Raw genomic sequence first — 72089 nt, forward strand, 5'->3', positions numbered from 1 at the left:
ATTTGACTTGAAATTAAGCATATTGACCTAAGATTAAGCCATAGTGACCCGAGATTAAGAAAAAATTGAAAAAAAAATTTGAACATTTTTTTGAAAAAAATATTTCTGAAAAAAAGATAAAAAAAATTTGAATTTTTTTTAAATATTTCTGAAAAAATATTTGAAAAAAATTTGTTACTAATGGCGCACTTCTATGTGGTGCGCCATTAATAAGTCCGATAGTAATGGCGCACCGTGGCATATACTAATGGTGCGCCATTAGTATACCAGATACTAATGGCGCACCAGCGGTGCGCCATTAGTAAAAATTACTAGTGGCGTGATGCTAGTGGCGCACCAGTAGTGCGCCATTAGTAGGCAAAACTGGTGCGCCACTAGTAGGCCTTTTTCTAGTAGTGGTAACTATAAACACCCTTTTCATAAGAAGATAAGATTTCATTATCATTAAGCTCACATAGGTAGGGAATGTGTTTTTTAGGGTTCTTAGAGCAACAAGTAAAATCACAAAGTTCACAAAGATTCCAAGCATAACAAAGCAAACAATTTATTTGATTCCATAAGAGTCTCCGTTTTTCAGATAAACGGTGACACACAAAATGAGCATGCTCATGTAAAGATTTTCCCTCAACTAAACTAGTTGGGGTTTCAGCACGAGCACATATGGATCGAAGATGATCCAAGTAGAAAACTTTAAGTGGATCCATAAAACTTTTTGTTTCTGATTTTCAATAAACACACAATTATACCAAGCGAACAAGCAAACGAACCAAGTAAGACATAAGGGCAAACGAAAAGACGAATGAAAGAAGGGTGAAAAAAAGGCAAATATTTTTGTGTTTTTCTGAAAATGTTTTAGAAGTGGGGGAGAGGAAAACGAGAGGCAAATGGCAAATAATGTAATGCAAGAGATTAGAGTTTATGGTGTGTACTTGGTAGGATTGATGTAGAACCTCCCCGGCAACGGCGCCAGAAATTCTTCCTGCTACTTCTTGAGCTTGCGTTGGTTTTTCCCTTGAAGAGGAAAGGGTGATGCATCAAAGTAGAGATAAGTATTTCCCACAGTTTGAGAACCAAGGTATCAATCCAGTAGGAGGTACCCGCAAGTCTCTAATCTATGCACCTGCACAAACAATCAAACACTTGCACCCAACGCGATAAAGGGGTTGTCAATCCCTTCAGGGTCACGTGCAAAGGTGAGATCTGATAGAGATAGATATAAAATATTACTAAAACATAAAACAAATAAAATGCAGCAAGGTATTTTTGGGTTTTTTGGTTTATAGATCTGAAAATATATGATGTAAAATAGACCGGGGCCATAGGTTTCACTAGAGGCTTCTCTCTTGAAAGAAAATAATACGGTGGGTGAACAAATTACTATCGAACAATTGATAGAAAAGCGCAAAGTTATGACGATATCCAAGGCAATGATTATGAATATAGGCATCACGTCCGTGTCAAGTAGACTGACTCCTGCCTGCATCTACTACTATTACTCCACACATCGACCGCTATCCGGCATACATCTAGAGTATTAAGTTCATAAGAACGGAGAAACGCCTTAAGTAAGATGACATGATGTAGAGGGATAAACTCAAGCAATATGATGAAAACCCCATATTTTTACCCTTGATGGCAACAATTCAAATATGTGCCTCGCTACCCCTACTTTGTCACTGAGTGAGGACACTGCAAGATTGAACCCAAAACTAAGCACCTCTCCCATAGCAAGAAGAACCAATCTAGTTGGCCAAACCAAACCGATAATTCTAAGAGAAATGCAAAGATATCAAATGATGCATATAAAAATTCAGAGAAGAATCAAATCCGCAATCCACAATCTAATAATAAATCCACAATCCATCGGATCTCGACAAACACACCGCAAAAGAAGATTACATCGGATAGATCTCCAAGAACATCGAGGAGAACATTGTATTGAAGATCAAAGAGAGAGAAGAAGCCATCTAGCTACTAGCTATGGACCCATAGGTCTGTGGTAAACTACTCACGCTTCATAGGAAGGGCAATAGAGTTGATATAGATGCCCTCCATGATCGAATCCCCCTCCGGTAGGATGCCGGAAAAGGCCCCAAGATGGGATCTTACGGGAACAGAAGGTTACGGCTGCGGAAAAGTGTTTTGGTGAATGCTTCTGGTCGTTTGGGAATATTTGTGAATTTATAGAGCTGATAGGGAGGTCGGTGGACTCCCAGGGGACCCCACAGGCTAGGGGGCGCCCCACCTAGGGCACGCCTGTGACACCCAAGTTTTTATTTGGATTTTTCAAAAGATTTTATTTGACTTGAGGGGAGTGATTTAAATTTTTCTTCAAGAGAACTCTCACTCTCAAATATTTTTTCTTTATGGAAAAAGTTTTATTTGGATTCACCCAAGATCTGCCTTTGGTCTTGGAGGTTCTTGCTTTTCATTTGGACTCATGACAAAATGTTTTTCATTTGGGAAAATAACTTTTGAAAATCTTTTTGAATTTGCACTATGGCTTTTGGAAAGTCCTTTGCCACTTTCAACAAATTCCTTCTTGCCATGGCATTAGTGCAAATCCTCTCTCCTAACCACTTCCTCACCTTTGGATCAGGATTTGCATCAAATCCAGCAAGTTGAACCTCCCCATGTGATTATTTCCATTTAAATTCTATTCAAATAATTTTTCTGCCTCCTTTCCTAGCACTTGGAGATTTACAAAGGAACTCCACTTTCTGTCTTGATTTTTGCCCTCAAACCTTTTTCCCCTCCTAGTCCTTTGAACCCTCAACCAAGATCCATGAAGATCCACTGGTCTTCAGTTCAAAATTTTCAAACTACACCTGCTGCAAGTTTGGACCAGATTTGACAAATTTGGTGAAATTCATTCAAAACCTTCTCCAAATATTCCAAGTAAAATCAGGCAGCCCCTGGGTGCTTTGAGTGGTCATCTCACCAAGTTACAGCTCCAGAAAAATTTATCTCATAGCCAAAACCTTCTGTCAAACACCTGCAGTGCACTGTCTATGTCAAGTTCAGAAAGTTCAGAGAACATTGCAGTGGCTTGCTGTCGTTTTCTTCAGAGAAGGGCATCGATCTCGCCAGTGCCACTGCGTCGCCTTGCTCCTCGTCCCCGCCCTCTTGTTCCTGCACTGCACGAACGCCTGGCGCCTTGCGGGCGTCGGCGACGAGCAGCAGAAGGTGCGCCGCCCCGTGACCGACGCCGGCGGTGGCTTTGCGGACGCCAGCGGGAGACACGGCGCCGACGACGCCACCCAGCGCCGCCCAAACCACCGGAGCCCGTCGCGTGGCCTTCCACTCCCCCGAATACGCTGCCGCTCTCGTCGTGAACCGCAGGGCGCGGAGCGCGCTCTCTGCCGCCGTTGAGCCCGTGCGGTCACCTCACCGTGGACCGACGCCATTACGCCAAGACCATCTCCCTTTAGCTATGAAACGACTCCAGTAACCTCCACTGATGCTGCCTGGCCGCTCAAACCACCTGCCAATCCACTGCTCCGCCGTAATGGCTCGCCGGAGATTCTCCGTTCACGGCCACCCCGTCGATGTGCCTATAAATAGAGGCCCCGAGCTTCAACTCGAGCACCCACCATCCCTGCACTCCCCCTAGAGCAAGCCTAGCCACTGGTAGAGCCCCGAGGAGGTCTCCTTCCTCGACTCCGGCCGCCGCGACCCGCCACGGGATCCAGCCCGATTCGCCCCCGTGTGCGCTCCTCCGCCTCCATTCTCTTGCCAGTAGCTTCACCTTGCATCACTCGTTCTGACCCGCGCCTCAATTCGTAGTTTGCAGCCCTCCACCGGAGTTCCCCATCCTCACCCGAGCCGCCGTCCGCCGGAGATAGTGTCGCCGTCGACGTGGTGCTCCCCGTTGGACGAGTCCACCACCCACCGACGTGGAAGAAGACGCTGAAGCTCTTGGTACCATCGGTTTCTCCTAACTCGCCGTGGTTCGACGCCGGCGTCCACCGAAGTCTTCGGGCGCCGGCGAGCTTTTCAAACCTGACATGTGGACCCCGCGTGTCAGCCTCTGTTCTTTTATTCGCGAACCATTTTCTGTTGGCACCTTCGGGCAAATACATTTTCTCCTTTGCGCTTGCGCATTCCCAACCGAAGCGTTTTCTGTTTTCTCAGTTAAAACCCTGGAACTTTTCTGTTTCATTACAGATAAGTCCCTGGACAGAAACCTTTATAACTTTTTAATAAAAAGGGATTTTTTAGTGATTCTTTTTCTGACAATCTTCAAATTTTGTCTAGTTTTTTATGGGATTTATTTGAAAATTATTTGGAAAATTTTCTGTGCAAGTGTTGGTTTTCACGTTAGTATCCGTTTCGTGATTGCCGTAGGTTCCGGAAGAGGTGACGGAGCCGCGAACTTCGCCGAGCTAGACTCCGACTTCTCCGAACCAGGCAAGCATGTTTTGAACATTTGATATGACAGGTGTTTTACATGTTCACGTGAGAGTTTGTTCGTGGCATATGAGTGTCGGTAAATACCTCGTTGCTTGTAAGGCAACGACCCGGTTGTTCCAAAGTCGCGATGATCTCTGATGAGAGATGGCCTAATCATGTGGTGACATGAAGGGCAGCAAGGTGGTACTGTTGTAGCATACCAGCCTTGCGTCATCCGACTTTCCCCGACGTTAACATGGTTGGAGCCACGTTATCGTTCTTTTCCCGCCTGTTCCAAAGTTGCGATGATCTCTGATGAGAGATGGCCTAATCATGTGGTGACATGAAGGGCAGCAAGGTGGTACTGTTGTAGCATACCAGCCTTGCGTCATCCGACTTTCTCCGACGTTAACGTGGTTGGAGCCACGTTACCGTTCTTTCCCCTTTCCGTGCTACCACATGTCTCATTGCCAGGATGCGGTTTAGTAAGTTGGTAACCTCTTTCCGTGTACACACCAAACAGAGAGGCCGAGATGATGGTACCTTGGCCCAGGATTAAAGCCAGTCATCCGGTCAGGGGGCATGGGTGTTTCCGGTTGGGACCGAGAGGGGGGCACCCCCTTAGAGCGCGCGTATAGAAATTTGATCCCATGCTACGCGAGGTTGTAGCCTCCCCGTCTCAAGGTTTTTCTTGAACGTCGCCGAGGGTGATCCCTGGCTTCGGATGGTTGAATTGGGTGTGTACTGGTTAGACGTGTTTCTTCCAAAACACCGTAGATGGAACTAGTCCCCGTGACTACTGAAATCCGTTGGCTGTGGTTAAGTACAAACTCTGCAGAGTCAATTCTTTCCAAATCATCGTATCCATGATCAGTAGTGTAAACATTATATCCATATATATCCGTGTGAAAAATTTGTCCCCGGTGAACAAGCTCAAGTGGTAATTTCAGATTTATTGTTATTCCTGTGGATGGACTAACTTTATATTCGTCGCATGCTTGTGATAATTTATGTTTCCGAACGATTGTATTATTGAGCTGTGATATAAGCCCTTTATGTGACGTCGCGCAGACGTCCGACTGTGGCGTGTACGTGTTTCTTACCTTAAATATGAGCCCTTTATGTGATGTCGCTCAGACGTCCGACTGCGGCATGCACTGTCTTTATTTTCTGTTATAAGCCCTTTATGTGGTGTCGCCCCGACGCCCGACTGTGGCATTATTATTCTGGATCTTCCTCTCGAGGAGTCTTTCAGACACTCGTTTGGCACCCGCTTCATGTTGCATTCGTTATATCTTATGTCCGAACTGTCTTGCGAGTACTTTCATAGTACTCACCTGGCTTGTTGATTTGGCCAGATGTTGACGAAGGCGATCTCTTGGATGAAGAGTTTGATAGCGCGTCCGATGCCTAGAGGAGTCCCAGTCAGTCCTGCGCGATCCCGGATATTGGTCACTTGTATTGTATACGCTTCCGCCACCCGCAATAAGTCTTCTCGAGCCTCACTCCGACGCTCGATGAGTTGTAGTCTTCTGGAATCATATCACTCGCTTCGCGATGATATTTCCACCACCGTTATTATCGTGAGTTAGTAGTTTGCCACCCTATCCGCCGTCTTGTTTTAGCGGCGTGCATGTAATAAATTGTTGGGCAGTCTCTGCTCAACCTTGTATTATATTTAGTACTCCTGGTATTTTTCTTCTGTGACCAAGATATTGTCTACCAGTGAGAAGGAATTCTTCCTCGCTGGTCCGTAAAAGGGATTGGTCTCTCAATAATTATTTTATTGAAAAACCGGTCGTGACAAGCTTGGTATCAGAGCTAGGCTGACTGTAGGAAGCCACTAGGTGCGATCGCTAATCGGTTATTAGCAACTTTTGTGCTTTTTCAGCATTTTGCAATTGTAGCTATTTTCTGTGGGTCATCATAAATTTATGACATGACTACTCAGAATTTTTGCCTACTTTTGTAGATGGCTGGCAGTAGCTGTGAGAATCGAGTGTTCACCAACGTGCCCGAGGGGTTTGTCAAGCTCCTCGTCTCCATCACCAAGCTCGCGATCGGGCCAGCAGCTCGCCCGGAGTTCACACTCTATCAACACAAGCTCAGTGACGACGTGTCTATGCACCAAGCTGTGGTGCAGTTCAAGGGAGGACGATCTGCTGCTCGCCACTTCCGTTTTGTGGGAAGGGCCATGCCTACGGAGAGGCATGCCATGCAGATGGCTGCCCGTGAGGCGATAGCTCGCCTTCGGGACATCCTTCCTACGATGAAGACTCGTCGCTACCGCTACCTCCCATGCCATGTGCCATACACCAGCCACTATGCGTTCGCCTGCCATCGGGGAGAACGAGATGAAGCCATCGAGATGGTTGTGGAGTATCTCAAGGCTCTGGAGGAGTCTTTCGACAACCTCGTAGATGATCTTGTGGCTGCCCGCATGGACTTAGTCCGGGGCGGTCCTGCCAGCAGGAAGGAGCTTCTCCACACGGCGCCGCCCCTGACATTCGTCTCGTCTTCAGCCTCGTATGCACCGGCCGTTTTGGCCACTGCTCGCCGTCTGCCTACCACTGAGGAGTTCGACCGAGTCATCGCTCCTACTCCAGTCAGAGCCGCACCGCCTGCCGCACGCGCTCTACCACCAGTCGCCCCCGCACCATCACCGCAGCGCAGCGTCACGCGCCAGGAGCCAGCTAGAGAGGAGGAGGTTGACTCTCCTGGACCACTGAGCCTTGCCATCGGCAAGGGGAAGGAGATCTTCACCATCTCCGACTGAGAGCACCGAGTAGCCGCGTGTTATGCCTGCTTGTATGATGTGTTGTTTTATCTGTACGCTAGTTTGTATTGGTGTGTTTGCTGCCTTCCGGAGTAGTACGCTAGTTTTTAATAACATGTCAGGATTGTGTATGCACATCCTGAGTGCTGTATCTTGTGTTTGCTTTTCGCATGTAAGATTTATGTTAAGCACTTCTTCTCCATGAAAAATCATTTGTGTTTCTTTGAAAACCTTGAAGCCTTTTGATTATTGCCTTTGCGAGATTTTTTGTGCTACACAATTTTTCTCATGGGTTTTGCAAATAATACCCCAGACTGGAAAAATGTCTCGCCCGTGGACTCGCTCCATGCCCAATCAGCTAGAAGAGGTTTACGGGACGCAGACCAGCAACAATTTCACTCAGGGTCAGTCCAGCCAACAAGACAGCGAAGCAGCACTGTCTCAAGTATGCCGTCTCTTAGAGCAAAGCCAGCAATAGCACCAAGAGATGATGAACCATGTCATCAACATGGGAAACCACCGTGAACCCTATCAACCCCATTCCAAGTTATCTGAGTTACAGAAGACTCGCCCCTCAACTTTTGCTCACACCGACAGACCACTGGAAGCCGATGATTGGCTTCATGAGATTGAAAGGAAACTGATTATTGCTCAGTGCTCCGATCATGAGAAGGTGCTTTATGCACCACACTATCTTACTGGAGCAGCCACAGCATGGTGGGAAAACTTCCTACACATGCATCCCAGGGAACACAACATCACCTGGGAAGAGTTCAAGGAAGGCTTCCGTGGGGCACACATCCCCAGGAGCATCCTAAAGATCAAGAAGAGAGAGTTTGATGACCTGAAGCAAAGAGGCATGTCAGTGACAGAGTACAATGGTCAGTTCACTCAGCTGTCTCGTTATGCCTACGACGAGCACATGACAGAAAGCAAAAAGATGGAAAAATTCCTGGACGGCCTGGCACCAGCACTGAGATGCCAACTAATTGTACACACCTTTCCGGATTTTAAGACGCTGGTGGACAAGGCCATCACCTTGGAGAATGAGCGCCATAGTCTGGAAGATATCTGTAAGCGAAAGAGGGACAAGACGACTCTTGCCCGCAGCAACCGAGGCAAGACTGAGGTCCCAAGGACAGACACAAGGAGATCCACGACTACTGAGCCAAGACCCGTCGGACAATTTCATGCCAGGGATAAGGAGTTCACATACCGTCCAGGGGTCACCTGCTATGCTTGTGGTCAACAAGGGCATTATGCTAAACAGTGCCCGAAGCCAAGGGACTCGGCACCCAAGCCGAACAATGGTGGAAACAATACCGCCCCCAAGCGCAACAACTTCAACCCCAACAACAACCACAGGAAGGGTCACCTGAACCATGTGACCAGGGAAGAAGCGCAGAATGCCCCAGACATCGTGCTCGGTACGTTCCCTGTCAACACAGTACCTGCCACAGTTTCGTTTGATTCTGGAGCTTCCCATTCGTTCGTTTCGAAGAGTTTTGTTTCGCAACACGGTTTTCCGATACTTCCCTTGGAAAAATCTATGATCATCAAGTACCCCAGAAATAAGCAAATTGCTCAGGGTTACTGCCAAGGAGTGGTCATTGAGTTCGAAGGACTACAATTCCACGCGAATCTCGTCGTGTTGGAAAGTAAAGGACTGGATGTCATTTTAGGGATGGACCGGTTGACCACCAACAAAGGATTCATCGACTGCTTCAATCGAACAGTGATTCTCACTCACCATCACGGCAAGACTATAAGAGTTTCCACTCAAGAAAGGCCGCTATCGCAGAAACCAAAACTGAACAAAATGGACATTGCAGAACTGAGGAAAGTTCCAGTGGTATGCGAGTTTCCTGATGTGTTCCCTGAAGAACTACCAGGCATGCCACCAGACCGAGAGATCGAATTCAGCATCGAACTAGCACCTGGCACCGCTCCCATCTATAAGAAGCCTTATAGAATTGCACCCTCAGAATTGGTGGAGTTGAAGAAGCAGATAAAAGAATTATTGGACAAAGGGTTTATACGAGCCAGCTCCTCACCATGGGGTTCGCCCGTGTTATTCGCCAAGAAGAAGGATGGGACACTGAGGCTGTGCATAGACTATCGAGCCCTCAATATGGTCACCATCAAAAACAAATATCCGATGCCACGGATCAATGATTTGTTTGACCAGCTCGCACAAGCCAAGGTATTTTCAAAGATTGATTTGAGATCGGGATACCATCAACTAAAGGTACGGACAGAAGATATTCCCAAGACAGCTTTCACTTCCAGATATGGGTTATACGAGTTCACAGTGATGCCTTTTGGACTAACGAACGCCCCCGCATATTTCGTCCACCTCATGAACAAAGTATTCATGAAATTCATGGACAAATTTGTGGTGGTATTCATTGACGACATTCTGGTTTACTCGAGGACACCAGAAGATCATGCTGAACACCTCAGAATTGTTTTGGGAGAATTGAGGAAACATCAGTTGTAAGCCAAATTTAGCAAGTGCGAATTTTGGCTAAGACAAGTTGGTTTCTTGGGCCATATACTGAACCAAGAAGGCGTGGCCGTAGACCCAGAAAAAGTCAAGGCCATACTGGACTGGAAGCCACCCGCCAATGTTACTGATGTGCGGAGTTTTCTGGGAATGGCCGGATATTACAGAAGATTTATTGAAGGGTTCTCCACTGTGGCGAAACCTATGACACATTTACTCAAGAAGGACAAGAAATTTGTATGGACGGAAGCATGCGAGCAGAGCTTCCAAGAACTCAAGAAGAAGCTGACAACCGCACCAGTCTTAACTGTGCCAGACATACACAAGAGCTTTGAAGTGTATTGTGACGCGTCCCGAAAAGGTCTTGGATGCGTGCTAATGCAGGATGGCAAGGTTGTCGCATATGCCTCCAGGAAGCTGCGAAAACATGAGGAAAATTACCCAACACATGACCTGGAGCTAGCAGCAATCATACATGCACTCAAGGAGTGGAGGCACTTTCTGTTGGGAAATCGCTGTGAAATATATACAGACCATAAGAGCCTCAAATATATTTTCACACAGCCAGAGCTGAATTTACGCCAACGACGCTGGTTGGAACTGGTCAAGGACTATGACGTCGGTATTCACTACCATCCAGGGAGAGCTAATGTAGTGGCCGATGCCCTTAGTCCAAACCCCAGCCCGGACAATGACGGTCCGCAAAATTTGAGGCCTGAGTTTCAGCGAGAGTTCGCTAGGCTCAACATGATGTTAGTCTCTGAAGGCACCACATCGAACCTGGAGATACAACCCACCCTGGTGGAACAAATCAAGAAGGCTCAGCAGGGACATCCCAGCATCGAAGGCATAAAGAAGAAAATGAAGCTTAGTAAGACTTCAGAGTTCGTCACCGACAGTGAAGGAACATTATGGTACCGAGACAGACTTTGTGTACCTAACATTGAGAAACTCAAGCAACAGATCTTGACGGAGAGCCACACCGCTCCATACTCGATTCATCCTGGAGGAACCAAAATGTACAAGGACATTCAGGAAAGATTTTGGTGGCACGGTATGAAAAGAGATATAGCCACATTCATTGCTTGTTGCGATTCGTGTCAGCGCATCAAGGCCGAGCATCAAAAGCCAGCAGGGCTACTCCAACCAAACAGGATACCAGAGTGGAAATGGGATGAAATAGGAATGGATTTCATCGTCGGATTACCCCGATCACAACGTGGGAATGACGGCATATGGGTCATCACAGACCGACTAACCAAGGTTGCTCATTTCATTCCCGTGAAGACTACCTACTCCACCCAAAAACTGGCAAAACTTTATCTATCTCGTATAGTTTGTTTGCACGGAGTCCCAAGGACTATAATATCAGACCGAGGCACGCAATTCGTCTCCAAATTTTGGGATCACCTACAACAAGCTCTGGGCACGCAGCTAGCTTTCAGTACAGCATACCACCCTCAGACTGATGGACAGACGGAACGTGTGAACCAAATCCTAGAGGATATGCTAAGAGCCTGTGCACTCACCTATGGATCCAGTTGGGAAGAGAGTTTGCCGTATGCCGAATTTGCTTACAACAACAGTTACCAAGCCAGCTTGCAAATGGCACCCTTTGAAGCATTGTACGGACGAAGGTGTCGCACCCCATTGAATTGGTCAGAGACAGCTGACAGCCATATCTTCGGCCCAGATATGCTTAAAGAGGCCGAGGAGAAAGTTAAACAAATCCGGGACAGACTCAAGACAGCACAGAGCCGCCAAAAGAGCTACTATGATCAGAAGCATCGTGAGGTCAGCTCTGAACCCGGTGATTCCGTATACCTCCGAGTATCTCCTATGAGGGGTCTGCAACGGTTCAAAATAAAGGGTAAGCTAGCCCCAAGATTCATTGGACCATTTTGTGTGAAGACACGAAGAGGCACGGTAGCCTACCAACTAGACCTCCCCAAGGAACTGTCAGACGTCCATGACGTGTTCCACGTCTCACAGTTGAGAAAGTGTGTGAGTAACCCGGAGAAGCATGTACCTCATGAGGACATTGATATGCAACCAGATCTCACCTACAGAGAAAGACCAGTAAAGATTTTAGAAGAGTCTGAACGGAGGACCCGTCAGAAAACGACAAAGTTTTTCAGGGTTCAGTGGAGCAACCACACTGAGGATGAAGCTACATGGGAAAGGGAAGATTTCCTTCAAGCAGAATATCCATATCTATTTGAGGATCAGCAGAAATCTCGAGGACGAGATTTTTCCTAAGGGGGTAGGTGTTGTGACACCCAAGTTTTTATTTGGATTTTTCAAAAGATTTTATTTGACTTGAGGGGAGTGATTTAAATTTTTCTTCAAGAGAACTCTCACTCTCAAATATTTTTTCTTTATGGCAAAAGTTTTATTTGGATTCACCCAAGATCTGCCTTTGCTCTTGGAGGTTCTTGCTTTTCATTTGGACTCATGACAAAATGTTTTTCATTTGGGAAAATAAATTTTGAAAATCTTTTTGAATTTGCACTATGGCTTTTGGAAAGTCCTTTGCCACTTTCAACAAATTCCTTCTTGCCATGGCATTAGTGCAAATCCTCTCTCCTAACCACTTCCTCACCTTTGGATCAGGATTTGCATCAAATCCAGCAAGTTGAACCTCCCCATGTGATTATTTCCATTTAAATTCTATTCAAATAATTTTCTGCCTCCTTTCCTAGCACTTGGAGATTTACAAAGGAACTCCACTTTCTGTCTTGATTTTTGCCCCCAAACCTTTTTCCCCTCCTAGTCCTTTGAACCCTCAACCAAGATCCATGAAGATCCACTGGTCTTCAGTTCAAAATTTTCAAACTACACCTGCTGCAAGTTTGGACCAGATTTGACAAATTTGGTGAAATTCATTCAAAACCTTCTCCAAATATTCCAAGTAAAATCAGGCAGCCCCTGGGTGCTTTGAGTGGTCATCTCACCAAGTTACAGCTCCAGAAAAATTTATCTCATAGCCAAAACCTTCTGTCAAACACCTGCAGTGCACTGTCTATGTCAAGTTCAGAAAGTTCAGAGAACATTGCAGTGGCTTGCTGTCGTTTTCTTCAGAGAAGGGCATCGATCTCGCCAGTGCCACTGCGTCGCCTTGCTCCTCGTCCCCGCCCTCTTGTTCCTGCACTGCACGAACGCCTGGCGCCTTGCGGGCGTCGGCGACGAGCAGCAGAAGGTGCGCCGCCCCGTGACCGACGCCGGCGGCGGCTTTGCGGACGCCAGCGGGAGACACGGCGCCCACGACGCCACCCAGCGCCGCCCAAACCACCGGAGCCCGTCGCGTGGCCTTCCACTCCCCCGAATACGCTGCCGCTCTCGTCGTGAACCGCAGGGCGCGGAGCGCGCTCTCTGCCGCCGTTGAGCCCGTGCGGTCACCTCACCGTGGACCGACGCCATTACGCCAAGACCATCTCCCTTTAGCTATGAAACGACTCCAGTAACCTCCACTGATGCTGCCTGGCCGCTCAAACCACCTGCCAATCCACTGCTCCGCCGTAATGGCTCGCCGGAGATTCTCCGTTCACGGCCACCCCGTCGATGTGCCTATAAATAGAGGCCCCGAGCTTCAACTCGAGCACCCACCATCCCTGCACTCCCCTTAGAGCAAGCCTAGCCACTGGTAGAGCCCCGAGGAGGTCTCCTTCCTCGACTCCGGCCGCCGCGACCCGCCACGGGATCCAGCCCGATTCGCCCCCGTGTGCGCTCCTCCGCCTCCATTCTCTTGCCAGTAGCTTCACCTTGCATCACTCGTTCTGACCCGCGCCTCAATTCGTAGTTTGCAGCCCTCCACCGGAGTTCCCCATCCTCACCCGAGCCGCCGTCCGCCGGAGATAGTGTCGCCGTCGACGTGGTGCTCCCCGTTGGACGAGTCCACCACCCACCGACGCGGAAGAAGACGCTGAAGCTCTTGGTACCATCGTTTCTCCTAACTCGCCGTGGTTCGACGCCGGCGTCCACCGAAGTCTTCGGGCGCCGGCGAGCTTTTCAAACCTGACATGTGGACCCCGCGTGTCAGCCTCTGTTCTTTTATTCGCGAACCATTTTCTGTTGGCACCTTCGGGCAAATACATTTTCTCCTTTGCGCTTGCGCATTCCCAACCGAAGCGTTTTCTGTTTTCTCAGTTAAAACCCTGGAACTTTTCTGTTTCATTACAGATAAGTCCCTGGACAGAAACCTTTATAACTTTTTAATAAAAAGGGATTTTTAGTGATTCTTTTTCTGACAATCTTCAAATTTTGTCTAGTTTTTTATGGGATTTATTTGAAAATTATTTGGAAAATTTTCTGTGCAAGTGTTGGTTTTCACGTTAGTATCCGTTTCGTGATTCCGTAGGTTCCGGAAGAGGTGACGGAGCCGCGAACTTCGCCGAGCTAGACTCCGACTTCTCCGAACCAGGCAAGCATGTTTTGAACATTTGATATGACAGGTGTTTTACATGTTCACGTGAGAGTTTGTTCGTGGCATATGAGTGTCGGTAAATACCTCGTTGCTTGTAAGGCAACGACCCGGTTGTTCCAAAGTCGCGATGATCTCTGATGAGAGATGGCCTAATCATGTGGTGACATGAAGGGCAGCAAGGTGGTACTGTTGTAGCATACCAGCCTTGCGTCATCCGACTTTCCCCGACGTTAACATGGTTGGAGCCACGTTATCGTTCTTTTCCCGCCTGTTCCAAAGTTGCGATGATCTCTGATGAGAGATGGCCTAATCATGTGGTGACATGAAGGGCAGCAAGGTGGTACTGTTGTAGCATACCAGCCTTGCGTCATCCGACTTTCTCCGACGTTAACGTGGTTGGAGCCACGTTACCGTTCTTTCCCCTTTCCGTGCTACCACATGTCTCATTGCCAGGATGCGGTTTAGTAAGTTGGTAACCTCTTTCCGTGTACACACCAAACAGAGAGGCCGAGATGATGGTACCTTGGCCCAGGATTAAAGCCAGTCATCCGGTCAGGGGGCATGGGTGTTTTCGGTTGGGACCGAGAGGGGGGCACCCCCTTAGAGCGCGCGTATAGAAATTTGATCCCATGCTACGCGAGGTTGTAGCCTCCCCGTCTCAAGGTTTTTCTTGAACGTCGCCGAGGGTGATCCCTGGCTTCAGATGGTTGAATTGGGTGTGTACTGGTTAGACGTGTTTCTTCCAAAACACCGTAGACGGAACTAGTCCCCGTGACTACTGAAATCCGTTGGCTGTGGTTAAGTACAAACTCTACAGAGTCAATTCTTTCCAAATCATCGTATCCATGATCAGTAGTGTAAACATTATATCCATATCTATCCGTGTGAAAAATTTGTCCCCGGTGAACAAGCTCAAGTGGTAATTTCAGATTTATTGTTATTCCTGTGGATGGACTAACTTTATATTCGTCGCATGCTTGTGATAATTTATGTTTCCGAACGATTGTATTATTGAGCTCTGATATAAGCCCTTTATGTGACGTCGCGCAGACGTCCGAATGTGGCGTGTACGTGTTTCTTACCTTAAATATGAGCCCTTTATGTGGTGTTGCTCAGACGTCCGACTGCGGCATGCACTGTCTTTATTTTCTGTTATAAGCCCTTTATGTGGTGTCGCCCCGACGCCCGACTGTGGCATTATTATTCTGCATCTTCCTCTCGAGGAGTCTTTCAGACACTCGTTTGGCACCCGCATTATTATTCTGCATTTTCCTCTCGAGGAGTCTTTCAGACACTCGTTTGGCACCTGTATTATTATTCCGCATTTTCCGCTCGAGGAGTCTTTCAGACACTCGTTTGGCACCAGTATTACTATTCTGCACTTTCCGCTCGAGGCGTCATTCAGACCCTCGCTTGGTACCCATTATTTATTATCTCTATGTCTGATCGCACTGGTTAACTTGTTCATATGCTTCATGTTGCATTCGTTAATATCTTATGTCCGAACTGTCTTGCGAGTACTTTCATAGTACTCACCTGGCTTGTTGATTTGGCCAGATGTTGACGAAGGCGATCTCTTGGATGAAGAGTTTGATAGCGCGTCCGATGCCTAGAGGAGTCCCAGTCAGTCCTGCGCGATCCCGGATATTGGTCACTTGTATTGTATACGCTTCCGCCACCCGCAATAAGTCTTCTCGAGCCTCACTCCGACGCTCGATGAGTTGTAGTCTTCTGGAATCATATCACTCGCTTCGCGATGATATTTCCACCACCGTTATTATCGTGAGTTAGTAGTTTGCCACCCTATCCGCCGTCTTGTTTTAGCGGCGTGCATGTAATAAATTGTTGGGCAGTCTCTGCTCAACCTTGTATTATATTTAGTACTCCTGGTATTTTTCTTCTATGACCAAGATATTGTCTACCAGTGAGAAGGAATTCTTCCTCGCTGGTCCGTAAAAGGGATTGGTCTCTCAATAATTATTTTATTGAAAAACCGGTCGTGACAACGCCCTGAGGGCTTGTGGAGCCCTCGGGACTCTTTTGACTTCTTCTCCAAGTTCCTTGGATGTCTTCTGGTCCAAGAAAATCATCGCGAAGTTTTTATTCCATTTGGACTCCGTTTGATATTCCTTTTCTGTAAAACTCAAAAATAAGAAAAAAAAACATAAACTAGCACTGGGCTCTAGGTTAATAAGTTAGTCCCAAAATAATATAAAATAGCATAATAATGCATATAAAACATCCAAAACAGATAATATAATAGCATGGAACAATCAAAAATTATAGATATGTTGGAGACGTATCAAGCCGCTGGCACGGTGCGGCCTGGCATGGAGGCCTGGGGGTCTTGCATGAGGTGGCTTAGCGCAGCAAAGCAGGATCGGTGCGGCGAAGCGGAGCCGGTACAAGTGGTGCAGGAGCCGGGCAGCAGACCCGTGAGGTGAACTGTAACAGAGAGCCGGATGAACTTTGGGGGCGAGGTCGCGCGGGGGCAGAGGCGTTCGCGGCGACGACGGCTCATGGCGGCGAGGTCTGGCACGGGCAGGTTGGACAGAGGCGAATCCGGCGGAGCAACTCAACCGTGGGGTCATGACCGCAACGGCGAAGACGGGCGACCTTGCCTCCTGCAGAAGCGGTGATTCGGCGGGGTGGCTTGGCGCGGAGGAGGCCACACAGCGGCGGAGGAGAGGCTGGCTGAGCCCCGGCAGGGAGCAGTGCGAGGTGGCGCCAAGACGGCCGCAAAGGCAAACACCAGCGAGGTGGAAATGGAGCCGGCCTCGGAGGCGGCGCCTCGAGGCCGAGGCGGATTCGGGGCAGCTCATGGCAGCAAAACGACGCCCGGGGCGGCTCACAGGGCTTGTCGGCAAGCGGCTCAACGCAGCGGAGCAATAGCAAAAGGCGACGCGAAGGCGGAGGTGGGAGCGAGGGCGAGGCCGTGCCGCAGCAGCAGTCGATTGGCTTGAGGCGAGCCACGTTGCAGCGGTGATGGAAGCAGGCAGGGCCGCTCAAGGCAGGACCATAGCCTCAAGTGAGGCCGCAACGACGGAGGGCCGTGATACGTCTCCAACGTATTTATAATTTTTGATTGTTCCATGCTATTATATTATCTGTTTGAGATGTTTTATATGCATTTATATGTTATTTTATATTACTTTTGGGACTAACCTATTAGCCCAGAGCCCAGTGCCAGTTTCTGTTTTTTCCTTGTTTTTGAGTTTCGCGGAAGAGGAATATCAAACGGAGTCCAAACGGAATAAAACTTTACGATGGTTTTTCTTGGACCAGAAGACACACGTAGGACTTGGAGACCAAGGGAAATGAGTCCCGAGGCGAGGGCAAGGGTGCAGGGTGCGCCCCAGGGGGGCTCCCCCTGCCTTGTGGGTCCCTCGGAGCTCCTCTAACCCTATTCTTCGGCCTATAAATTCCCAAATATTCCCAAACCACCAGAAGCGTCCACAAAAATACTTTTCCACCGCCGCAAGCCTCTGTTCCCGTGAGATCCCATCTTGGGGCCTTTTTCGATGATCTGCTGGAGGGGGATTCGATCACGGAGGGCATCTACATCAACCCTATTGCCCTTTCGATGAAGCGTGAGTAGTTTACCATAGACCTACAGGTCCATAGCTAGTAGCTAGATGGCTTCTTCTCTCTCTTTGATATTCAATACAATGTTCTCCTTCCCATCAAAAAAATACAATGTTCTCCTCGATGTTCACGGAGTTCTATTCGATGTAATCTTCTTTTGCGGTGTGTTTGTCGAGATCCGATGAATTGTGGATTTATAATCAGCTTATCTATGAATATTGTTTGAATCTTCTCTGAATTCTTATATGCATGATTTGATATCTTTGCATTCTCTTCGAAGTATTGGTTTGGTTTGGCCAACTAGATTGGTATTTCTTGCAATGGGAGAGGTGATTAGTTTTGGGTTCAATCTTGCGGTGTCCTCACCCAGTGACAAACTAGGGGTAGCGAGGCACCTATTTGTATTGATGCCATCAAGGATAAAAACATGGGGTTTTCATCATATTGCTTGATTTTATCCCTCTACATCATGTCATCTTACTTAAGGCATTACTCCGTTCTTTATGAACTTAATACTCTAGATGCATGCTGGATAGCGGTCGATGTGTGGAGTAATAGTAGTAGATGCAGAATCGTTTCGGTCTATTTGACACAGACGTGATGCCTATATGCATAATCATTGCCTTGGATATCGTCATAACTTTGCGCTTTTCTATCAATTGCTCAACAATAATTTGTTCACCCACCGTGTTATTTGCCTTCAGGAAATAAGCCTCTAGCGAAACCTATAGCCCCTGGGTCTATTTTCCTTATTCTATTTTCAGATCTATAAACCAAAAAACCCAAAAATATCTTGCTGCAATTTATTTACTTTTATTTTGTTTTTCGTTTTAGTTATCTTTCATATCTATCTCTATCAGATCTCACCATTGCAATTGACCGTGAAGGGATTGACAACCCCTTTATCGCGTTGGGTGCAAGTGTTTGATTGTTTGTGTAGGTGCATAGATTGGAGACTTGCTTGTACCTCCTACTGGATTGATACCTTGGTTCTCTAACTGAGGAAAATACTTATCTCTACTCTGCTGCATCACCCTTTCCTCTTCAAGAAAAAAAACCACGCAAGCTCAAGAAGTAGTAGGCCGGCAAGGGGAGGCCATGGCGCAGCGACAGGATGGTGAGGCGTCGGTGACTCGAAGACGAGGTCGCTCAGTGAGGGCAGCTTGGTGGCAGCGGGTCATGGCCGCAGAGACGGTGGCAGCGGGTCATGGCCGCAGAGACGGTGGCAGCGGCTCGGCGGAGCTGCGGGTGAGGCGGCTCAACACGGCGGCGGCTTGTGGGAGCAGCGCCGGCTCAACGCGGCGACGGAGGCGGCTCAGAGGTAACAATGGTGGCCGGCTGCTAAAAACATAGTCGGGGTGGCTCTGCACGGCTATAAAGGCGGCGATAGAGACGAGGCGGGTCTGTGACCGTAAAGCCCGATGGAGGTGGCTCGGCGAGGCCGCAGGAGTGAAAGGAGGCGGAGGTGGGTTGCCTCGACGTGGCGGTTCATTAAGGCCGCAGAAGTGTAAGGAAGGGTGGCGGCTCCAGGCCAGCTGAGGTGAGGCATGCCCGCGGCTCCGAGGCAAACGGAGGCGGCGACTTGAGGCAGCAGGAGGCCAGAACCATGGGGGTCGTGGCTCGGAGGCCGTAGGGGAGGCGTCGTGGGGGGATAGGCAGCGGCGTCTGCCCGATGGGATTGCAGGGGGGTTCAACAGCGATCGTGAGGCAGGTTCATGGCTGCCGCATGGCCGGCTCGGAGTGTGGCTTGAAGGTGGCCGCAGAGGCGAAAGGGCCGTCCAAAGGCGGCGTAGCAGCCATGGCAGCTCAGCCACGGCGGAGCCGGAGCTCGACCGAGGCGGCTTGTGGCGCGGCCTCGGGCGCGATGACAGTGGCAGAGGAGACGCCGGCCTGGCATGGTAAATCAACGGAGCTGGCGGAGGCAACTCGAGGCGAGAGGGCCGGCCCAAGGTGACGACTGAAGCAATGGCGAGCAGCAGAGGCCGGCGGATGCAGGGCAGCCAAGTGACGAAGGAACGGTGGCTTGGTCGCGCCGGTGAGCCCATAGCGGCGAGGGGCGACTCACGGCGGAGGTCGGCGAGGTGCGGAGAGGCCATGGCAGCCGATGCGGTGCGGTGAACGTAGAGGCGAGTCGAGGCCACGGCGGCGGCTTGACAAGGCCTTCACGATAGATTGAAGACGGCCGAGCAGAGGAGGGCGTCGAGGCGGCCGACGGCTCAGAGCACATCTACGAATTTGATCAGAACCCGGAGTTGATTTAAAGCAGACTCTTGCCATACGTGAGGGTACTTCCTGGCCGGCTTCCGATCGTAGACGAAAATAAAGAAATCTGAATGTGCCCATATGATCACACTTGTTGTGCCCTCCTTCTAGCGCCATCCGCGGCTGTCTGACTCGTGCGTCCGTAGTAGAGACTCGCTAGATCGGCATTGATGACGATAAAAACTGTCAGCCTTGGTGACTTGTGAAGTAGCGGGGGCGGAATCGAACGCAACCCTAATTTCTCTTGAACTTTTAAACCTCACAGATTGTAATCTGGACTGATGAATTTGAAGCTGATGCAGACCCTTCCAAACCGGCTCTTCTTCATCCGAAAAATTGCGAACTTCTCGATCCCTCGGAGAGATCCCTCCGAGAACTCAACACCACCATGCGTAGGCCCCACGATGGGTGCCAACTGTTGTGGTTTTGTCACGGCAAATGTCCTAGTGTGAGGACTTAGTCGTGAGGCCATCGCAATTAGGTAGTAGCTTGAACGGGGTTGGTCGGAATCGAGACACGCGAGATTTTACCAAGGTTTGGCTCCTCGCGGTGGAGGTAAAAGCCTACCTTCAGGGCTCATCTCCGGGACTCATCATGGCGGGTTAAGATGGCTGGTTAAGATGGCGGGTTAAGATGGCTGGTTAAGATGACTGGTTAAGATGATGGGTTAAGTCCATAGAAGACTTAACAGGGTTGCTTAAGTCCAAAGAAGACTTATCAGGGCTGCTTGAGCCCAGAGAGGACTTATCAGGTCTGCTTAAGTCTAGAGATGACTTATCAGGGCTGCTTAAGCCCAGAGAGGACTTAACAGGGCTGCTTAAGTCCAGAGATGACTTAACGTCATGAGCCGAATTTAACCGCGAGTAATTCCCCTGACGTACGGGGACACAAACTTAAGGCAATCACTACTTATTGAGTGTTAGTAGGACGGGAGTGATGAGAATATATTTTTGGAATTGTTTCATTAATATTCGAAATAGTTCTGAGAGGATCCGGAAGCATTTCGGGGTCACCCAAAGGGTTTCGATGAATATCAGGTAATACAGGGTATTACCGATAATTATATATAGGTGGAAAATGTTTCCAGGGATGTTAAATTATATACAAAAGGGTCTAATATTCATTATAAGGCTTTTATATTTAATTTAATATCAACGGGTCTTAAAAGACCAAGTGGTTGAACGCTACTTGGGCCCAAGTGGAGGTAGCGCCCTCCTTTCCACTTAGGAAAGGGAGGGGAGACCGAATTGGACGGGGGTTCCCCCTCCTTGGCTAGCCAAAGGGAGGGGTTTTCCTCCCTTGTGGCACCCCCTCTCCTTCTCCCTCCAACCTATATATACCTGAGGACTTTGGCACTTTGAATACACAAGTTTTGGAGCCTTCTTTAGTTCTTCTAGTTCTAATTCTAGTTGGTCCTAATTGACTAATTAAAGCTAGGCTAATCCTCTCGACCTGATTATTAGAAGTCCTGTGTGTTTCTTATCTCCTCCCTCTAATTCTCCGGCGATGATTAGCTCTAGACGGCGAAGCACTGTCAGATTGTGAAGGCTGCATGCTTGTAACCAAGTAGAGAGGCCGTGCTTTCGGTCTTCAATTCGAGGGACTATTCATGGGCGGTACGAGGGATTGTTCATCGACGGTTTGAGGGACCCCAAGTACGATCTACTGAAGGAAATATGCCCTAGAGGCAATAATAAAGTTATTATTTATTTCCTTCTATCATGATAAATGTTTATTATTCATGCTAGAATTGTATTAACCGGAAACATAATACATGTGTGAATACATAGACAAACATAGTGTCACTAGTATGCCTCTACTTGACTAGCTTGTTAATCAAAGATGGTTAAGTTTCCTAACCATAGACATGAGTTGTCATTTGATTAACGGGATCACCTCATTAGGAGTATGATGTGATTGACTTGACCCATTCCGTTAGCTTAGCACTCAATCGTTTAGTATGTTGCTATTGCTTTCTTCATGACTTATACATGTTCCTATGACTATGAGATTATGCAACTCCCGTTTACCGGAGGAACACTTTGTGTGCCACCAAACGTCACAACATAACTGGGTGATTATAAAGGTGCTCTACAGGTGTCTCCGAAGGTACTTGTTGGGTTGGCGTATTTCGAGATTAGGATTTGTCACTCCGATTGTCGGAGAGGTATCTCTGGGCCCACTCGGTAATGCACATCACTATAAGCCTTGCAAGCATTGCAACTAATGAGTTAGTTGCGGGATGATGTATTACGGAACGACTAAAGAAACTTGCCGGTAACTAGATTGAACTAGGTATTGAGATACCAACGATCGAATCTCGGGTAAGTAACATACCGATGACAAAGGGAACAACGTATGTTGTTATGCGGTCTGGCCAATAAAGATCTTCGTAGAATATGTGGGAGCCAATATAAGCATCCAGGTTCCGCTATTGGTTATTGACCGGAGATGTGTCTCGGTCATGTCTACATAGTTCTCGAACCCATAGGGTACGCATGCTTAAAGTTTCGATGACAGTTATATTATGAGTTTATATCTTTTGATGTACCGAAGGTTGTTCGGAGTCCCGAATGTGATCACGGACAAAACGAGGAGTCTCGAAATGGTCGAGACATGAAGATTGATATATTGGACGACTATATTCGGACACCGGAATGGTTCCGGGGGTTATCGAATATATACCGGAGTACTTGGGGGTTACCGGAACCCCCCCGGGAGGTTAGTGGGCCTCATGGGCCCAATTGGTGGAAGAGGAGAGGCGGCCAAGGGGCAGCCACGCACCCCTCCCCCCAAGTCCGAATTGGACAAGGAGGGGGGCGGCGCCCCCCCACTTTCCTTTCCCCCTCTCTCTCTCCTTCCCTGTCCACTCCTAATCCAACAAGGAAAAGGGAGGGAGTCCTACTCCCAGTGGGAGTAGGACTCCTCCTGGCGCGCCCCTCCTGGTCGGCCGCCTCTCCCCCCTTGCTCCTTTATATACGGGCGCAGGGGGCACCCTAGAGACACAAAAATTGATCCCTTGGATCTCTTAGCCGTGTGCGGTGCCCCCCTCCACCATAGTACACCTCGATAATATCGTAGCGGTGCTTAGACGAAGCCCTGCATCGGTAGAACATCATCATCGTCACCACACCGTCGTGCTGACGGAACTCTCCCTCAAAGCTCGGCTGGATCGGAGTTCGAGGGACGTCATCGAGCTGAACATGTGCTGAACTCGGAGGTGTCGTACGTTCGGTACTTGATTGGTCGGATTGTGAAGACGTACGACTACATCAACCGCGTTGTGCTAATGCTTCCGCTTTCGGTCTACGAGGGTACGTGGACACACTCTCCCCTCTCGTTGCTATGCATCACCATGATCCTGTGTGTGCGTAGGAAATATTTTGAAATTACTACGTTCCCCAATAGTGGCATCAGAGCCAGGTTTTATGCATAGTTGTCATATGCACGAGTAGAACACAAGTGAGTTGTGGGAGATATAAGTCATACTGCTTACCAGCATGTCATACTTTGGTTCGGCGGTATTGTTGGATGAAGCGGCCCGGACCGACATTACGCGTACGCTTACGCGAGACTGGTTCTACCGACGTGCTTTGCACACAGGTGGCTGGCGGGTGTCAGTTTCTCCAACTTTAGTTGAACCGAGTGTGGCTACGCTCGGTCCTTGCGAAGGTTAAAACAGCACCAACTTGACAAACAATCGTTGTGGTTTTGATGCGTAGGTAAGAATGGTTCTTGCTAAGCCCGTAGCAGCCACGTAAAATTTGCAACAACAAAGTAGAGGACATCTAACTTGTTTTTGCAGGGCATGTTGTGATGTGATATGGTCAAAACATGATGCTATATTTTATTGTATGAGATGATCATGTTTTGTAACAGAGTTATCGGCAACTGGCAGGAGCCATACGGTTGTCGCTTTATTGTATGCAATGCAATCGCCCTGTAATGCTTTACTTTATCACTAAGCGGTAGCGATAGTCGTAGAAGCATAAGTTGGCGAGACGACAATGATGCTACGATGGAGATCAAGGTGTCGCGCCGGTGACGATGGTGATCATGACGGTGCTTCGGAGATGGAGATCACAAGCACAAGATGATGATGGCCATATCATATCACTTATATTGATTGCATGTGATGTTTATCTTTTATGCATCTTATCTTGCTTTGATTGACGGTGGCATTATAAGATGATCTCTCACTAAATTATCAAGGTACAAGTGTTCTCCCTGAGTATGCACCGTTGCGGAAGTTCTTCGTGCTGAGACACCACGTGATGATCGGGTGTGATAGGCTCTACGTTCAAATACAACGGGTGTAAAACAGTTGCACACGCGGAATACTCAGGTTAAACTTGACGAGACTAGCATATAACAGATATGGCCTCGGAACACTGAGACCGAAAGGTCGAGCGTGAATCATATAGTAGATATGATCAACATAGTGATGTTCACCATTGAAACTACTCCATCTCACGTGATGATCGGACATGGTTTAGTTGATATGGATCACGTGATCACTTAGAGGATTAGAGGGATGTCTATCTAAGTGGGAGTTCTTTAATAATTTGATTAACTAAACTTTAATTTATCATGAACTTAGTCCTGGTAGTATTAGCATATCTATGTTGTATCAATAGCTCGCGATGTTGCTCCCCGTTTATTTTTTATATGATCCTAGAGAAAACTAAGTTGAAAGATGTTAGTAGCAATGATGCGGATTGGATCCGTGATCTGAGGTTTATCCTCATTGCTGCACAGAAGAATTATGTCCTTGATGCACTGCTAGGTGACAGACCTATTGCAGGAGCAGATGCGGACGTTATGAACGTTTGACAAAGCTTGGTATGATGACTACTTGATAGTTTAGTGCACCATGCTTTACGGCTTAGAACCGGGACTTCAAAAACGTTTTGAACGCCATGGAGCATATTAGATGTTCCAAGAGTTGAAATTGGTATTTCATACTCATGCCCATGTCAAGAGGTATGAGACCTCTGACAGTACTTTGCCTACAAGATGGAGGACAATAGCTCAACCAGTGAGCATGTGCTCAGATTGTCTGCGTACTACAATCATTTGAATCAGGAGTTAATCTTCCAGATAAGATAGTGATTGACAGAATTCTTTAGTCACTATCACCAAGTTACTAGAACTTCGTGATGAACTATAGTATGCAAGGGATAACGGAAACGATTCCCAAGCTCTTCGTGATGCTAAAATCGACGAAGGTAGAAATCAAGAAAAGCATCAAGTGTTGATGGTTGACAAGACCACTAGTTTCAAGAAAAGGGCAAAGGGAAGAAGGGGAACTTCAAGAAGAACGGCAAGCAAGTTGCTGCTCAAGTGAAGAAGCCCAAGTCTGGACCTAAGCCTGAGACTAAGTGCTTCTACTGCAAAGGAACTGGTCACTGGAAGCGGAACTACCCCAAGTAATTGGCGGATAAGAAAGGATGGCAAAGTAAACAAAAGTATATTTGATATACATGTTATTGATGTGCACTTTACTAGTGTTTATAGCAACCCCTCAGTATTTGATACTAGTTCAGTTGCTAAGATTAGTAACCCGAATCAGGAGTTGCAGAATGAACAGAGACTAGTTAAGGGTGAAGTGACGATGTGTGTTGGAAGTAGTTCCAAGATTGATATGATCATCATCGCACACTCCGTATACTTTCGGGATTAGTGTTGAACCTAAATAAATGTTATTTGGTGTTTGCGTTAAGCATGAATATGATTTGATCATGTTTATTGCAATACAGTTATTCATTTAAGTTAGAGAATAATTGTTGTTCTGTTTACATGAATAAAAACCTTCTATGGTTATACACCCAATGAAAATGGTTCGTTGGATCTCGATCGTGGTGATACACATTTTCATAATATTGAAGCCAAAAGATGCAAAGTTAATAATGATAGTGCAACTTATTTGTGGCACTGCCGTTAAGGTCATATTGGTGTAAAGCGCATGAAGAAACTCCATGCTGATGGACTTTTGGAACCACTTGATTATGAATCACTTGATGCTTGCGAACCATGCCTCATTGGCAAGATGACTAAGACTCCGTTCTCCGGAAACATGGAGTGAGCAACTGACTTATTGGAAATAATACATACTGATGTATGCGGTCCGATGAGTGTTGAGGCTCACGGCAAGTATCGTTATTTTCTGACCTTCACAGATGATTTGAGCAGATATGGGTATATCTAGTTGATGAAACACAAGTCTGAAACATTTGAAAAGTTCAAAGAATTTCAGAGTGAAGTGGAGAATCATCGTAACAAGAAAATAAAAGTTTCTACGATATGATCGCAGAGGTAAATTTTTTGAGTTATGAGTTTGGCCTTCAGTTAAAACAATGTGAAATAGTTTCACTACTCACGCCACCTGGAACACCATAGTGTAATGGTGTATCCGAACGTCATAACTGTACTTTATTAGATATGGTGCGATCTATGATGTCTCTTACCGATCTACCACTATCGTTTTGGGGTTATGCATTAGAGACAGCTACATTCACGTTAAATAGGGCACCATCTAAATCCGTTGAGACGACACCATATGAACTATGGTTTGGCAAGAAACCTAAGCTGTCGTTTCTTAAAGTTTGAGGTTGCAATGCTTATGTGAAAAAGTTTCAACCTGATAAGCTCAAAACCAAATCGGAGAAGTGCGTCTTCATAGGATACCCAAAAGAAAATGTTGGGTACACCTTCTATCACAGATCCGAAGGCAAGATATTCGTTGCTGAGAATGGATCCTTTCTAGAGAAGGAGTTTCTCTCGAAAGAAGTGAGTGGGTGGAAAGTAGAACTTGATGAGGTAACTGTACCTGCTCCCTTATTGGAAAGTAGTTCATCACAGAAACCAGTTCCTATGACACCTACACCAATTAGTGAGGAAGCTAATGATGATGATCATGAAACTTCAGATCAAGTTATTACCGAACCTCGTAGGTCAACCAGAGTAAGATCCGCACCAGAGTGGTATGGTTATCCTATTCTGGAGGTCATGTTACTTGAACAAGACGAACCTACGAACTATGAGGAAGCGATGATGAGCCCAGATTCTGCAAAATGGCTTGAGGCCATGAAATCTGAGATGGGATCCATGTATGAGAACAAAGTGTGGACTTTGATTGACTTGCCCAATGATCGGCGAGCCATTGAGATTAAATGGACCTTCAAAAGGAAGACGAATGCTAATAGTAGTGTTACTATCTACAAAGCTAGAATTGTCGCAAAAGGTTTTCAACAAGTTCAAGGTGTTGACTACGATGAGAGTTTCTCACTTGTATCTATGCTTAAGTCTGTCCGAATCATGTTAGCAATTGCCGCATTTTATGAAATCTGGCAAATGGATAAACAAAACTGCATTCCTTAATGGATTTATTAAAGAAGAGTTGTATATGATGCAACCAGAAGGTTTTGTCAATCCTAAAAGTGCTAATAAAATATGCAAGCTCCAGCGATCCATCTATGGACTGGTGCAAGCATCTCGGAGTTGGAATATACGCTTTGATAAGTTGATCAAAGCATATAGTTTTATACAGACTTGCGGTGAAGCCTGTATTTACAAGAAAGTGACTGGGAGCACTACAGCATTTCTGATAAGTATATGTGAATGACATATTGTTGATCGGAAATAATGTAGAATTATTCTGCAAAGCATAAAGGAGTGTTTGAAAGGAGTTTTCAAAGAAAGACCTCGGTGAAGCTGCTTGAATATTGAGCATCAAGATCTATAGAGATAGATCAAGACGCTTGATAAGTTTTTTTTTTCAATGAGTACATTCCTTGACAAGATTTTGAAGTAGTTCAAAATGGAACAGTCAAAGAAAGAGTTCTTGCCTGTGTTACAAGGTGTGAAATTGAGTAAGACTCAAAGCCCGACCACGGCAGAAGATAGAAAGAGAATGAAAGTCATTCCCTATGCCTCAGCCATAGGTTCTATAAAGTATGCCATGCTGTGTACCAGATCAATTGTACACCCTACACTGAGATAAGCAAGGGAGTACAATAGTGATCTAGGAGTAGATCACTGAACAACAGTCAAAATTATCCTTAGTGGAATAAGGATATGTTTCTCGATTATGGAGGTGACAAAAAAGGTTCGTCGTAAAGGGTTACGTCGATGCAAATTTTGACACTGATCCAGATGACTCTAAGTCTCAATCTGGATACATATTGAAAGTGGGAGCAATTAGCTAGAGTAGCTCCGTGCAGAGCATTGTTGACATAGAAATTTGCAAAATACATACGGATCTGAATGTGGCAGACCCGTTGACTAAACTTCTCTCACAAGCAAAACATGATCACACCTTAGTACTCTTTGGGTGTTAATCACATAGCGATGTGAACTAGATTATTGACTCTAGTAAACCCTTTGGGTGTTGGTCACATGACGATGTGAACTATGAGTGTTAATCACATGGTGATGTGAACTATTGGTATTAAATCACATGGTGATGTGAACACATGGTGATGTGAACTAGATTATTGACTCTAGTGCAAGTGGGAGACTGAAGGAAATATGCCCTAGAGGCAATAATAAAGTTATTATTGATTTCCTTATATCATGATAAATGTTTATTATTCATGCTAGAATTGTATTAACCGGAAACATAATACATGTGTGAATACATAGACAAACATAGTGTCACTAGTATGCCTCTACTTGACTAGCTCGTTAATCAAAGATGGTTAAGTTTCCTAACCATAGACATGAGTTGTCATTTCATTAACGGGATCACATCATTAGGAGAATGATGTGATTGACTTGACCCTTTCCGTTAGCTTAGCACTTGATCGTTTAGTTTACTGCTATTGCTTTCTTCATGACTTATACATGTTCCTATGACTATGAGATTATGCAACTCCCGATTACCGGAGGAACACTTTGTGTGCTACCAAACGTCACAATGTAACTGGGTGATTATAAAGGTGCTCTACAGGTGTCTCCGATGGTACTTGTTGAGTTGGCATAGATCGAGATTAGGATTTGTCGCTCCGATTGTCGGAGAGGCATCTCTGGGCCCTCTCGGTAATGCACATCACAATAAGCCTTGAAAGCAATGTGACTAATGAGTTAGTTGCGGGATGATGTATTACGGAACGAGTAAAGAAACTTGCCGGTAACGAGATTGAACTAGGTATTGAGATACCGACGATCGAATCTCGGGCAAGTAACATACCGATGACAAAGGGAACAACGTATGTTGTTATGCGGTCTGACCGATAAAGATCTTCGTAGAATATGTGGGAGCCAATATGATCATCCAGGTTCCGCTATTGGTTATTGACCGGAGACATGTCTCGGTCATGTCTACATAGTTCTCGAACCCGTAGGGTCCGCACGTTTAAAGTTTTGATGAGAGTTATATTATGAGTTTATATGTTTTGATGTACCGAAGGTTGTTCCGAGTCCCGGATATGATCACGGACATAACGAGGAGTCTCGAAATGGTCGAGACATGAAGAATTATATATTGGACGACTATATTTGGACACCGGAATGGTTCCGGGGGTTATCGGATATATACCGGAGTACCGGGGGGTTACCGGACCCCCCCCCCCCGGAGGTTAGTGGGCCTCATGGGCCCAATTGGTGGAAGAGGAGAGGCGGCCAAGGGGCAGCCGCGCCCCCCCCCTTTCCTTTCCCCCTCTCTCTCCTTCCCTCTCCACTCCTAATCCAACAAGGAAAAGGGAGGGAGTCCTACTCCCGGTGGGAGTAGGACTCCTCCTGGCGCGCCCCTCCTGGCCGGCCGCCTCTCCCCCTTGCTCCTTTATATACGGGGGCAGGGGGGCACCCTAGAGACACAACAATTGATCCCTTGGATCTCTTAGCCGTGTGCGGTGCCCCCCTCCACCATAGTCCACCTCGATAATATCGTAGCGGTGCTTAGGCGAAGCCCTGCGTCGATAGAACATCATCGTCGTCACCACGCCGCCGTGCTGACGGAACTCTCCCTCAAAGCTCGGCTGGATCGGAGTTCGAGGGACGTCATCGAGCTGAACGTGTGCTGAACTCGGAGGTGACGTACGTTCGGTAATTGATCGGTCGGATCGTGAAGACGTACGACTACATCAACCGCGTTGTGCTAACGCTTCCGCTTTCGGTCTACGAGGGTACGTGGACACACTCTCCCCTCTCATTGCTATGCATCACCATGATCCTGTGTGTGCGTAGGAATTTTTTTGAAATTACTACGTTCCCCAACATCTACACCGACACGTTCTTCTTCCGCTGCAACTCGGTGACGGTAACGATCGTGATTCCAACCTGTTATGCATCTTCATATTGATCTTGGGTGATCGTAGGCGCGATTTTTTTGTTTTCTACTACGTTTTCCAACAATACTTATAATTAAAATAGGCATGGGTATGAGGGCTTGTTTCTTACAATCATATATTTGTAACCAGGATCATCATGATCTTAATTTGTGCCCTGGAAGACATCCGTTAAGATGTGCTTGTAACAAACAAAGTGGGAATGTGTCCAAATTACGTCTTGAGCGGTTCAGCGACCTGCATCAAGAGTTAATTGTCCAACCGCAGGCTCTTACCATCGTGTGGGGTTACCTCGGTTATTAAGATAAATCGGACAAAATCATTGGGTGTTTAATGACTACCCCTCATGTATCTTCAAGGATTGGCTTTCCGTTACGGCACTAAAACTTTCTGTCACTGGTGTTTAGAATATATAGCATTCCGCGTCCTCCGAGCTCCTAACCCCCTCCTTGATCAAACTCCATGATCATGGGTACATATAGGGTCAAAGAATAAGAAAGAGACAAAATATAACTATGATGCAATTTATACGCATACATAATGTTAATTCAAAGTCATTCCATCGATCCCTTATACAATTATGTCAGGTTGCAAGGCTACGCCTCAACTCATTGCCTTCCGAATTACTCATGCATGGCAATCAGATCGCAAGAAGCAATCATTGGAGAAGACATAAAGATGAATGCTTTGTTAATAATATGTCTTACAGTGGTTGTCGGATGCGATACATGATTACAAGTATGAGTAACTTGCAGGTGGTTTGCTGCGGTTATGGAGATGGTGGTGGCTATGAAGATGAGATGGGAAATGGCGGCGGTTAGGGTTGGAGAATGACTTTTGTTACGGCGATGCAGATTCTGGCGTCCGCCCTTGGCAAGCCATGTACGGTCCGTTTATAAAGTTGTTAGGGTGGACGTCACGGTGCTGTTGACGGTAGATGTTGTCTTGCGTTATGGGTTATGTTGGTGCTGGTGCGCCTCCCATTTAATTTGTTCTATCTTCTTTTTGCTTTTTTTCATCTATATGATTTGTTTTTACCATATATAGTCTTTCTCCTGTGAAAACAAAATAAAGAGAGAATTCCGCAATCTTGCATTCATTAGTCATTAGTGGCAATACCGGAGAAATATCTTAGATTTTATGAAATAAACTAGTTTAAACAACGACGTGATGAGCGTAAAAAATACACTCGTCTTCTGGGCCCCTTCTAGTGCCGCGCGGAACACCAGGTTCGATTCACTGGATCAGACAATGAGGCACCACGACTTCGTTCCCCTTCTTCAAGGCGTTGTCTTGTTTGCTCGGCGTCCCTGATGTTGGATCTCGAGATATGGGTCGTCTTGTCGGTTTGGGCTATCTCTTAAGGTGTGGACATCCAGGGTGTTGTGTACGTCCTCACCGATGCTTCCCCCATGGCTTCCGCCTTTGGCCCGTGTGATTCATGCAACCCACTCCCTGATATCTAGGCGCTCTAAGTGGAAGTACGTTGATCCGGCCAGGTCCGAAGTCGTGGCCGCTCTCAGGTGGTGCCTCATGTTGGTCGTGCCATAGTCTGGGTGTCCTGAGCCCTGCCTCCTTGCATTCTGTGGCCGGGGGCTGGGCTAGGCGGGTTTCATCCAAATATCTTTTATTAGATTGAATTTCACTAATTTATGTACATCTTCAAGTTACCTTGGGTATCAAGAAGTCATTGTGAAAATTGATAAGCAGAGGTTGAGATGTTGATCTGATTTATCCCTTGAGAAATGAGAAATGAAAGATAGTCAATGCAATTGGAAAAATTAAATGTAGAATGAGGCGTTGTGCTTGCATACACAACTCTCACTAATATAAACCAACACACATTTTAATTATTGATACCCCCCCCCCCCCCCCCTCATTTTATGATGTAGTGCGTATGAATTTTTTGAAAAGTCAAACCTTGTAAAAAAAATGCGGGTGAAATCTTGTAAATTTTGACCAAGTTTATAGAGAAAACTATTTATATCTACGATACCAAATATATAGAATATGAAACTAATGATATACATTTGGCATTTTAGATGTTAATGTTTTTCTTCATAAACTTGGTCAAACTTTATGAGATTTGATTTTTCAAAATATCTATATGCACTACAGTATGAAACGGAGGAAGTACAACATAGTCTGTTAATATTTATTAGTTAGTACGCAGCATACAAATAGTTGCTGCGGATACTTCTACGTGCAGGCACAACATACATTTCATTCAGATTTATTGGTACACAGCATCGCTCCACAAGTGGGTAGTGGCTAACCCACTCACCAAGCCACCATTTCTCTGTATGAGCGGGGCAGAACAGAGCAAAGGTTGCCATGCCATGCCACTGCAAGAGTGGTTTGCCGCGCCGCGCGCGCGCTTTATTTCTTTCTGGTATCGCCGCGCTTTTACCGGCTGCTGACGCGCAGCGGACGAACCATTGTCGGGGGTGGGCACGGGTACGGGTAGCTGAGCTGCTGCGGCGGCGGAGCAGACGCGTACGGCGCAGCGGCAGCCGCCAGGTACCCTGTCGCGCCCGCCTGCTGGTACTGACCGGCGGGTGGGTGGATGACTCCTCCGAGCTTGTAGGAGAGGTTGAGCACGCCGTGAACCTTGCTAGAGCCGACCTTGCGCACCTTGTAGGCGCCTTGCGTGGCGCCTGTTGGCTCGTCGCCGGCGCCGGCTAGGATCTCGGTGAGCGGGAGGATCACCTCCCCCACGTCGCGGTCGCCGAGGGGGCGCTCTGTGCGGAGGAGTACGCGCAGGGCGCCGCTACCGGAGCCGGAGGCTGGGACCGTGACGCGGACAGTGGCGTTCCAGGTGGGGTTGCGGCCGCCGGTGCGGTCGGCGAGGACCCGCTCCCGGGAGATGGGGTCGCCGGCGAGGTAGACGACCGCGTATACCTCCATCTTGGAGACGAGGTTGACGTCCCTGAGGTCCCTCGCGGAGACCAGGGTGACATCCACCGTCCTGCTCGCCATGATCGCCGACCGACCGTGCACTCGATCACTCGATCGCGTCGCGGTTCTGCTCGTGCGTTGTTGCCTGCCTGCTGCGTTCCACGGTCCGTGTATATGTAGAGGAGGGCAGCGTACGCCTACGTGCCAGCCATATGGGACGAGGTGCGCCATCACTGACGACCATTAACAACCGGCTCGAGCGCAGCCACTGCTTTTGCATCGACAGGGAAGCAGATTCCGGGCGTGATTTGTCATTTGTTAATCCTTCTTCCATATTTTGATAAGATCATGTTGCCGGCGATTATTCTTCTCTTAATATATGTTGTGCTACATGATCGATGTGCCGGTCGACGTGGAAAAATCACCCAGCGGAAATGATTCCATGACCTTAATCTGCATGTGTGCTATAGGGATTACAATAAAAAGGGGTACTTTGGGACAAGTTTTGCATTTTCCAAGCAAAGAGAGGATGTATGCAGCGGCGGTGCTAGCAACTTATCAAAGCATGGGCACATAACAATCTCTTTTTTTTTGCGGGGTGGGCACAACACAAACTAAAGTGGTGCACTTTGATCTATCGAGAAAGACAAGTACCATATGTTAAATAAAATCATGCCAATGTAAGTGTTGATATTTCATAGATTATCACTTATAAGTGTTGATATTTCATAGATTATGACTTATATTTCAGTGTTCACCCACACGGCCACACACCATGTGGATACCCCACCGAGAATGTACCAGATACACAAATATTAGTAAATTGTATTTTTTAACTTGTTTATGTTCAAGAATCAACCATCGATGGTGTTACCCATAGCAACGTGGTTAGAGCACCTTCAATAGACGGTCCATATGTAAAAATAACCAACTTTTAGATTTTCTGTGGCAAAAAAATAGCTCTCCAACAGATGGTCCATATGCAAAAAAAAAAATACATCTCCGCCTTCCGGACATATAAAATACAACACCTCGCGGTGCAAATTTACATCTCCGGAGGCAGGACATGTAAGAACCGCGGCCGCGCGCCAACGCCCAACCGCCCTTCAGTTCACCCCCCCCCCCCCTTCCTCCCACCCGCCGCAGCTCCCCGCTCGGACGCTGTCGGTGTCAAAACCGACAGATCTCGGGTAGGGGGTCACAAGATGTGTGTCTAGGGATCGATGGTAACAATGGACAATAGGGACACAGTGTTTACCCAGGTTCGGGCCCTCTTAAAGGAGGTAAAACCCTACGTCCTGCTTGATTGTATTCGAAGTGTATAGGGGTTACAATAGTTGATCGACCTCGAGATCGTAATGGCTAAACCCTAACTGTCTAGCCTATGAATATTCTGATCATCTCCACGGACTAAACCCTCCGGTTTATATACACACCGGAGGGGCCTAGGGTTGTACATAGTCGGTTTACATAGGAAGGAAATAACATATCCGGACACCAAACTTGCCATCCACGCATATAGGAGTCCTACCCGGACACGGGGGATAGTCTTCTGCTTTATCTTCACGGTCCATCAGTCCGACCCATGTTGAATAGTCCGGACACCCGAGGACCCCCTAATCCAGGACTCCCTCAGTAGCCCCTGAACCAGTCTTCGATGACGATATGTTCGGCACGCAGATTATCTTCGGCATTGCAAGGCGGGTTCCTCCTCCTGAATATTTTAAGTCAACTTCCTGCACAAAGGAGCTGTGTCCGGCTCTGCATAATCAATACAACCCTTAGCCACGATGGCAAGTCATCAAAACGGGAACCGTGTCTTTCATTGACAACTTTTTTGGCGAAGCGTCATGCTTGACTCTTTAATATTTCGAACCGTTTTCACGCCTTCCGTTTCGCGTTTCGAGGCTGAGCCTCCATTGGCACGTCTTGTCAAAATAGAGATCATGCCCGCCCATTACGGGATTTCCATCAATACGGTTTTGGTTAATCCAACCGTGCCTTTCAAATGATCTTTTGGGGAACAGGCGAGTTTTAAGGCTTGAAAGGGGGGCGTTTGGTATTTCACCGCCTATAAAGAGGGTAAAAAATCCCTTCTTTTTATCTCACGCCTTCTTCTAGCTCCGGTCATCCAACCCCCAAGCTCCAGCGCCCAAAACTTCGATCTTTCCCACCGCCACCACCCTCTCCAGCCCTAGCCAGATTCGGTTCCAAGGGCAAGTGGGAGGCCTCCTCCGTCACGGAGAAGGACATCAAGGATCTCCGGAGCACATGCTATCTGTCTACGGAGATTGCGCACAGGCTCCCTGACAAAGATCAGGTCATCCCTACTCCGGAGCCTGGTGAGAGGGTAGTGTTCATTCCCCACTTCCTCTGAGGGCTGGGGTTTCCCCTCCACCCCTTTGTCCGGGGCCTGATGTTCTACTACGGGTTAGATTTCCATGATCTAGCCCCAAATTCCTTCCTCCACATATCGGCATTCATCATCGTGTGCGAGGCTCTTCTCCACATCCCACCACACTTTGGCTTATGGCTCAAGGTTTTTGTCGGTGGGAACGACACTATGGGATCACAAGAATCCCTACTACGGTTGCCGGGGCGCGGGGTTGTGAGAAGAGCAGGATTAACAGTCAACACAAGGATTATTTACCCAGGTTCGGGCCGCGAGGATGCGTAATACCCTAGTCCTGCTTTGGTGGGTGTATTGAGTGTTCTTGAGCAAGCTACGGGGTGTAACTTGCCCAAAAGAGCCGAATCCCTCTCCAGTACGCCATGGGCCACCTTTTATAGTCGATAGGGGCTGCCACAGTGCACACAAGAGGTGGAAAGGTATACAGTGCTGCAAGCTTATCACCCGTGTTACAGGACAAGACGCATTTAATGCGTAGCTTAGGTGTCCCTTAGCTTTATCGGGGACGGGAACGAGACCCGTCCCGTCCGTTGCCGCCTCGCCTTGCTTCGACACGCGCCCAGGCCAGCGATGCATGCGGCGCCATGTAGGCAGGCAGGTAGCTGAGGTGGCGCGGTGGTAGGGTCTTCACAAAGATATGCATGCCACCACGCAGGTGCTTGCTGAGTTGGCGTAGAGGCCGCCCGTCGCCACGCAGGTGCCTGCCCAGTTGGTTGAGCTAACAGCTACTTGGGGACGGCGGTGGAGTCTTGGTTGACGCGGGCCTGGCTGTGGCCCCGCTGACGCCCTCGGAAGGGCCTTGCCGGGGGCCGGCAAGGGTCTTGCCGTGGCATTGCAGTCGTCCCCGGCAAGGCGCTTGTCGGGGGTCTTATGGATCTCCTCGGCAAGGATCGCGCCGAGGGTCGCCGTCTTCTCGTTCTCATCTGATCTCACATCTCTATGGTCTTGACAAAGATCTGCATGCCACCACGGAGGTGCCTCCCGAGCCCTAGTTCCAATGTAGTTGGTTGGGTTGGAATCCGTGGGCTCAAGGGTGGCTCACTCCGTTGGCGTCGGTCGTGCCGCCCCGGCAAGGCTCTTGCCGGGGCTACCGAGGCTGCCCCGGCAAGGGTCTTGCTGGGGGGGTCTGTTTCGTCCTTCTGTCCTTTGTGTTCTTGGTCTTGGCATTGCCTTGGCCGTCTTGTGCTTCGGCTTCTCTCCGGCGTCCCTCCTTTGCCCTGCTAGGTGCGGCCGTGGCGCGCGGCTTTGACTGCCCGTGCACAAGTAAAGGGGTCAAAAGGAGAGCCCCTACTTTTGTACACCGACAAGAGCCCCGGGGCCTGGGCCACACATAAGCGCGATGCGTTGTTGGGCCAGGCCCAAAACGGTGCGCGGGCAGGCGGGGCGGATTTCCACCGCAGTAACTGTTCCGTCCGCTGTGCATCCCCACGACCCGCGTTGAACGCGCGACGTGGAGGGGCGTGAGTGACGTGGGGGTCATTCGCGATGCTGTTTCCGCATGCATACGTCACATCGTGGTAAAGAGGCGGCTCGCGCCTTCCCCATAAAAAGAGGGAGGCGTGGAGGCGCGACTCATTTACTGGATGGACTCGGGTCGCAGCCTTTAAGGCGCCCACGCCCCCCACCCAATCATGGCGCGGGGAACGGTCGCCTCAGCCGTCATTTCAACCCTGCTCGCCCGCCATGTGCCGTTCATGCAAGTGGCGGGCGGTGGAGGCGGGAAACCGGGCCATCGCTGATTGGGGCAGCGGGTCGGTCCTGATTCCCTGCGCCTCCGATGGCTGGATTGGCTGAGTGGGGCGGCCGAGCCTTGACCACGCCCCTTTATAGGGAGGGGGAAGGGGGGCGTCGTCCCACATTCCTTCAGTACTCATCCTCCTCCACCTCCGCTCCTTTCTTCCACCCGCCATGGCGAGAGGAGGCGCTGGGCCTTCGACGTTGGCGGCGAGGGTTGCTACTCGTCAGCGCATCCCTCCTTCCCACGAGCCCACGGCGGCGGAGCCAGCCACGAGAGAAAGGGGAAGGGGGCGTGGCCGAGGTCGCCGCGGCGGTCGGGGGAGAGGGGGACGAGGCGGCGCGATGGTCGTGCCTCCGCCAGCGGTGCCTCCCACGGCGGAGGGTCATGTCGGGGACCAGCCCCGCGAGTTCTTCATCAGGCTGCGCCGGCCACCACGTCGTCGTCTCCGTCTCCCCACCCCCTTTGCAGAGGAGATGGAGCTCGATCCGCCCCAGACCCTCAGATTGCACATGAGGGGCTGCGGGACCGGCGGCACGCGGGTCGACGTCGACTTTCCCGCTCCTCATGTCATGTATCTCTGTCGTGGATGGAAGACATTTGCTCGCATCCATAGCCTGACGGTGGGGCTCGTCCTCTACTTCAAGTTAATGGAGGGCGGCCTGCTCTCCGTCAAGGTCTTCGGAGATCTTGGAACTCGCCTGAAGTGCTGCGTGGAGAGCTCTTCCGACGATGAAGATTCCTCCTCGAGCGGGAGTGACGAGGAGGACAGCGACAGCGACGACGAGGGAGTTGGGCAGCAGGATGCCAACCCCGACTTCGACTGATCGCGTCGTCCCTCCCTCGGCCTCGCGCCCTGCCGAGGGCCTTCCTCGTCAAGCTCTCCATCGGCGCGTTCCCCATCGCCTCCTTGGGCGGCTGGCGTAGGAGGGCCGGAGAAGGCGAAGAAGGCGGGCGGCGGCCGTCAACTCGGAGTACGCGGGCACCGACGCCTTCGTCGCGTATTGTCGGGCCGTTGCCTCATCTTCTAGCCCCTCCGCCGGCACCGGGGTGTTCTCTTGGTGCCTTCTGCTTCTCACACCTCGCCTAGGCGCTCCTTTCGCCCTCCTGCTGTCTTGTTTCACCTTCTGAGGAGAGGGACAAGAAAGGGATCACGGGCACCTTATCTCTTTTTAGTTTGTAAGCCTGCGGGCACTTGTTAGATTTAAAGCATGTAATCCCCTTGCTCATGTTTTTCATTCCGTACAAACTGTACCTGTATGGGATGTTTTTAGTGAAAAAGGGTGTTTGCCGGGTTCTTTGTGCGTGAGCAAGGCCCATGCCAAGGACGAATCCTTGTTATTTTTAAGATAAACATTGTTGCCTGGCAACAGGCCTTGCCGTTTCCCCACTCCAATCGACCATTCTCGCGCTCTTGGCAGAGGCAGGAGCGAAGTAGAGTTAGGCCCCTCGTTCATCTCCTCGCCACCACAACTACTACCAAATTCCGACCCAAGAGGTAGCTCTCGGGTACAGGAAAGGGGGAGCACGGTTGTTTTAAGAACATAAACGAGGTTTCACATGTCCCAGTTCCATACGAAAGTGCATAACAGGGGATGAAAGACTTATCTGAATCCGCAGCCCCCGGCAACCTTGGCTTGCCGTGGTTGGATCCTCGTGTCTTCAGCCCCCGGCAATCCTGGCTTGCCGGGGCCGGAGGGCCGGTCCATCCTCTTTCTCCCAAGCGGCTCAGGAGAAGTGTCCACGTGCCCTGTGAACCAAAGAGGACAGAAGGACGCACACTCGACCTCTAGGCTAGGGGTTAGTCACCGCTAAGCACTATCAACCCTAACCGAGGGAGAGACTCAACCTAGCATGCATGCTATAACTTAGGGCGCCAGCGCTTTATTTATTTATGCTCAAGGTCTGCGCCTGGCTTTGTACAGAGGGTTACATGCCTTGCCGGCAAGGCTTGTACAAAAGGTGGCTTGCCGGGAAGCCAGGCAAGCCGCGCCTTATGGGTAAAACTTGCGAAGGTGCTCGATGTTCCAGGAGTTGCTTACTGGGACAGCATCTTCGGTCTCCAGGCGGACCGCGCCAGGCCTGGTGACTCGTATTACCTGATAAGGGCCTTCCCACTTCGGCGTCAACTTGTTGGAATTCTTGGCCGGGGGAGTCTGTCTTGCCGGGGGAGTCTGTTTCGCCCTTCTGTCCTTTGTGTTCTTGGTCTTGGCGTTGCCTTGGCCGTCTTGTGCTTCGGCTTCTCTCCGGCTTCCCTCATTTGCCCTGCTACGTGCGGCCGTGGCGTGCGGCTCTAACTGCCTGTGCACAAGTAAAGGGGTCAAAAGGAGAGCCCCTACTTTTGTACACCGACAGTTTTCAATCTAAAGCCGAAGATGGTCGACAAACAGCATGCGGACTGCGGCGGAGCCATGGTGAGAAAGCTCCCCAACGTCGTCTGGCCCAAAGGGGCATTTGTGGAGAGACTCAAGGTATCGCAGCAGGAGTGGTTCTACATCACCGAACCCCGCAACGCCAACTGGGCGGCCACGCCTGACTTCAGATCCAGACCAACCACGATGCTCACCTCTTGGACCGCCAAAGACCTCGATTGGGGGTCCACGGTGGAGGTGCAGATGCTGCAAAAACACGCACCAACATGATAGGCAAAAACACCGGCCTCACAAACGTGATTCAGGTGATGCTCTTCCGTGTTGGGGAACGTAGTATTTCAAAAAAAATCCTACGATCACACAAGATCTATCTAGGAGAAGCATAGCAACGAGCAGGGAGAGTGTGTCCACATACCCTCGTACACCAAAAGCAGAAGCGTTTAGTAACGCGGTTGATGTAGTCGAACGTCTTCGCGATCCAACCGATCAAGTACCGAACGCACGGCACCTCCGCGATCTGCACACGTTCAGCTCGGTGACGTCCCTCGAACTCTAGATCCAGCTGAGGCCGAGGGAGAGTTTCGTCAGCATGACGGTGTGGTGACGGTGATGATGAAGTTACCGACGCAGGGCTTTGCCTAAGCACTACGACAATATGACCGAGGTGGAAAACTATGGAGGGGGCACCGCACACGGCTAAGAAATCAACTTATGTGTCTATGGGGTGCCCCCCTCCCCCGTATATAAAGGAGGGGAGGAGGGGGCCGGCCGGCCTCAAGGGGCACGCCCAAGGGGGGGAATCCTACTCCTACTAGGAGTAGGTTCCCCCCTTTCCTAGTCCAACAAGGAGGGGAAGGAAGAAGGAAGCGGAGAGAAGGAAGGAGGGGGGTGCTGCCCCCATCCCTTCTCTAATTCGGACTGGGGGCGCCACCTCCTAGCCGGCCCTCACTCCTCTAAGGCCCATGGTGGCCCATTAACTTCCCGGGGGGGTTCCCGTAACTCTCCGGCACTCCGGTTTTATCCGGAACACTTCCGGTGTCCGAACAACATGGTCCAATGTATCAATCTTTATGTCTCGACCATTTCAAGACTCCTCGTCATGTCCGTGATCTCATCCGGGACTCCGAACTACCTTCGGTACATCAGAACACATAAACTCATAATACCGATCATCACCGAACGTTAAGAGTGCGGACCCTCCGGTCAATAACCAATAGCGGAACCTGGATGCTCATATTGGCTCCCACATATTCTACGAAGATCTTTATTGGTCAAACCACATAACAACATACGTTGTTCCCTTTGTCATTGGTATGTTACTTGCCCGAGATTCGATCGTCGGTATCACCATACCTAGTTCAATCTCGTTACCGGCAAGTCTCTTTACTCGTTCCGTAATGCATCATCATGCAACTAACTCATTAGTCACATTGCTTGCAAGGCTTATAGTGATGTGCATTACCGAGAGGGCCCAGAGATACCTCTCCGACAATCGGAGTGACAAATCCTAATCTCGATATACGCCAACTCAACAAACACCATCGGAGACACCTGTAGAGCATCTTTGTAATCACCCAGTTACGTTGTGACGTTTGATAGCACACTAAGTGTTCCTCCGGTATTCGGGAGTTGCATAATCTCATAGTTCTAGGAACATGTATAAGTCATGATGAAAGCAATAGCAACAAACTAAATGATCATAGTGCTAAGCTAACGGCTGGGTCTTGTCCACCACATCAGTCTCTAATGATGTGATCCCGTTCGTCAAATGACAACACATGTCTATGGTTAGGAAACATAACCATCTTTGCTAAACAAGCTAGTCAAGTAGAGGCATACTAGGGACACTCTGTTTGTCTATGTATTCACACATGTACTAAGTTTCCGATTAATACAATTCTAGCATGAATAATAAACATTTATCATGATATAAGGAAATGTAAATAAAAACTTTTTTATTGCCTCTAGGGCACATTTCCTTCAGTCTCCCACTTGCACTAGAGTCAATAATCTAGATTACACAGTAATGATTCTAACACCCATGGAGTCTTGGTGCTGATCATGTTTTGCTCGTGAGAGAGGCTTAGTCAATGGGTCTGCAACATTCAGATCCGTATGTATCTTGCACATCTCTATGTCCCCTTCCGACACTTGAAGACGGATGGAATTGAAGCGTCTCTTGATGTGCTTGGTCTTCTTGTGAAATCTGGATTCCTTTGCCAAGGCAATTGCACCAGTATTGTCACAAAAGATTTTCATTGGACCCGATGCACTAGGTATGACACCTAGATCGGATATGAACTCCTTCATCCAGACTCCTTCATTTGCTGCTTCCGAAGCAGCTATGTACTCCGCTTCACACGTAGATCCCGCCACGACGCTTTGCTTAGAACTGCACCAACTGATAGCTCCACCGTTCAATATAAACACGTATCCGATTTGTGACTTAGAGTCATCCGGATCAGTGTCAAAGCTTGCATCGACGTAACCATTTACAATGAGTTCTTTGTCACCTCCATAAATGAGAAACATATCCTTAGTCCTTTTCAGGTATTTCAGGATGTTCTTGACCGCTGTCCAGTGATCCACTCCTGGATTACTTTGGTACCTCCCTACTATACTTATAGCAAGGCACACATCAGGTCTGGTACACAGCATTGCATACATGATAGAACCTATGGCTGAGGCATAGGGAATGATTTTCATTTTCTCTCTATCTTCTGCAGTGGTCGGGCATTGAGTCTCACTCAACTTCACACCTTGTAATACAGGCAAGAACCCTTTCTTTGACTGATCCATTTTGAACTTCTTCAAAATCTTATCAAGGTGCTTTGTGAAAGTCCAATTAAGCGTCTTGATCTATCTCTATAGATCTTGATGCCCAATATGTAAGCAGCTTCACCGAGGTCTTTCATAGAAAAACTCTTATTCAAGTATCCTTTTATGCTATCCAGAAATTCTATATCATTTCCAATCAGCAATATGTCATCCACATATAATATTAGAAATGCTACAGAGCTCCCACTCACTTTCTTGTAAATACAGGCTTCTCCAAAAGTCTGTATAAAACCATATGCTTTGATCACACTATCAAAACGTTTATTCCAACTCCGAGAGGCTTGCACTAGTCCATAAATGGATCGCTGGAGCTTGCACACTTTGTTAGCACCCTTTGGATCGACAAAACCTTCTGGTTGCATCATATACAACTCTTCTTCCAGGAATCCATTCAGGAATGCAGTTTTGACATCCATTTGCCAAATTTCATAATCATAAAATGCGGCAATCGCTAACATTATTCGGACAGACTTAAGCATCGCTACGGGTGAGAAAGTCTCATCGTAGTCAACTCCTTGAACTTGTCGAAAACCTTTTGCAACAAGTCGAGCTTTGTAGACAGTAACATTACCGTCAGCGTCGGTCTTCTTCTTGAAGATCCATTTGTTCTCTCTGGCTTGCCGATCATCGGGCAAGTCAACCAAAGTCCACACTTTGTTCTCATACATGGATCCCATCTCGGATTTCATGGCCTCAAGCCATTTCGCGGAATCTGGGCTCATCATCGCTTCCTCATAGTTCGTAGGTCCGTCATGGTAAAGTAACATGACTTCCAGAACAGGATTACCGTACCACTCTGGTGCGGATCTTACTCTGTTGACCTACGAGATTCGGTAGTAACTTGATCAAAAGTTTCATGATCATTATCATTAGCTTCCTCACAAATTGGTGTACGAATCACTGGAACTCATTTCTGTGATGAACTACTTTCCAATAAGGGAGCAGGTATAATTACCTCATCAAGTTCAACTTTCCTCCCACTCACTTCTTTCGAGAGAAACTCCTTCTCTAGAAAGGATCCATTCTTAGCAACGAATATCTTGCCTTCGGATCTATGATAGAAGGTGTACCCAACAGTCTCCTTTGGGTACCTATGAAGACACATTTCTCCGATTTGGGTTCGAGCTTATCGGGTTGAAGCTTTTTCACATAAGCACTGCAGCACCCAACTTTAAGAAACGACAACTTGGGTTTCTTGCCAAACCACAGTTCACATGGTGTCATCTCAACGGATTTAGATGGTGCCCTATTTAACGTGAATGCAGCCGTCTCTAAAGCATAAACCCAAAACGATAGCGGTGAATCAGTAAGAGACATCATAGATCGCACCATATCTAATAAAGTGCGGTTACGACATTCGGACACACCATTTCGCTGTGGTGTTCCGGGTGGCGTGAGTTGCGAAACTATTCTGCATTGTTTCAAATGAAGACCAAACTCGTAACTCAAATATTCTCCTCCATGATCAGATCGTAGAAACTTTATTTTCTTGTGACAATGATTTTCCACTTCACTCTGAAATTGTTTGAACTTTTCAAATGTTTCAGACTAATGTTTTACCAAGTAGATATACCCATATCTGCCTAAATCATCTGTGAAGGTAAGAAAATAACGATACCCACCGCGAGCATCAACACTCATCGGACCGCATACATCAGTATGTATTATTTCCAATAAGTCTGTTGCTCGCTCCATTGTTCCGGAGAATGGAGTCTTTGTCATCTTGCCCATGAGGCATGCTTCGCAAGCATCAAGTGATTCATAATCAAGTGATTCCAAAAGCCCATCAGCATGGAGTTTCTTCATGCGCTTTACACCAATATGACCTAAACGGCAGTGGCACAAATAAATTGCACTATCATTATTAAACGTATATCTTTTGGCTTCAATACTATGAATATGTGTATTACTACTATCGAGATTCAATAAAAATAGACCACTCATCAAGGGTGCATGACCATAAAAGATATTACTCATATAAATAGAACAACCATTATTCTCTGATTTAAATGAATAACCGTCTCGCGTCAAACAAGATCCAGATGTAATGTTCATGCTTAACGCTGGCACCAAACAATTATTCAGGTCTAAAACTAATCTCGAAGGTAGATGTAGAGGTAGCGTGCCGACGGCGATCACGTCGACTTTGGAACCATTTCCCACATGCATCGTCACCTCGTCCTTAGCCAAGTTTCGCTTAATCCATAGCTCCTGTTTCGAGTTGCAAATATGAGCAACAGAACTAGTATCAAATACCCAGACGCTACTACGAGCATTAGTAAGGTACACATCAATAACATGTAGATCAAATATACCTTTCACTTTGCCATCCTTCTTATCCGCCAAATACTTGGGGCAGTTCCGCTTCCAGTGACCAGTCCCTTTGCAGTAGAAGCACTCTGTTTCAGGCTTAGGTCCAGACTTGGGCTTCTTCGCTTGAGCAGCAACTTGCTTGCCGTTCTTCTTGAAGTTCCCCTTCTTCCCTTTGCCCCTTTTCTTGAAACTAGTGGTCTTGTTGACCATCAACACTTGATGCTCCTTTTTGATTTCTACCTCCGCAGCCTTTAGCATCGCGAAGAGCTCGGGAATTGTCTTATCCATCCCTTGCATATTATAGTTCATCACAAAGCTTTTGTAGCTTGGTGGCAGTGATTGAAGAACTCTGTCAATGACACTATTAACCGGAATATTAACTCCCAGTTGAGTCAAGTGATTGTGGTACCCAGACATTCTGAGTATATGCTCACTGACAGAACTATTCTCCTCCATTTTGCAGCTATAGAACTTATTGGAGACTTCATATCTCTCAATCCGGGCATTTGATTGAAATATTAACTTCAACTCCTGGAACATCTCATATGCTCCATGATGTTCAAAACATTGTTGAAGTCCCGGTTCTAAGCCGTAAAGCATGGCACACTGAACTATCAAGTAGTCATCAGCTTTGCTCTTCCAGGCGTTCACAACGTCTGGTCTTGCTCCTGAAGCGGGTCTTGCACCTAGCGGTGCTTCCAGGACGTAATTCTTCTGTGCAGCAATGAGGATAATCCTCAAGTTACGGACCCAGTCCATGTAGTTGCTACCGTCATCTTTCAACTTAGATTTCTCTAGGAACGCATTAAAATTCAACAGAACAGTAGCACGGGCCATTTATCTACAACAAACATAGACATGCAAAATACTATCAGGTACTAAGTTCATGATAAATTAAAGTTCAATTAATCATATTACTTAAGAACTCCCACTTAGATAGACATCCCTCTAATCATCTAAGTGATCACGTGATCCATATCAACTAAACCATGTCCGATCATCACGTGAGATGGAGTAGTTTTCAATGGTGAACATCACTATGTTGATCATATCTACTATATGATTCACGCTCGACCTTTCGGTCTCAGTGTTCCGAGGCCATATTTGCATATGCTAGGCTCGTCAAGTTTAACCCGAGTATTCTGTGTGTGCAAAACTGGCTTGCACCCGTTGTATGTGAACGTAGAGCTTAACACACCCGATCATCACGTGGTGTCTCGGCACGACGAACTGTAGCAACGGTGCATACTCAGGGAGAACACTTGTACCTTGAAATTTAGTGAGAGATCATCTTATAATGCTACCGCCGTACTAAGCAAAATAAGATGCATAAAGGATAAACATCACATGCAATCAATATAAATGATATGATATGGCCATCATCATCTTGTGCCTTTGATCTCCATCTCCAAAGCACCGTCATGATCACCATCGTCACCGGCTTGACACCTTGATCTCCATCGAAGCATCGTTGTCATTGACGGTGTCCTGGACTAGGGGGTACTCACCACATCGTCTCCCGACCAAGTGGATCGGGCCGAGGACCCCCTTGGCGGTTTACTCATGGGCCACTTTGGGCGGCCCATGCCGCATACAAGGAGTATTCCACAAGACTTGATGATCAAGACAAGGACTCCCCTCCACCAACGTATTCGACTAGGACTCTTGTTATCCTAGGCCTCTGGTACATTATATAAGCCGAGGTCAGGCTAGTTGATAGATATATGCTGGATCATTATGATATCAATCATCATACCCCTAGAGTTTAGGCCACAACATATGATCTCAAGGTAGATCAACTCTGTACTTGATACTCCATCAATATAAACAAGAGCAAGACGTAGGGTTTTGCCTCCATCAAGAGGGCCTGAACCTGGGTAAAATGTCGTCTCCTTCGTTCCCGTTACCATTGATCCGAGAATCCACAGCTCAGGACCCCCTACCCTGAGATCTGCCGGTTTTGACACTGACAATGGTGCTTTCATTGAGAGTTTCCCTGTGTGATCGGCAAAAGATCAATGGCTCGCCTGCAGATCAACTTCAACGTCAGCGTCTTTGTTGCCGGCTCGACTGGTCACCTTGGCTTGACCAAGGACTGTGCCCTGCCTCCAATCATCATGTTCGGGCGAGGGCCTTCATCAACATCAACTCCGATCTCTATCATGATCATGGAGGAATCATCCATGGAGCTCGGGGGCTCAACGTCAACATTGCCCTCGGGCGACTGTGCTGTTTTTTCGAACAGCGAACTTGTATCCGCTACCACCACCTCCTCGAGCATCGCTTTGACGATTCCTTTGGTGGAAGTGTGCGGAATTGAGTCTACGACAACACTGTAAAATTTCGTCACGTTTTGGTGGAGCAATCTCCGCCGATCTCCGATATACCGGAGCCCTGTCGAATCTGGACGGGGAATCTGGCCGAGTTTGGAGCATGGTGTCCAGCATCTAGCTCGAACGTCCTTTGGAAGATCCAACCGTTCATCGGCTGCGGAATTCCTATAGCCACCACCTATCAAAATTTCAGCTCGATCCGACCGTCCAAACTCCGGGAACCTTCCGATTAGTGCATCACTTTTTGGATCTGTTTTCTGCGCGAATACGAATCCGACCCGAGTTTATCTTTCTTCATGAAAGGGATATTGGACAACCTTTTTTGGAAGAATCTCTTTGTAGGGTATTGTGCTTTGTTTACAAACACATGCTCACAAATTTTGCTCCTTTTCGGAGGTAATCTTCGCCGTCGCACCGGTGTGAAACCAGCTCTTACTCCATGCGTCGACCTGCGGTAGACAGATCGTCGCTTCATCGAGCCAAGCCCAACCTTATCGGATCATCAGCTCGGCAAGCCGAACAAGAGTTCGGCATCGTGAAGACTAAATTATCACCAACACCATCGCCCCACGGATTGCACGGGTCAGGCGCGCCGACATCGCCGCTCGGTCATTTCATCAATCCGGCTTTGACCACGTCACAAGTTATGACCAGCGTCGGCATGGCCGCACCGTTGCTTCTTCAAGCTGATGTCCATCATGCCAAACTGCTTCAACACCTCAGCTGACATGGCAGCTGCAACATCTCCTTACCGACCCGCTCCGTTACCTTGGCCTAGACCGGGTGCTTCGCCATCTCTTCATCAACCTACTCCGGAGACTTCGGCATCGTCAGCCGACCAGCTTCGTCACGTTAGCTGGACTGGGGGCTTTGCCTCAGTGAGCCAACCTTTACCAGCATCGCCATGCCATCGCTTCACCGCCCATCAGGCAATGGGTATGTGGATCGAGTCCCAATTTTGGGTGTCACTTCTTTTCGGACTGCTACAACAAATAAACCAGGTGCTATTAATCCTAGCAATTTTTGCTTGTTTGGGTTTATTTTTCCCAAGGAATTATTACTTTGGTTTGTTCCATCATCTGTACACAGGTCTATCAAATGGTGACCGCATTAACGACGGACGCGTGGTGGTTCGGTAAGTTTCCGTACATAGTTCGGCGAACACCGCATCCGGAACTCAGACCGGCCTGTGAATTCAGGCTTTGCCATGCCTTTACCGCATCACACCGACGCCCTGCATCGACATTGACTTCGGCGCCAGGCCACATATCTTTAAATAAATTATCTTGCGTAAATCAATTACGCGAGGAATTTTATATATTTATATTATTATTGTTGGCCTGCACTATTTTACATGTGCAGGTAATGGACTTCGACTGCGTCACGTGGTCTCTTCGGCAAGCCGACGCCGTCGTCTCAATCGGCGTAAATCGGCTCGCGTGATCACCTTGTTGGTCGTATTGCCATACCGACATGATCGGTTGCCTCGGGGATTTCGGCATCATCGAGAGGGTTCTACCTCGTCTGGTGTTCGGCGAACGGGCCATATTCCTTTAATTATTCGCTTTGCATAAATTATTTATTATGCTACATTTTTTAATTCATTATTATTACTATTATCTCCTTCTTGCACTATTTTCTGTGCACAGGTAAATTTTCTGGGTTGGGCAGCGCTGTCACCTTGGCTGGACCGGGGGCTTCGTCATCACTTCATTAACCCATGCCGGGAACTTCGGCATCATACTACCGGCCTGCTCCGTCGCCTCGGACGGACGGGGGGTTCCACCTCACCACATTGGCCGTGTTGTGTCGCCACTTCAGAGTGCCGAGCTCTTCGCTCCTCCACCTCGGGACCGGCTTAGGGGCTGGGACCTCATCCCGCCGTAAGCTCGGACCGCGTCATCGATGCCGAACACATTAACCAGCTAAGTCGCTTTCATGCTCAAAGTTTTAAATTTTTAATTTGTGTTCGGTTCAACCATGCTCACATACGTTGTTTGTTAAAAGAAACCCCCTTTGCCCATGTTAACTGGGGGCTCTCAAAATTTATATTAGCCGTTTTATAGTAAATGTGTTTTCTTCCTAGTCGTTGCAAAATCTTTTTCTATCACTCCTTTTTCGACGCGAGTGTGTGGTCAATAGCCGGATAGCCTATTTTGTCTCTAATGACCGCTCGAGTTTAGTTCGCTAAAGTGGCATAACGAGAAGTACTCCGCCTTTAGAATAGGAGGTTGAAGCCGAAGGCTGGCCCACTCGACGTCTTGAGATCGGATGTGTCATTTAAAGCACGACGGAAGCACAAACTAATTTTAAGACCAATTTTCGGATTGGCACCAAAAAAAATTGATTTAGTTCAGACGTAGAGTTTCCGCATAAGTTTTTGGTTTTTTAAGCTTATGGCACTTTTGATCTATTTGTGTGTTTTTCTTTTATGAGGAAGGACATCCTCTTGACCGAGGTACCCTGCGTAATAATCCAGCTTGGGAAATCTTTTTCGACCCATAGTTCGGCATTTTTCCTGCCGACCTGCAGCTCGGTGTTGGGTCCGAGCATTAATCCCGCAGTACACTACCGGACACTTTTTAAGCATCGAAAATATCAACGGGGGGCTGCGACTTGAGCCGAACCCACCAAAAGCCAAGGTACTCCGAGGAGTCCTCGGCAAAATGTTCTCGGATATTGCTCTATATGCATCAGTTTCGAATTGTGTCTTCGGTCAATAGTTGGGTTGCCCGGCTCCTGTGCTTGCCTCCTACGTTCCGCTTTGTTCGGCTAGGTGCGCAAAGGGAGAACCACTGCGATTGTGCCTCCAGCTAGCATGGTTAAGCGCCTCAGTGGAGAAAGCCGAAAACTGACTGTCACAATAAGCGTAAACTGGTCAGTGATCCGATGACTGTATTAAACTATAAGATCGATAGAGGTCACCCCGTGTCAAATTACGGTCCATTCGTAGCATTGGCCGAAGTGTTTACGGCTTGACCTCGACTGTTGCCGAACACTAACCGGGGGCTAGTAACTGGCCTCCCAACTTTAAGCTCCTATGACTAAGTGAAAGTTATAAAGCCTGCATATCTGATTGCCTCGTTTCCGCTAACACAACCACCTTCGGGCACCGAGACGTCAGCTAAGGGTTGTTTTGTTATTGCGAAAACACCCTGCGTAGCATCTACAAGGGGGTGGAAGCCGACGATGGGCCACTTTCAACTGATAAACGGTCGCAACGGAGCCAAAATAAACATATCATCGGTGTTTGTATTTAATATACGAGGGCTACCTGCCGCAATCATCATTATAAAGCCATAAATATGCATCAATTTGACCTAAGATTTTGGCCAAGCTGGGTTGCCTGGCTCCTGTTGTCGGTGTCAAAACCGGCAGATCTTGGGTAGGGGATCCCAAGCTGTGTGTCATGGATCGATGGGTAACAGGAGACAGGGGAAACGATGTTTACCCAGGTTCGGGTCCTCTTAATGGAGGTAATACCCTACTTCCTGCTTGATTGATCTTGATGAATATAGAGATTACAAGAGTTGATCTACCCCGAGATCATATGTTGTGGTCTAAACCCTAAGGGTATGATGATTAATGTCATAATGATCTATCGACTAGCCTGGCCTTGGCTTATATAATGCACCAGAGGCCTAGGATAACAAGAATCCTAGCCGAATACGTTGGTGGAGAGGAGTCCTTGTCTTGATCACCAAGTCTTGTGGAATACGCCTTGTATGCGACATGGGCTGCCCGAAGTGGCCCATGAGCGAACCGCCATGGGGGTCCTCGGCCCGATCCACCTAGTCAGGAGACGATGTGGTGAGCACCCCCTAGTCCAGGACACCGTCAGTAGCCCCCTGAACCGGTCTTCAAGTTGGGGACGCTCCTCGATCCTTCTGAACTATTCTTCATCTTCGGTCGTCGGTCTTGAAAACTGGTTCAACAAATCTTCTCATCTTCGATCTTGAGGATCGCCGAAGTAAATACCGAGGAGCCCATTTAAGTTATTGGCCTTTATCAATGCCTTGTTATTTTTACGCCCACCTCGGGTTTGAAGTTGTTCCCATGCAGCGGTGTCCTCTTGCATCCGAGCCCCAACTCCGGACTGCATTCGAGGTATCTTTTGCAGCCCACCAACACCGGACTGTATCCGAGTTCCAACGCCGGACTATATCCGAGGTGTCATAGATCACCTTGGTTCAAAAAGTTTTAGCCGAGCTTAACGCCGGAAATGCCCTCTAAGGAGCCAGCCACTTGCATCCGAGCTATATGCTGAACTGCTTCCGAGGTGGTTCAGCACCTCAGTCATGGGCTGATTGTTTGCGGATATTATTTCTGATTGATGCAATTTATTTACTGATGATATATATAGCCAGTAGCCCTCAAGGTGTGTGTCGGTCTAAGACCCGAGATGCACTTCAAGGAAAACATGAAACTGTTGATCTGAGACTCAGGTCGATTTACAAAATCGTCCTGAGGATCAACTCCTAGCTCGGCAGCATACGTAGGAATAGAAACGCAGTGTAATATATTAGAAATAATAGTGATCAGCGAACGGGCCCTTGAGAGAGGGTCTTGAGAAGTTGCCGCAATATATTAGCTTGACGCCAGATAGGTCCAGATGGTACCTATTATTGTCCGAAGACACGTTTGCCCATAGTTCGGTTATGCCAAACACTGAGCACTTTGAATTTTCTGCATTGAATAGGCAATGCAGTAGCCCCCGAGCCACTGGTCGGGTGGCAACACCAGATCAGGGGATCGATGTGCCCCTTTAATATTTTTAAATAATGAGCACAAAGCCCAGTAGCCCCCGAGCCTTAATGTGGGCACGGGTGGCCGAATTAAGGATCGATATCCATAGTAAAATCACAAATTATGTGTAATGATTCTATTATCCAAGTACTCTACATCATTAATGCTCAAATCCGTATTGTACAAAACTTTGTTGACCGACCATCGGCTTCAACCTCTTCGGCCACTAGCCGAGGAGTGTTTTCCTACTTTATAAAGCTGTTATAGGGGCAAAGATTTATGGAAAACAAGGCAATCCGGCCATACGATTTTATAAACAAAGGTACACAGAGAGATATGTTATATTACATTTTAACGTCAGAAACATCTTCCAAAGAAAATACTCCCGCTATCGGTTCCTTTCTTTGGGTCGTCATGCTTATCATGATCATGAAACCTCACCTCCGATCAATGTGGGTGGAAAATATTGAGGATCTAGTTTGGGGAAATTTCCCAAACTATGTGGTCTATAGCGAACCTAAATTTTCACTTCCGTCGTTGCCGACCAATTATATCCTTTAAGATCGCTAGCTTTCGGCTTCACCCAGTCTGAGGTACTAACTCGGATGACCCGGTAGTAACAATCACAGAGGTGCTCCCTTTACCACCTAGCCGAACAATCAGGGACGTAGGGGTAAGCACAGGAGCCAGGCAACCCAGCTTGGCCAAAATCTTAAGTCAAATTGATGCATATTTATGGCTTCATATAACGATGATTACGGAAGGAGGCCCTTGTATTTTAAATACAAATGCTGGTTATATGTTTATTTTGACTCCGTTGCGACCGTTTATCCATTGAAAGTGGCCCATCGTCGGCTTCCACCCCCTTGTAGATGCTACGCATGGTGTTTCCGCAGTAACAAACAACCCTTAGCCGACGTCTCGGTGCCCGAAGGCGGTTGTGTTAGTGGAAACGAGGCAATCAGATATGCGGGCTTTATAACTTTCACTTAGTCATAGGAGCTTAAAGTTGGGAGGCCAGCTACTAGCCCCAGGTTAGTGTTCGGCGACAGTCGAGGTCAAGCCGTAAACACTTCGGCCAATGTTATGAACGGCCCGTCATTTAACACCGTCATCGGATCGCTGACAAGTTTACGCTTATTGTGACAGTCAGTTTTCGGCTTTCTCCACTGAGGTACTTAACCATGCGAGCTGGAAGCACAATCGCGGTGGTTCTCCCTTTGCACACCTAGCCGAACAAAGCGGAACTTAGGAGGCAAGCACAGGAGCCGGGCAACCCAACCATTGACCGAAGACACAATTCGAAACCGATGCATATATAGCAATATCCGAGAATGTTTTTGTCGAATCTCTAAAGTTGTCCAGCGTTGCACTGCGAGACTTCTGCTGGAAACACAAAATAGTTTAAAAGTGCCATAGGCTTGGAAAACCAAAAAGCTTCAGTAAAAACTTGACGTCCGAACTAGATCAAGTGTTCGGTGCCAATCCGAAAATAGGAGAAAAAAGAAAAAAAATTGTGCTTCTGTCGTGCTTTAGCATGACACATCCGATCTCAAGACTTTCAAGCGGGTCAGCCTACGGCTTCAAGCTCCTTATCCCGAAGGCGGAGTACTTCTCCGAGGCCAGTTTAACGAACTAAACTCGAGCGGCTTTTAGAGAGAAGACAGGCTATCCGGCTATTGACCATACACTCGAGTCGAAAAAGGAGCGGTAGAAAAAGACTTTGCAACGACCAAGGAGAAAACACATTTACTATAAAACGGCTCATACTAATTTAAGAGCCCCCAAGTGACTTGGGTAAAAGAATTTTATGTATAATGATTGTATGTACCGAAGTACTTATATCATATATGTATTCACCTGAACTTTAAACGCGTCTTAACCGACCGTTGGCTTCTCCCTCTTCGGTCAAGGGCCGAAAAGTGCTATGTACTCCACCTGTCGAGAATATCGACGGTGTTTCCAATAACCAGGCAATCAGGCCATAAGGCTGTAACAGACAAAGCGCGCTCAGGGAACTTATGCTATATTACTGACGAAGTGTAAGAAGCATCTTCGAAGAAAATAGTACCCCCACCGATACCTTTCTTCGGTTGCTCATTGTAACTATGAGACTTGTGCAATAGATTTTTTATACTCATGAGTTCCGTTGTGTGCCAACCATGATTGAAAACAATAAGAGCGCTAGCTTTCGGCTTCACCCTGTCTGAGGTCCGAGCTCGGATGACCCGACCGTGACAATCGCAGAGGTGCTCCCTTTACTCCCTAGCCGAACAATCGGGAACATAGGGGTAAACACAGGAGCAAGGCAACCCAGCTTGGGGAACACTTAAGTTAATATGGTGCATATTGTGGCGTAATACACGAACAAGGAACGGAGCCATACAAGTGTAATCATATGCAAGAGGAAAGGCTTCATAAAGGAAGCCCCCAAGTAAATGGGGTATTTGAATTTGTGTGCCACAAACAAAGTTTTGACAAGGAAGTTTTTCACAAACAACTTTTTGCCAAAAAAAGTATAATGCTTGGTCGAACCAAAAAAAATTTAAAACTGAAAGTCTTTGAGCATGAAAGCGACTTAGATGGTTAACGTGCTCGGTCTTGATGACGCGATTCGGGCTTGTGGCGGGACGAAGACGCCCATTGATCGGTGACAGATCCAACAAGGTTTGCAGTCCTCGGCATGGCTGAGGTCCCAGCCCCCAAGCCCGAGGTGTCCGAGCAACGAGTTCGGCACTCCGGAGTAGTGACACGGCTCGGCCAATGTGGTAAGGCGAAGCCCCCAGTCTAGCCGAGCTGGCGGAGTTGGTTGGCAAGGTGACAATGAATCCCCCACACCAGTCGACCTGTTCGGCATGGTGGACGTCAGTTTGATGAAGCGACGACGCTGCGCGGCCGATGTGGTGAGATGAAGTTCTCGGTCCAGTTAACGTGGCGAAGCTGTGATCGGCGGATACCAAAGTCTAATGTGGGTCAGCTGGTGATGCCGAAGTGATCGCATAACGCAGTCAAAATCGATTACCTGCACACATAAAACAGTGCGGTCCAAAAAATAATATATATATATATATAATTCTTGCATAATTGCTTTACGCAAAAAAAATTATTTAAAGAGATGTGGCCTGGCGCCAAAGCCAATGTCGATGCAGGGCGTCGGCGTGACGCAGCGAAGGCGTGACAAAGCCTGAATTCACAGGTCGGTCCGAGTTCCGGATGCGGCGTTCGCCGAACTATGTACGGAAACTGACCGAACCACCACTCGACCGTCGTTAATGCGGCCGCCATTTGATAGACCTGTGTACAGATGATGGAACAAACCAGAGTAATAATTTCTTGGGAAAAATAAATCCAAACAAGCAAAAATTGCTAGGATTAATAGCACCTGGTTTATTTGTTGTAGAAGTCCAAATAAAAGTGACTCCCATAATTGGGACTCGATCCGCACACCCATTGCCTGATGGGTGATGAAGCGACGCCATGGCGATGCTGGTAAAGGTTGGCTCGCCGAGGCAAAGCCCCCGGTCCAGCTAACGTGACAAAGCTGGTCGGCTGACGATGCCAAAGTCTCCGGAGTAGGCTGATGAAGGGATGGGAAGCCCCCAGTCCAAACGAGGTGACGGAGCAGGTCGGTAAGGAGACGTTGAAGCTGCGATGTCAGCCGAGGTGTTGAAGTAGTTCGGTGTGATGGACATCAGATTGAAGAAGCAACGGTGCGGCCATGCCGATGCAGGTCATAACTTGTGACGTGGTCAATGCCGGCTAGATGGAGTGACCGTGTGGCGATGCCGATGTGCCCGCTCTGTGTAATCCGTGGGGTAGCGAGGTTGGTGATGATTTATCCTTCGTGATGCGGAACTCTTGTTCGGCTTGCTGAGATGATGATCCGCACAAGTTGAGCTCGGCTCAACAAAGCAACGACGTGTCTAGCGCAAGTCAGCAGCCGTGGAGCAACGTTGTCGTGCTGGTTTGACACCGACACGATGGTGAAGAGTACCTCAGAGAAGGCTTAAAATTTTATGGGCACGTGTTAAGAACAACGCACAATACCCTAGAAGAAAATTCCTTTAAAAAGGTTGTCCAACATCACGTTCATAAAGAAACATGAATTCGGGTCGGATCCATATTCGCGCAGAAAACAGATCAGAAAATTGGTCCACTCATCGGAAGGTTCCCGGAGTTTGAACCGTCGGATCAAGCTGAAATTTTGAGGGGCGGTAGATATGGGAATTCCGCAGCAGATGAACGGTTGGATGTTCCAACGGACCTCAGAGCTTGGCTCTGGAGACCACGCCCTAAACTCGTCCAGATTCCCGTCCAGATTTAACAGGGCTTCGATATATCATAGATTGCCAGAGATTCCTCCATCGGAACTTGACGAAATTTTGCATGGTTGTTGTAGACTTAACTCCGCACAATTCCACCGAAGCAATTGTTAAAACGATACTCGAGGGGTGGTGGCGGCGGATACAAGTTCGCTGTCCAGAAAAACAGCATGGTCGCTCAAGGGCAATGTTGACGTTGAGCCCCCGAGCTCCATGGATGATTCCTCCATGATCATGATAGAGATCAGAGTTGATGTTGATGAAGGCCCTCATCCAAACATGACGATCGGAGGTAGGGTGCATTCCTCGGTCAAGCCAAGGTGACCAGTCGAGCCGGCGATGAAGATGCAGACGTCGCAGTTGATCTGTAGTCAAGCCATTGATCCTTTGCCGATCACACAGCGGAACTCTCAATGAAAGCACCAATGTCGGTGTCAAAATCGGCAGATCTTGGGTAGGGGGTCCCAAGCTGTGTGTCATGAATCGATGCGTAACAGGAGACAGGGGACACGATGTTTACCAAGGTTCAGGCCCTCTTAATGGAGGTAATACCGTACTTCCTGCTTGATTGATCTTGATGAATATAGAGATTACAAGAGTTGATCTACCTCGAGATCATATGTTGTGGTCTAAACCCTAGGGTATGATGATTAATGTCATAATGATCTATCGACTAGCCTGGTCTTGGCTTATATAATGCACCAGAGGCCAAGGATAACAAGAGTCCTAGCCGAATACGTTGGTGGAGATGAGTCCTTGTCTTGGTCGCCAAGTCTTGTGGAATACTCCTTGTATGCGGCATGGGCTTCCCGAAGTGGCCCATGAGCGAACAGCCATGGGGGTCCTCGGCCCGATCCACCTAGTCGGGGGACGATGTGGTGAATACCCCCTAGTCCAGGACACCGTCACCTGTGCTTACCCCTACGTTCCCGATTGTTCGGCTAGGCGGTAAAGGTAGCACCTCTGCGATTGTTACTATCGGGTAATCCAAGTTAGTACCTCAGACTGGGTGAAGCCGAAAGCTAGCGATCTTAAAGAATATAATTGGTCGGCAACGACGGAAGTGAAAATTTTGGTTCATTAATACCATAGAGTTCGGGAACTTTCCCCGAACTAAATCCTCAATATTTTCCTCCCACATTCATTGGAGGTGAGGTTTCATGATCATGATAAGCATGACGACCCAAAGAAAGGAACCAATAGCGGGACTATTTTCTTTGGAAGATGTTTCTTACGTTAAAATGTAATATAACATATCTCTCCGTGTACCTTTGTTTATAAAACCGTATGGCCGGATTGCCTTGTTTTCCATAAATCTTTGCCCTTATAACGTCTTTATAAAGTAGGACAAACACTTCCCGGCTACTATCCGAGGAGGTTGAAGCCGATGGTCGGTCAATAAAGTTTTGTACAATGCGCATTCGAGCATTAATGATGTAGAGTACTTGGATACATAGAATCATTACACATAATTTGTGATTTTACTATGGATATCGATCCTTAATTCGGCCACCCGTGCCCGCATTAAGGCTCGGGGGCTACTGGGCTTCGAGCTTATCATTTACTAATATTAAAGGGGCACATTGATCCCCTGATCTGGTGTTGCCACCCGACCAGTGTTTGGGGGGTACTGCATTAGCTATTCAATGCAGAAAATTCAAAGTGCTCAGTGTTCGGCTTGATCGAACTATGGGCAAACGCGTCTTCAGACAACAATAGGTACCATCTGGACCTATCCAGCATCAAGCTAATATATTATGGCAACTTCTCAAGACCCTCTCTCAAGGGCCCGTTCGCCGATCACTATTACCTCTAATATATTACACTGTGTTTCTATTCCTACGTATGCTGCCGAGCTAGGAGTTGATCCTCAGGCCGATTTCGCGAATCGACCTGAGTCTCAGGGGTTACTAGGATCAGCGGTTTCATGTTTTCCTTTAGGTGCATCTCGGGTTTTAGACCGACACACACCTTGAGGGCTACTGGTTATACATATTGACAGCAAATAAATTTACATGCATCAGAAATAAAATTCGTAAACAATCAGCCCAAGCCTGAGCTGGTGCATCACCTCGGAAGCAGTCTGGCGTAAAGCTCGGATGCAAGTGGCTGGCTCTATGGATGGCATTTCCGGCATTAAGCTTGGCTAACCTACTTTAAACTTCTTCAAGCCAAGGTGATCTATTACACCTCGGATATAGTCCGGCATGGGAGCTCGTATACAGTCCGGTGTTGGAGCTCGGATACAGTCCGGCGTTGGTGCTCGGCTGCAAAAGATACCTCGAATGCGGTCCGGCATTGGAGCTCGGATGCAAGAGGACACCGCTGCCCGGGAACAACTTCAAACCCGAGGTGGGCGTTAAAATGGCAAGGCATTGATAAAGGCCGATAACTTAAAGGGGCTCCTCGGATACCCGGCGTATAAACTCTTCGGATTTACTTCGGCGACCCTCAAGATCGAAGATAAGAAGATTTGTTGAACCAGTTTTCAAGACCGACGACCGAAGATGAAGAACAGTTCGGAAGAATCGAGTAGCGTCCCCAACTTGAAGACCAGTTAAGGGGGCTACTGACGGTGTCCTAGACTAGGGGTACTCACCACGTCGTCTCCCGACCAGGTGGATCGGGCCGAGGACCCCCATGGCGGTTTACTCATGGGCCACTTCGGGTGGCCCATGCCACATACAAGGAGTATTCCACACAAGACTTGATGATCAAGACAAGGACTCCCCTCCACCAACGTATTCGGCTAGGACTCTTGTTATCCTAGGCCTCTGGTACATTATATAAGCCGAGGCCGGGCTAGTTGATAGATATATGCTGGATCATTATGATATCTATCATCATACCCCTAGGGTTTAGACCACAACATATGATCTCGAGGTAGATCAACTCTGTACTTGATACTCCATCAATATAAACAAGAGCAGGACGTAGGGTTTTACCTCCATCAAGAGGGCCCGAATCTAGGTAAAACATCGTCTCCTTCGTTCCTATTACCATTGATCTGAGAATCCACAGCTCGGGACCCCCTACCCCGAGATCTGCCGGTTTTGACACCGACAATCGTCTCGCCAACTATTGCTTCCACGACTATCGCTACCGCTTAGTGATAAAGTAAAGAAATTACATGGCGATTGCTTTTCATACAATAAAGCGACAACCATATGGCTCCTGCCAGTTGCCGATAACTATTACAAAACATGATAATCTCATACAACAATTTATATATCATCACGTCTTGATCATATCACGTCATAGCAAGCCCTACAAAAACAAGGTAGACGTCCTCTACTTGTTGTTGCAAGTTTTACGTGGCTGCTATGGGCTTAGCAAGAACCGTTCTTACCTACGCATCAAAACCACAACGATTTTTCGTCAAGTGTGTTGTTTTAACCTTCAACAAGGACTGGGCGTAGTCACACTCGATTCAACTAAAGTTGGAGAAACAGACACCCACTAGCCACCTGTGTGCAAAGCACGGCGGTAGAACCAGTCTCATGAACGCGGTCATGTAATGTCGGTCTGGGCCGCTTCATGCAACAATACCACCGAATCAAAAGTATGACATGCTGGTAAGCAGTATGACTATTATCTACCACAACTCTTTGTGTTCTATTCATGCACATAACATCTACGCATAGACCTGGCTCGGATGCCACTGTTGGGGAACGTAGTATTTCAAAAAAAATCCTACGATCATGCAAGATCTATCTAGAAGAAGCATAGCAACAAGCGGAGACAGTGTGTCCACGTACCCTCATAGACCGAAAGCGGAAGCGTTTAGTAACGTGGTTGATGTAGTCAAACGTCTTCGCGATCCAACCTATCAAGTGCCGAATGCACGACACCTCCGCGATCTGCACACGTTCAACTCGGTGACGTCCCTCGAACTCTAGATCCAGTTGAGGCCGAGGGAGAGTTTCGTCAGCACGACGGTGTGGTGACGGTGATGATGAAGTTACCGACGCAGGGCTTCGCCTAAGCACTACGACAATATGACCGAGGTGGAAAACTGTGGAGGGGGCACCGCACACGGCTAAGAAATCAACTTATGTGTCTATGGGGTGCCGCCCTCCCCCGTATATAAAGGAGGGGAGGAGGCGGTTGGCCGGCCTTAAGGGGCGCGCCCAAGGGGGGAATCCTACTCCTACTAGGAGTAGGTCCCCCCCTTTCCTAGTCCAACAAGGACGGGAAGGAAGGAGGAAGGGGAGAGAAGGAAGGAGGGGGGCGCCGCCCCACCCCTTATCCAATTCGGACTGGGTGGCGCCACCTCCTGGCCGGCCCTCTCTCCTCTAAGGCCCATGGTGGCCCGTTAACTTCCCAGGAGGGTTCCAGTAACCCTCCGGCACTCCGATTTTATCCGAAACTCTTCGGAACACTTCCGGTATCCGAACAACATGGTCCAATATATCAATCTTTATGTCTCGACCATTTCGAGACTCCTCGTCATGTCCGCGGGACTCCGAACATAAACTCATAATACCGATCGTCATCGAACGTTAAGCGTGCGGACCCTACGGGTTCGAGAACTATGTAGACATGAACGAGACTCATCTCCGGTCAATAACCAATAGCGAAACCTGGATGCTCATATTAGCTCCCACATATTCTACGAAGATCTTTATCGTTCAAACCGCATAACAACATACGTTGTTCCCTTTGTCATCGATATGTTACTTGCCCGAGATTCGATCGTCGGTATCACCATACCTAGTTCAATCTCGTTACCGGCAAGTCTCTTTACTCATTCCGTAATGCATCATCCCGCAACTAAATCATTAGTCACATTGCTTGCAAGGCTTATAGTGATGTGCATTGCCGAGAGGGCCCAGAGATACCTCTCCGACAATCGGAGTGACAAATCCTAATCTCGATATATGCCAAATCAACAAACACCATCGGAGGCACCTATAGAGCATCTTTATAATCACCCAGTTACGTTGTGACGTTTGATAGCACACTAAGTGTTCCTCCGGTATTCGGGAGTTGCATAATCTCATAGTTATAGGAACATGTATAAGTCATGATGAAAGCAATAGCAACAAACTAAACGATCATAGTGCTAAGCTAACGGATGGGTCTTGCCCATCACATCATTCTCTAGTGATGTGATCACGTTCATCAAATGACAACACATGTCTATGGTTAGGAAACATAACCATCTTTGATAAACAAGCTAGTCAAGTAGAGGCATACTAGGGACACTTTGTTTGTCTATGTATTCACACATGTACTAAGTTTTCGGTTAATACAATTCTAACATGAATAATAAACATTTATCATGATATAAGGAAATGTAAATAACAACTTTATTATTGCCTCTAGGGAACATTTCCTTCATTCCGCCGCACTCTCCCTAGCCAACTCCGGGCCGCTCCTATGTGGGGAGTTCAGTCGGAAGGAGCCACGGACCTTGAAGCGCTTCTTCGGCACCACACACGCAGACATATGGAAGCAGCTCTTCAAGGCCCAAAATACGTGGTCGAAGAAGACTGAGGACATCGGACTCGACATTGAGAACCCGGCCTCAGCGGTAAGCATAACCTTTGCGAAGACTTATCCGGTCAATATTTCAAACATAATGTAGATTACATTGCCTGCCTTCCGTACAGGGTTGGACGGCAAAGGTGGAGCGGATTAGTTGTCCGGCACCGCTGCCTGAGAACCCAGCCACACCCCATCTAACATATATGCTGGTCTCGGCGCCCTATCAGGCGCCGGAGAAAAAGGTCAAGAAGAAGAAGGGCAAGAAAGCCAAGGGCGGCCCCCACCACAAAGGTCCTTCGGACGCGGTGTCCGGAGAGACCAAAGCCCCCTCCTCCCACGAGGAAGACGAGGAGGAAGAGGAGGAGGTGGAAAGCAACTCCCCTCATAAGGGGAAGAAGAAGAAGAGGGCGGCCTCCGAAGACCCGAGGGCGGAGGCGCCCAAAAGAGGGAAGGTAACCCTCCCGGACAGTTCAGACTCAGATTCTGAAGTAGTCCCCAAGAGACCTCCGAGGGAGAAGCCCCTGGCCGAATCGTAAGTATTCGAAAAATTACTTGTTTATCTTTAGTCTACCTGTTTTCATTATATAAGTTATTTTGATATTTGCCTTTCAGCCCTCCCCGCGAGCTCCCGCAAACTCTATTGTTGGAGGGGAGCTCTCTGCCGCCCGAGATGGCAGAGAGTGAAACGTCGCCGCGATCCCCCTCGCCTATCACCATGGATGACACCGAGGTGTTGTCCCGAAGGACATCTCCTGGCCGAGGAAGGGTGGATGAGCCGTCGAGAAAGCGCCCGAGGTTAATACCTCAGTTGCCGAAGACCTGGGGGAGGCGATCCCTATGACAACCGACGGTGGGGAACCCCAACAATCTGGGCCCCAGCCGGACACCATTCCAGAGACCAACGCGGCTCCGGGATTGGGTGAGCAGCCCCCTTTGAAAGAGGGGGAGGAGCATCAGCTCCACAGGCGGCCTCCACTAATTCGGAGGCGCCCGGCGCTTTGGAGGAAGCACTGCAACGTGCTTCCATCATAGTGGAGCACCGTGATACGTCTCCAACGTATCTATAATTTTTTATTGTTCCATGTTGTTATATTATCCTTCTTAGATGTTTTATAATCATTTTATAGTCATTTTATATCATTTTTTGGTACTAACCTGTTGACATAGTGCCAAGTGCCAGTTGATGTTTTCTGCATGTTTTTTACATCGCATGAAATCAATACCAAACGGAGTCCAAATGCAGCAAAACTTTTTGTGGATTATTTTTGGACCAGAAGACATCCAGTGGGCCGGAGAAGCGCCCGGGGGTGCTCTGAGGGGAGCACAACCCACCAGGTGGGTTGTGCCCACCTCGGGTGCCTCCCGAACCGATTCTTTGCTCTATAAATACCCAATATTCAAGAAAATCTAGGGGAGTCGACGAAAATCAATTCCAGCCGCTGCAGAGTCCAGAACCACCAGATCGAATCTAGACACCATCACGGAGGGGTGCATCATGTCCATTGGTGCCTCTCCGATGATGCGTGAGTAGTCTCTTGTAGACCTTCGGGTCCGTAGTTAGTAGCTAGATGGCTTCTTCTCTCTCTCTCGTTTGATTCTCAATACAAAGAGATCCATATGATGTAACTCTTTTTGCGGTGTGTTTGTTGGGATCGGATGAACTTTGAGTTTATGATCAGATCTATCTTTTTATCCAGGAAAGTTATTTGAGTCTTCTTTGATCTCTTATATGCATGATTGCTTATAGCCTTGTATTTCTACTCCGATATTTGGGTTTTGTTTGGCCAACTTGATCTATTTATCTTGCAATGGGAAGAGGTGCTTTGTGATGGGTTCGATCTTACGGTGCTTGATCCCAGTGACAGAAGGGAAACCGACACGTATGTATCATTGCTATTAAGGATAACAAGATGGGGTCTATTTCTACATAAATAGATCTTGTCTACATCATGTCATCGTTCTTATTGCATTACTCCGTTTCTCCATGAACTTAATACACTAGATGCATGCTAGATGGCGGTTGATGTGTGGAGTAATAGTAGTAGATGCAGGCAGGAGTCGGTCTACTAATCTTGGACGTGATGCCTACATAATGATCATTGCCTGGATATCGTCATGATTATTTGAAGTTCTATCAATTGCCCAACAGTAATTTGTTTACCCACCGTTTGCTATTTTTCTCGAGAGAAGCCACTAGTGAAATCTACGGCCCCCGGGTCTCTTTCTCATATTATTTGCCTTTGTGATCTATTTTATTTTCTTTTATTTTCAGATCTATTAAACCAAAAATACAAAAATACCTTTCTGCACTTTATTTTATTTGGCGTTCGATCTATCAATCTACTACAACTTTCTCACGTCCGTTTGCCAATTTCTGGCACCATTACCCAAAAGGGATTGACAACCCCTTTAACACGTCGGGTTGCGAGTATTTGTTATTTGTGTGCAGGTGTTGTTTACATAGTGTTGCTTGGTTCTCCTACTGGATCGATAACCTTGGTCTCATCACTGAGGGAAATACCTACCGTCGCTGTGCTGCATCATCCCTTCCTCTTCGAAAATACCGACGTAGTCTAGCAGACATCAAAAGGAATTTCTGGCACCGTTGCCGGGGAGGCTAGGTAAGCGGCACTGACATCCCGTCAACGAAGCTCTTTTCTGGCGCCGTTGCCGGGGAGGATCATCAACATCTACCAGGTTCCTAATCACAAATCTTATCTCCCTACAATTTACATTATTTGCCATTTGCCTCTCGTTTTCCTCTCCCCCACTTCACAAAATTTTGCCATTTTATTCACCCTCTTTTTCGTTCGCCGTTTTCTTGCCGGATCTGTTTTAGTGAAATCTTGTTGCGTAGTCACAATGACTCAAGAGAACACCAAGTTGTGTGATTTCTCAAATACAAACAACAATGATTTTATTGGCACTCCGACTGCTCCCGCCACTAGTGCGGAATCTTGTGATATTAATACTGCTTTGCTGAATCTTGTTATGAAAGGTCAATTTTCCGGTACAGCTAATGAGGATGCCGCGTCCCATCTTAACACATTTGTGGAATTATGCAATATGCAAAATAAAAAATATGTGGACAATGATGTTGTGAATATGAAATTATTTCCGTTTTCTTTGCGAGATTCTGCAAAATTTTGGTTTTCTTCTTTGCCTCGCAATAGTATCGATTCTTGGAATAAGTGCAAAGATGCTTTTATCACTAAGTATTTTCCGCCCACAAAAATTATTTCCCTTAAACCCAGATCATGAATTTCAAGCAACTTGAACATGAGCATGTTGCACAATCTTGGGAAAGGATGAAAATGATGCTAAGGAATTGCCCAACTCATGGGTTAAATCTTTGGATGATCATACACAATTTTTATGCGGGGTTGAATTTTGTTTCTCGTAATCTTTTAGATTCCGCCGCGGGTGGTACTTTTATGGAAATTACTTTGGGTGAAGCCACCAAATTGCTTGATAATATTATGGCAAATTATTCGCAATGGCATACCGAAAGAGCTCCTACTAGTAAAAAATTAATTCGGTTGAAGAAATTTCTTCTTTGAGTGAAAAAGGTGATGCTCTTATGAAATTGGTTGCTAGTAAAAGTGCTCCTATTGATTTCAATGATATGCCTTTGTCTACTTTGATTGAGCAAAATAGTGATGTCGTAGATGTGAATTTTATCTCGCGAAACAATTCCAATAACAATGCTTATAGAGGTAATTTTAATCCTATGCCTTTTCCTAGTAATTCCTCTAATAATTATGGTAATTCCTATGGAAATCCTTCTTATAATAATAATAGGAACACCTCTGATCTTGAGAATAATATTAAATAATTTATCAACACTCAAAAAGTTTTGAACACTACAATGGAAGAAAAGTTGAATAAGATTGATGATTTGTCTAGAAGTGTTGATAGAATTTCTCACGATGTAGAAAATATCAAGATGAAAATTTTTGTGCCTAAGGTTGAGGAATCAATTAAAGCTCTTTATGTTTCTATGGATGAAAGTAAGAAAAGAACCGCTATGCTTAGAGCTAGAAGAGAATTTTTAGAAAATGTGTTTTCTAGTGATTGCTTTCATAAAAGTGATGAAGATCTTAAAATGATTGGTGTTTCTTCTATTGATTCCTTCTTTAGTAAAATTAATATTGATGAAAAAGGGACTGGAGAAGAGTCAACTTTAGCTAGAAGGCGTCCCGATAATTCGGAGGGTGAAAATCTTGTCAAGAAAATTGATAAAAGTGGGTTTGAAGAGGTCAAAATTTTAACTAGTGATGTGCCCACTCTTTTGGATTACAAAGACTTTAATTATGATATTTGTTCTTTGATTGATTGTATTTCTTTGTTGCAATTCATGATAAATTCAACCCATGCTTATGAACAAAATAAAGCTTTTACTAAACATATTATTGATGTTATGATGAAAGCTTTAGAAGAAAAGTTGGAATTAGAAGTTTCAATTCCTAGAAAATTACATGATGAGTGGGAACCTACTATCAAAGTCAAGATTAAAAATTATGAGTGTTTTTCTTTGTGTGACTTGGGTGCTAGTGTTTCTAGAATTCCGAAATCTTTATGTGATGTGCTTGGTCTTACCGATATTGAAGAATGCTCTTTAAATTTGCACTTGGCGGATTCTACTATTAAAAAAGCCTATGGGAAGAATTAATGATCTTCTTATTCTTGCAAATAGGAATTATGTGCCCATAGATATTGATTGCAATCCGTCTTGTCCAATTATTCTTGGTAGACCGTGTTTACGCACTATCGGTGTCGTGATTGATATGAAAGAAGGAAATATTAAGTTCCAATTTCCACTAAGGAAGGGTATGGAACACTTCGGTAGAACAAGAATTAGGCCACCATATGAATCAATCATGAGGGTATCTTATGGGTCCAGAAACAAAGATGACAATACTTAGATCCTTGCTTTATGCCTAGCTAGGTGCGTGAAACAATAGCGCTTGTTGGGAGGCAACCCAATGAATAAATTTTGTTTTTGTCTTTTGCTTTCTGTTCTTCAGTGTTTGCACAATTATGATACTATTATGATTGTGTTTTTTGTGTTTCAATTAGTGTTTATGTCAAGTAAAGCCTTTAGGATCTTTTTGGGTAATAGTTGTTTCATCTTGCTGAAAAAACAGAAACTTTTGCATCCAGAGTTACAATTTTTAAAATTCACAGAAGAGACGAAAAACTCTAAAAAAATATAGTAGATTGATATACCAATTGCTCAGGTCGTCTTAATTTTTCAGGATTTTTGGAGTTACAGGAGTACTCGAACAATTCAGATTGCTACAGACTGTTCTGTTTTTAACAGATTCTATTTTCTTTGCGTTGTGTGCTTGTTTTGATGATTCTATGGTTTTGTTTGAAGAGTTTTTGCCATAGAAAAGTTGGAATACAGTAGATATAATGCAAGAATAAAATATGAATGGGTTGCAACAGTACTTATAGTAGTGATTTGTTTTCTTATACTAACGGATCTCACGAAGGTTTTGTTGAGTTTTGTGTGATTGAAGTTTTCAAGTTTTGGGTGATGTTACGATGCATGAAGGAATAAGGAGTAAGAAGAGCCTAAGCTTGGGTATGCCCATGGCATCCCAAGCTATTATCCAAAGAGAAGCAAGCAACTAAGCTTGGCGATGCCCCGAGTGGCAGCCCCTCTTTCTTCTAACGACCATCGGTATTTTGCCCGAAGCTATATTTTTATTCGTCACATACTATGAGTTTTGCTTGGAGCGTCTTGTATGATATGAGTCTTTGCTTGTTTTGCTTTTTGTTTTAAGTCTTGATTCCTTGCTGGACACACCTATTTGAGAGAAAGAAATATTATGCTCATGATCTTCAATTATATTTGTTTGAGCTTATCAAAAGCAACACATGAAAAAATAGTTCCAAAGTGATAGATATCCAAGAAGGATATAATAAAAAAATTCATGAAGATCATTGGACAAAATAAACTCAATTCCTTGTAATAGTTTTGAGATATGATGCTGTGATATCTGAGTCATGTTGATGAGTAATTATGCTTTAGTAAGAATATTGGTGTTAAGTTTGTGATTCCCTATGCAAGCACGAAAGTCAATAGTCATGCAATGAAATTACATCCTACTTGTGGTGCATTATTCGGTGTTAATTATGCTCAATGCTCGCTTATGAGATTTTTCGTTTCTTGGCTGGTCGCTTCTCAATCTTTTGCTAGCCTTCATTTTGCACTAAGTATGATCACTACTTGTGCATCCAAAATTCTTTAAACCAGTTTTCCCACATGAGTCCACTATACCTACCTATATGCGGTATTCTTTTGCCGTTCTAAGCAAATTTGTATGTGCCATCTCTAATTTTCAAAATAAATTTCTCTTTTGTGTGCTCGTGCCGCTCGCGAGGTGGTGAGGGGTAGCTAATATTTTCCATGCTAGATGTGTTATTCTCACGATGAGTGTTTATTCACTTGTCATTGCATGAGAGTAAGGCAAAGGTATTAGGAATGCCCAGTCCCAAAATGAAAAAATGAATTTACTTTATGTTGTCAAATAATAAATTCCTTGGAAAGTGTTGGTATGGAGGGCACCCGTGGATACGGTTAGCCATGGAAAGTGAAAGTATGGTTGAAAAAGGAATAAACTTTATTTTCTGTTTGGGAACCACCTATGGTATATCTAGCATGGAAAGTGTTGGGAGCCCTAAGTCGTTTTCGTTGGTGGGAAAAGTATGCCTCTCAAAAATGTTTTTATCTCTCAATTTTCGCTTTGAGCTCTGGCACTTCTACAAATCCCTACTTCCCTCTGCGAAGGGCTTTTCTTTTACTTTATGAAATTTTTAATTTTAATTTGAGTCTCCATCTTCTCTTATAAAGCACCAACTAGGGGGCACTATGATCATACTTGAGCATTGGGTGTAGCTAATATGCAAGTGTGTTTCATGAATGGATCAATGATTGAGCATGATGGGCTAGGGATAACTTATTTTAGCATTGATATTTTGAAAGACATGGTTGCCTGTTGGTATGCTTGAGTATTTAAGTCTCATGTCAAAACTAGACTATTGCTTTGAACCATATAAAAGTCCAAATGTCCATGCTATAAAGAAAAGAATATGAGATGACATGTTAGGCAGCATTCCACATCAAAAATTCTGTTTTCATTATTTACCTACTCGAGGACGAGCATGAATTAAGCTTGGGGATGCTGATACGTCTCCAACATATCTATATTTTTATTGTTCCATGGTGTTATATTATCATTCTTGGATGTTTTATAATCATTTTATAGTCATTTTATATCATATTTTGGTACTAACCTATTGACATAGTGCCAAGTGCCAGTTGCTGTTTTCTGCATGTTTTTTACATCGCAGGAAATCAATACCAAATGGAGTCCAAACACAGCGAAACTTTTTGTGGATTTTTTATTGGACCAGAAGACATCCAGTGGGCCGGAGAAGTGCCTGGGGTGCTCAGAGGGGAGCACAACCCACCAGGGCTCGCCTGGAGGCCCAGGCGCGCCCTGGTGGGTTGTGCCCACCTCGGGTGCCTCCCGAACCGACTCTTTGCTCTATAAATACCCCAATATTCCAGAAACCCTAGGGGAGTCGATGAAAATCAATTCCAGCCGCAGCAGAGTCCAGAACCACCAGCTCCAATCTAGACACCATCACAGAGGGGTGCATCATGTCCATTGGTGCCTCTCCGATGATGCGTGGGTAGTCTCTTGTAGACCTTCGGGTCCGTAGTTAGTAGCTAGATGGCTTCCTCTCTCTCTCATTTGATTCTCAATACAGTGGTCTCTTGGATATCCATATGATGTAACTCTTTTTGTGGTGTGTTTGTTGGGATCGGATGAACTTTGAGTTTATGATCAGATCTATCTTTTTATCCATCAAAGTTATTTGAGTCTTCTTTGATCTCTTATATGCATGATTGCTTATAGCCTTGTATTTCTTCTCCGCCATTTGGGTTTTGTTTGGCCAACTTCATCTATTTATCTTGCAATGGGAAGAGGTGCTTTGTGATGGGTTCGATCTTATGGTGCTTGATCCCAATGACAGAAGGGGAACCGACACGTATGTATTGTTGCTATTATGGATAACAAGATGGGGTCTATTTCTACATAAATAGATCTTGTCTACATCATGTCATCGTTCTTATTGCATTACTCCGTTTTTCCATGAACTTAATACACTAGATGCATGCTGGATAGCGGTTGATGTGTGGAGTAATAGTAGTAGATGCAGGGAGGAGTCGTTCTACTAATCTTGGATGTGATGCCTACATAATGATCATTGCCTGGATATCGTCATGATTATTTGAAGTTCTATCAATTGCTCAACAGTAATTCGTTTACTCATTGTTTGCTATTTTTCTTGAGAGAAGCCACTAGTGAAATCAACGGCCCCCAGGTCTCTTTCTCATATTATTTGCCTTTGTGATCTATTTTATTTGCTTTTATTTTTAGATCTATTAAACTAAAAATACAAAAATACCTTGCTGCACTTGATTTTATTTGGCGTTCGATCTATCAATCTATTACAACTTTCTCACGTCCGTTTGCCAATTTCTGGCACCGTTACACGAAAGGGATTGACAACCCCGTTAACATGTCAGGTTGGGAGTATTTGTTATTTGTGTGCAGGTGCTGTTTACGTAGTGTTGCTTGGTTCTCCTACTGGTTCGATAACCTTGGTCTCATCACTGAGGGAAATAATTACCGTCGTTGTGCTGCATCATCCCTTCCTCTTTGAGGAAATACCGACGTAGTCTAGCAGACATCACACCGCACCCTGGTGGGTGCGTTGGTAGAGAAGGTTCAGTCTGCTTAAAGCAGATTGAACGAAGCCTTTAGCAGCCTACTGATAGGCTTTGAGGTATGCGACGTAATGCTCTGAAAAAACTTTTTATATAGAGGGATATACCTGTGTACAGCCAGTAGCCCCTGATGCTTTGTCCAGTTTTTAAAAGAAACCGGATAGAGGATCCATACAGTATTCAGGAATGTTAACATGCTGCTCTGTTATTGTAACAGGCTTCCCTGTTGGCGGCAACCGCCCAGGCCGCAGAAGTTGCCGAACTTAATCGGAAGCTTCAGGTGGCCGATGACGAAATCGACCGCATTAACAAGCGGTTCGATGAGACGCAAGGTATGTGTATAATGTTAAAAACTTAGGTGTATATTAGAATTGATATGTATATGGAGAAGTTAACTCATGTAGTGCTTTGATTATGGGCATAGTTGGCGCAGCCGAGGTCGAAACCCTGAAGGGCGCCCTCGCCCAGGCCAAGAAAGAGGCGGAGGCGAATAAGGCAGCCGCTGACAAAGCGGTTGCGGAACTGAAGACCGAGCAGGCTGCCCGCCGCCAACACGAAGCTCGGGTGGCCGAAGTCGAGCAGGAGCTGAAGGATGCCATCAGCAAATGTGAGACTCTAGAGGAGAAGACTTTGGCCCAGTCGTCCAAACTTGCCAAGGCTCTCCATGAGGACAAAGAGGCGCGGATCGAGCCCCGGAGTGCTCGCGAAGAGATCCGTCAGGTGAGGCAGATAGTGGCTGGTAAGGCCTTTCTTTTGCAGAGTATTTTTGGAGGTCAAAGATATGCTTTGCTCACTCGAGTGTGGAGTTCTCCAGACACGTTTGCTGATCTTCCGAGGAGTGTCGCCGATGCCGCACAGTTCTTCCGAGCCCAGGAAGGGAACTCGACCGAGAAGCTGTTCTGGTCGCAGTTTCTTGCGCCGGAGCACCCGACGCCTCTGAACAACCAGCTGAAGCAGCTGATGGAGCTGCATAGGGTGGCAGGCCTAGCCATGAAGGATCTAATAATCCAACTCTGGCTGGCCGAGCCGATACTTAGCAGCTACTTTGATTTGGTGAAGCGGTTTATCGATGCGCGGCCCCGGATTGATGCTATAAAGTGTTTGGCCTGTATAGAGGGTGCCCGGATGGCCTTTGCCCGCGTCAAGATGCAATGGGCGAAGATGAAGGCCACCGAAGTGGCGACCGCAGGCCCGCCCGAAGGCAAAGATCACCGGAAGCCGGAGAGGTACTTTGAGGACGTCCTAGAACGGGCCCGAATATAGAGGGCCAATGTTCTAAGGACGTAATATTTGATTAGATGTGTTTGGGTTGTAAGAACTATGTTATGAACCCATGCTGGTAATATATCTATGTTTGCGCCTTTTGTTTCAAGCGATTTTTCCTCCTGTGCGGCCGTTTATTGTTATATGTCTGAAAGTTGCCAGTCGTCGACTTCAGCCCCTATGTAGATGCTACAAGGGTATTCGGCATAACGCGTGACCACGCTTTATCCAATGTCTTGATCCATAAAGGAGGTGTCCGCGAGGTGAACCAGGCAGTCGGACTATGTGGCTTTATTACTTTCACTTAGCCATAGGAGTTTGACTCTGGAG

At 47.0% G+C, this 72089-nt stretch overlaps 1 protein-coding gene across 1 annotated transcript; it reads right to left on the minus strand.

Moving 5' to 3' along the window:
• Positions 1 to 32352: 32352 nt before the first annotated feature.
• LOC123169424 (protein SRC2) lies at positions 32353 to 33263 on the minus strand. Its single transcript, XM_044587302.1, has one exon. The coding sequence runs from the start codon at positions 33207 to 33209 to the stop codon at positions 32637 to 32639; it is 573 nt and encodes a 190-aa protein (XP_044443237.1). The 5' UTR covers positions 33210 to 33263; the 3' UTR covers positions 32353 to 32636.
• Positions 33264 to 72089: the final 38826 nt, after the last annotated feature.

Source organism: Triticum aestivum, chromosome 1D (assembly GCF_018294505.1).
Source record: "Triticum aestivum cultivar Chinese Spring chromosome 1D, IWGSC CS RefSeq v2.1, whole genome shotgun sequence".
NCBI classification, from domain to species: domain Eukaryota; kingdom Viridiplantae; phylum Streptophyta; class Magnoliopsida; order Poales; family Poaceae; genus Triticum; species Triticum aestivum.

Excerpts from the sequence above, each read along its gene's own strand:
- LOC123169424 (XM_044587302.1), bottom strand. The coding sequence starts at position 33,209 with ATGGCGAGCAGGACGGTGGATGTCACCCTGGTCTCCGCGAGGGACCTC.